We start from the raw sequence: 60,948 nt of genomic DNA, 5'->3' as shown, positions 1-60,948 counted from the left end.
GTGGTCTTCAGAACTCTCACAGGGCTAGAAGTGGACCTACCCTAGGACCCTGCAATTCCTTTCCTGGGCATATATCCTAAGGAACCAAACACACCCATCCAAAAAGATTTGTGCATACCCATGTTCATAGCAGCACAATTTGTAATAGCAAAACCTGGAAGCAACCCAGGTGTCCAACAGCAGATGAGTGGCTGAGCAAGTTGTAGTCTATATACACAATGGAATATTACTCAGCTATTAAAACTGATGAATTCCCCTTTTTCACCCCATCTGGGATGGAGCTTGAAGAAATCATAATAAGTGAGATAAATCAGAAAGAGAAGGATGAATATGGGATGATCTCACTCACAGGCCTAAGGTGAAAAACAAGATCAGAAGGGAAAACACTAAGCAGAACTTGGACTGAAGTTGGTGTACTGCACCAAAGTAAAAGACTCTGGGGTGGGTGGGTAGGTGGGGAGGGTGCAGGTCCTGGAACATGATAGCAGAGGAAGACCTAGTAGGGGAAAACTGGGAAATATTTTGCATGTACAAACTATTGTATTGACTGTCCACTGTAAAATATTAGTCCCTGGGAGTCAGGTGGTAGTGCAGGGGGTTATGCGCATGTGGCACAAAGCACAAGGACTGGTGGAAATGTCCTGGTTCAAGCCCCCGGCTCCCTACTTGCAGGGGAGTCACTTCACAAGTGGTAAAGCAGGTCTGCAGGTGTCTTCCTCTTCCCCCTCTGTCTTACCCTCCTCTCTCCATTTCTCTCTGTCCTATCCAACAACAACAACATCAATAACAACAACAATAATAACTACAACAATAAAATCGGGGCAACAAAAGGGAATAAATAAATATTAAAAAACTAATCCCCCAATAAAGAAATAAAAAAATTGCATTTCCTTCTTACTTTCTTCATTATATTTTATTTTATTTTATCTTATTTTAATTTACCAGAGCACTGATCAGTTCTGGCTTATGGTGGTGTGCAGGATTGAACCTGGAACTTTGGAGCCTCAGGCACAAAAAAATCTTATATTATTATGCTATTTACCATTACATTATCTACCCCCACCCTCTTTCTTTCTTTGTAATTTACAGTCCACATATGAGAGAGACCACCTGGTAGTTGCACTTCATCTTTTTACTCATTTCATTTAGCATAGTCACCTCCAGTTCCATCAGTGTGTGAGAAAGAGGTCTTCTAAAGGTACTTAAATCCTACTGTCTTTTACAGGTTGCGCTTCATTATTTTTATATGATTCAATCAGTGCCTCTGTTAAGTAGGGCTGAAATAAAAACGGACCATAGTTTTGAGAGTTATTTATTATTTTATTTTTTTACCAGAGCACTTCTCAGCTCTGGCTTATGGTGGTGCTGGGGACTGAACCTGGAACCTTTGGTATCTCAAACATGAAAATTATTTTGCAGATCCATTTTGCTCTTTACCCAGAAAACCCACTCCCCCCATTTCTTAAGAGTTGTTTTGCTTATTTATTTTTAAAGATAAGAGAAACTATAGCACTGAAGCTTCCTTCATTGTGGTGGCAGCCAGGGTTGACACCGGCTCATGCACATGGCCAAAGTAGCACACTATCCAGGTGAGCTATATTGCTAGTTTGGTAGTCCAAGACTTATTTTATTTATTTTATCAGAGTTTGACCTGAGACAGACATAAAGAGAGGGAGAGAGAGAGAAGTTAGAGCAACACTCTGGTACATGCTCTCATGTCCAATGTTCTATTGTTATTCCCCAGTCTTGAGATGTTTTCTTATTACAGGATATCTTTTTTTAAAAAATATTTATGTATTCCCTTTTAGTTGCCCTTGTTTTATTGTTGGAGTTATTATTATTGTTGTTGTTATTGATGTCACTGTTGGATAGGACAGAGAGAAATGGAGAGAGAAAGGGAAGACAGAGAAGTTAAACACCTGAAGATCTGCTTCACTGCTTGTGAAGCAATTCCTCTGCAGGTGGGGAGGGGGGTGGGGCCTCGAACCGGGATCCTTTGGCAGGTTCTTGTGCTTAACCCGCTGCACTACTGCTTGATTCCTATTTCATCATACCTTTAACTGCACTTAAACTGAGTTTAGAACAACACCTCCAATTCTGTAGGCACTTAATCAATATTAGAGTGTGATTACAATGATAGTGCAAAACTTGACATGTTGATATGAGGTAAGGATCGAAAACTTACTTTACCACACATTATCTTTTACAGTTGGATAACACAGATGAAACTCATAAAATTATTCTGATGGTTTTATTTGCTTTATCAATATGTTGAATATAGGTTAAACAAGTCTGTAGCCTATAATCAACAACAAGAATTATTATTTCCACTGTTATTAGTGTCCACCAATAATGTTAGCCTAGACAAAGGCTAGCCACTTTCAAGAAATTCTGAGTTCTATTTTGTTTTATTTATCATATATATATATATGTGTGTATTTTAATTGCTACCAGGATTATTACTGGGGCTTGATGCTGGTGCTATGGCTTGCTTCTGGTAGCCATTTATTCTTTTCTTTCTTCTTTTTTTAAAAATTATTTTGATAGTACAATGAGAAATCAAGAAGGGAGAGGAAGAAGACACTTGTAAACATGCTTTGCTATTCATGAAGCTTCCCCTCCACTGTAGTTAGGGAGTGGGGGGCTAGAATCCTGGTCCTTGTGCATGGTAATGTATGTGCTCATGACCCAGCTGCCCTGAGTAATATGTTTCCTGTAATTAATTAATTAAAATATTTCACTTATTTTAATAAGGGAGCTATATAGAGTAAAATACAGAGAGACTAGACCACTGATCTGGTTTATGTTGGCGTTGTGGATTGAACCTGGGATTTCAAAGCTCAGGCATGAAATCTGTTTGCATAACCATTATGTTCTTTTGTACTTAATTTCTTTAGTAATTTCTATTTATTTATTTATTTATTTATTTTACTTTTGACCAGAGCACTGCTCAGCTCTGGTTTATGGTGGTGTAGGGAATTAAACCTGGGACTTTGGAGCCTCAGAGTGAGAGTCTCTTTGCATAACCATAATGCTATCTACCCCTGCCCTTTAGTAATATTTTTTCATGATTAAAAAAACAGTTGGGGGTGGGGGTAGATAGCATAGTGGTTATGCAAAGAGACTCTCATGCCTGAGGCTCCAAAGTCCCAGGTTCAGTCCCCCGCACCACCATAAGCCCGAGCTGTGCAGTGCTCTGGTATTTCTCTCTGTGTCTTTCTCTCTCTGCATCTCTCTCAAAAATAAAATAAATAAAATACTTAAAAAAATAGTTGGGTCGTCTGGGAGATGGCGCAGTGTATTAAGCATTGGACTCTCAAACATGAGGTCCTGAGTTTAATCCCCAGCAGCATATGTAACAAAGTGATGTCTGGTTCTTTCTCTCTCTTTCCTATCTTTCTCATTAATAAATACATAAAATCTTTTTTAAAAAAGTTGGTATTAACACTAAATGGTCATTACATAATGCCAACAATGATTGGTCTTTCTATATAAGGAAAAAGACATATCTTTCTGTAGACTCACATTCTGCAGAAAAATTTTTTAATTATTTATTTATTCCCCTTTGTTGCCCTTGTTTTTTTAATTGTTGTAGTTATTATTGTTGTTGTTACTGATGTCGTCGTTGATGGATAGGACAGAGAGAAATGGAGAGAGGAGGGGAAGACAGAAGGGGAGAGAAAGATAGACACCTGCAGACCTGCTTCACTGCTTGTGAAGCAACGCCCCTGCAGGTGGGGAGTTGGGGGCTCCAACCCCACTCATTACGCAGGTCCTTGCATTTTGCGCCAGGTGTGCTTAACCTGCTGTGCCGCTGCCCGACTCCTATTCTGCAGAAATTTTGAAATTTTCTTCCCAATGTATAAAATTTATAACATGAAGATGATGAAATACATTGAATTGAAATTCTAAAAAGCAGGAACTAATTTTTTTATTTTTGTCTTCAGGGTTATTACAAAAACGGTATCATCTGTTTTCCATCTACACCATGCCTCGGTCTCGCGTGAGCTTAATGTGCAGCTTGGCAATACAAGAATCCGGCATGAAGCCCAGCCAGTCTATCTTGGTGTTACTCTCGATCGCACTCTGTCATTTCACAAACATCTCATAAAAACTGCAGCAAAGGTGGGCGTGAGGAATAACATCATTGCAAGACTGGCCAGTTCCTCATGGGGCGCGAGCGCTTCCACACTACGATCATCATCTCTGGCATTATGCTATTCCACTGCAGAATACTGTGCCCCAGTATGGTTCCATAGCCCCCATGTCCACTTGGTCGATTCCAAATTATATTCCTCCATGAGGATAATTTCTGGAACCATCTGTTCCACCCCGGTTCCATGGCTGCCAGTTCTTAGCAACATCGCCCCACCAGATATTCGTCAGGATGCGGCATCATCTAAGTTCATTTCCCACGTCTACGCTCAACCGGACCTGCCAATATACGTGGATATCTTCGCCCACCCTGTCCAACGCTTGACGTCTCGTCACCCAATCTGGTCCCCTACGCCTACACTGAACTTCTCTGTTCCAGACTCTTGGAAACAGAGTTGGCAGTCAGCTGAAGTAAAGAACAAACACCTCATCACAGACCCCTGCAAGCGTCAACCCGGCTTTGACCTAGCACGTTATGATTGGGCCCTCCTCAATGGCTATCGAACAGGCCATGGCCGGTGTGCCGCTGTGTTCCATCGCTGGGGAGCCAGAGACGATCTGAACTGCCCCTGCGGCTCCAGACAGACTATGACCCACATAGTCAACGACTGCCACCTCTCCAGATTCAAAGGAGGTCTTGAAACTTTACATCAGGCTCAACCTGACGCTGTTGACTGGCTACGGAAGAAGGGCAAACGCTAGAAGAAGAAGAAGAAGAAGAAGAAGAAGAAGAAGAAGAAGAAGAAGAAGAAGAAGAAGAAGAAGAAGAAGAAGAAGAAGAAGAAGAAGAGGAAGAAGGAGAAGAAGCTGGGGCTCGGTGCCTGCACTATAAACCCACTGCTCCTGGAGGCCATCCTTTCCCATTTTGTTGCCCTTATTATTGTTATTGCTGTCATTGCTGCTGTTTTTGGATAGGACAGAAAGAAATCAAGAGAGGAGGGGAAGACAGAAAGGGGGAGAGAAAGACAGACACCTGCAGACATGCTTCACCACCTGAGAGCGACACCTCTCCAGGTGGGGAGGCCGGGTTTGAACTGGGATCCTTACGCCAGTACTTGAGCCTCACGCCAGGTGTGCAGGAACTAGCTTCTATTCTCCCCCCACGTTTTCTTTTGTACTCTCTCTATATAATGGTTGTACCAATTTATTTATTTTTTAATATTTACTTATTCATTTATTTCCTTTTGTTGCCCTTGTTGTTTTATTGTTGTAGTTATTAATGACGTTGTTTTGGATAGGACAGAGAGAAATGGAGAGAGGAGGGGAAGTTAGAGAGGGGGAGAGAAAGACACCTGCAGACCTACTTCACCACTTGTGAATTGACTTCCCTGCAGGTGGGGATCAAAGGGCTCTAACTGGATTCTTAAGCCTGTCCTTGTGCTTTGCGCCACCTGCGCTTAACCACATGCACTTAACCCGCTGTGCTATTGCCTGATTCCCTTCTTTTGTACTTCTAAGTAGAATATAAACCTTGTCTTCATATTGTTTTATAGAACCCATGCATATGCATGCTGGTATTTGTGTGATTAGATTTACTTTTTTTAACTTAAAAAATTTATTATCTTTATTTATTTATTGGATAGAGACTGCCAGAAATCTTCTGGTCCCAGTTCGGGCGCCAAATGCCGAGTTAGCTTCTCCAGCGGAAGAGAGACGATCAGGGACTCATGGCTGGGATGGGATGGGTTGGGATGGGATGGGGTGGGGTGGGATGGGGTGCCACGCGGTGTGATGAGATGCAATGCTGGCATTATTTATCTGCATTTATACTCTCCAGGAAGGAAGTGGTAGGGTGTGAAAACAGGGTGTGACTTAGAGAGAGGGCGGAGTGGAAAAAGAGCATGAACCAGTGGGGATTAAAACAATTAAAAGAATGATTATGTAAACAGACCACAGCGTTAAGCAATACAAGGGAACCTAACGTGATGATCAAAACAGAAGGTCTTATAAGCAGAATTAGAAGCATACCACCAACACCACTACCCAAACCAAGAGACCCCTCACAGAATGGGAAAAGATCTTTACATACCATACATCAGACAAGAGTTTAATAACCAACATATATAAAGAGATTGTCAAACTCAACAACAAGACAACAAATAACCCCATCCAAAAATGGGGGGAGGACATGGACCACCAGAGAAGAGATCCAAAAGGCTGAGAAACACATGAAAAAATGCTCCAAGCTCTCATTGTCAGAGAAATGCAAATAAAGACAACAACGAGATATCACTTCACTCCTGTGAGAATGTCATACATCAGAAAAGGTAACAGCAGCAAATGCTGGAGAGGGTGTGGGGTCAAAGGAACCCTCTTACACTGCTGGTGGGAATGTCAATTGGTCCAACCTCTGTGGAGAACAGTCTGGAGAACTCTCAGAAGGCTAGAAATGGACCTACCCTATGACCCTGCAATTCCTCTCCTGGGGATATATCCTAAGGAACCCAACACATCCATCCAAAAAAGATCTGTGTACACATATGTTCTTGGCAGCACAATTTGTAATAGCCAAAACCTGGAAGCAACCCAGGTGTCCAACAACAGATGAGTGGCTGAGCAAGTTGTGGTATATATACACAATGGAATACTACTCAGCTGTAAAAAATGGCGACTTCACCGTTTTCAGCCGATCTTGGATGGACCTTGAAAAATTCATGTTAAGTGAAATAAGTCAGAAACAGAAGGATGAATATGGGATGATCTCACTCTCAGGCAGAAGTTGAAAAACAAGGTCAGAAGAAAAAAAAAACATAAGTAGAACCTGAAATGGAATTGGCGTATCGCACCAAAGTAAAAGACTCTGGGGTGGGGGTGGGTAGTGGGGAGAATACAGGTCCAAGAAGGATGACAGAGGACCTAGTGGGGGTTGTATTGTTACATGGGAAACTGGGGAATGTTATGCAAACTATTGTATTTACTGTTGAATGTAAAACATTAATTCCCCAATAAAGAAATTAAAAAAAAAGAAGCATACCAACAGAAATCAAGAGGGAAGAGGGAGGGATAGAAAGGAAGAGAGACAGAGAGACACCTGCAGCACTGCTGCACCACTCAGGGATCTTTTCCCCTACAGGTGGGGACCAGGGACTCGAACCTGGGTCCTTGTACATTATAACGTGTGCGCTCAACCAGGTGCGCCACCACCCTTTTTTAACTTAAAAAAAATATTCAGTCTTACCAAATCTTCCCTACTTAGATTTCAAACAGTCTGGGAGTAAGATCCTGTTTGGCTTCATTCATGTTTATGTTTCATTTACAAGTCTAGTGTCTTGCTCACAGGTACTGCTTAAAAAAAATGATGTGACATTTTCTTGTATTCATTTCCTTGACTTACAATAACTTCAAAAAGAAACATAGAAGTAGTTGCTGTCCAAAAAATTTAATTCTCATCTTTACTATTTGTGAACACTAATAGAAATCAGCAGCAACAACTTCCCAGCAAGACTTGAAAGATAAAAAGGATAACGACTGATGAACTAGCTCACTTGGATAGTGTACTGTTTTGCCATGTGTGCAACCTAAGTACGAGCCTGGTCCCTACCACATTGAAGGTAACTTCAGTGTTGTGGTGTCTGTCTCTCTGTCTGCTTCTACCTAAAATAATAACAGTAACAACAACAATAACAACAACAAAAAAGAAACATGGTCTTCTGTATTACTCTTTTTAAAAAAGATTTTATTTATTTATTAATGAGAAAGGTAAGAGGATAGAGAAAGAGTCAGACATAACTCTAGTACATGTGCTGCCAGGGACTGAACTGGGGACCTCATGCTGGAGAGTCCAGCGCTTTACCCACTGCGCCACCTCCTGGACCATTGTATTACTCTTTAAAAAAATTAAAAAAAAAAATTTGTTTATTTATTTATTCTCTTTTGTTGCCCTTGTTTTATTGTTGTAGTTGTAAGATAAGACAGAGAGAAATGGAGAGAGGAGGGGAAGACAGAGAGGGAGAGAGAAAGATAGACACCTGCAGACCTGCTTCACCGCTTGTGAAGTGACTCCCCTGCAGGTGGGGAGCCGGCGGGGGCTCGAACCCAGGCTGGTCCTTGTTCTTGGTGCCATGTACACTTAACCCGTTGCGCTACCGCCCAATTCCCTGTATTACTCTTTTAATACAAAAATATAACATCAAAATTTAAAAATAAAATAGTACATTTTGTGGTACAGATATTCTTTTCTCTTTTACAAAATTTTTTTATTGGGAAATTAATGTTTTACATTCAACAGTAAATACAATAGTTTGTACATGCATAACATTCCCCAGTTTCCCATATAACAATACAACCCCCACTAGGTCCTCTGAATCCTTCCTGAACCTGTAATCTCCCCACCCACCCACCCAACCCAGAGTCTTTTACTTTGGTGTGATACGCCAATTCCATTTCAGGTTCTACTTATGTTTTCTTTTCTGTTCTTGTTTTCCAACTTCTGCCTGAGAGTGAGATCATCCCATATTCATCCTTCTGTTTCTGACTTATTTCACTTAACATGAATTTTTCAAGGTCCATCCAAGATCGGCTGAAAACGGTGAAGTCGCCATTTTTTACAGCTGAGTAGTATTCCATTGTGTATATATACCACAACTTGCTCAGCCACTCATCTGTTGTTGGACACCTGGGTTGCTTCCAGGTTTTGGCTATTACAAATTGTGCTGCCAAGAACATATGTGTACACAGATCTTTTTTGGATGGATGTGTTGGGTTCCTTAGGATATATCCCCAGGAGAGGAATTGCAGGGTCATAGGGTAGGTCCATGTCTAGCCTTCTGAGAGTTCTCCAGACTGTTCTCCACAGAGGTTGGACCAATTGACATTCCCACCAGCAGTGTAGGAGGGTTCCTTTGACCCCACACCCTCTCCAGCATTTGCTGCTGTTACCTTTTCTGATGTATGACATTCTCACAGGAGTGAAGTGATATCTCGTTGTTGTCTTTATTTGCATTTCTCTGACAATGAGAGCTTGGAGCATTTTTTCATGCGTTTCTCAGCCTTTTGGATCTCTTCTCTGGTGGTCCACGTCCTCCCCCCATTTTTGGATGGGGTTATTTGTTGTCTTGTTGTTGAGTTTGACAATCTCTTTATATATGTTGGTTATTAAACTCTTGTCTGATGTATGGCATGTAAAGATCTTCTCCCATTCTGTGTGTGATTTGGGTAGTGATTTCTTTTGCTGTACAGAAGCTTTTTAATTTGATGTAGTCCCATAGTTTTATACTTGCCTTAGTCTTCTTTGTAATTGGATTCGTTTCACTGAAGATGTCTTTAAAATTTATGCGGAATGGGAGTCGGGCTGTAGCGCAGCAGGTTAAGCGCAGGTGGCGCAAAGCACAAGGACCGGCATACGGATCCTGGTTCAAACCCCGGCTCCCCACCTGCAGGGGAGTTGCTTCACAGGCGGTGAAGCAGGTCTGCAGGTGTCTTTCTCTCCCCCTCTCTGTCTTCCCCTCCTCTCTCCATTTCTCTCTGTCCTATCCAACAATGACAACAATAATAATAACTACAACAATAAAAAAAAACAAGGGCAACAAAAGGGAATAAATAAAATAAAATAAAATTTATGCGGAAAAGAGTTCTGTCAATATTTTCTTCTAAGTATATGATAGTTTGTGGTCTAACATCCAAGTCCTTGATCTACTTGGAATTTACTTTTGTATTTGGTGAAATATAGTGGTTCAGTTTCATTCTTCTGCATATTTCAACCCATTGTTTCCAACACCATTTGTTGAAGAGACTCTGCTTTCCCCATTTAATAGTCTGAGCCCCTTTGTCAAAGATTAGATGTCCATAGGTGTGGGGAGATATTCTTTTCTTTCTTCTTCTTTTTTTGAATGCTACTCAGCTCTGCCTTATGGTGTTGCTGGGGTTTGAACCTGGGGCCACTGCTGCTTCAGCCATGAAATATTTTGCATAATCAAATACACTTTTGCTGTAAGCATTATGCTACCTTCCCAGCCCAGATATTCAATTTTATATTATAAAGAAATACTATTTTGATAGTAGGAAGCAGTGTAAATTTGAGGTTAGGTGTGTGACTTTGCCATGTTTTGTGTTTGTAAAAGGTAGTAGCATCTTCAGAAGTGGTTGTTTAACTAGATGAATTGAAAATGGCTGAAGAAAGCATCCCAGGCTAAGTGTGATAATCCAGCTCCCATCATTATTAATAGCAAGTGAAGTGTCTGCATGACTCTTTCAAAGCAGTGTATATTCTGCACAAGGATGACAATGCAGATCGTGTCTCATTCACAGGTTGCCATTACCTAGTCATTTTTTATTAGTGATTTAAAATAGATTTACAAAATTATAAGATAATAGGGGGATTATTCCACACAGTTCCCATCACCAAAGTCAGTGTCCCATCCCCTCCATTAAAAACTGCAGTAGTTCTCCCAATGTCACCAATATGGGTTGACTCTATCTATATCTATGCATATATATTTTCCCCATCTCCCATTTTGTCTAAACATTTTCTTTTTTAAAAATTTTTATATTTGTGTTCCAGGAGGTTGTGCAGTGGATGGGCCACTGGACTCTCGAGTATGAGGTCCTGAGTTCAGTCACCGGCAGCACATGTACCAGAGGATATCTGGTTCTGTCTCTCTCTCCTTCTGTCTTTCTCATTAATAAATAAATAAAATTAAAAATATATTTATTTATTCCCTTTTTTGTTGCCCTTGTTCTATTGTTGTAGTTATTATTATTGCTGTTATTGATGTCATTGTTGTTGGATAAGACAGAGAGAAATGGAGAGAGGAGGGGAAGACAGAGAGGGGGAGAGAAAGCAGACACCTGTAGACCTGCTTCACCTCCTGTTAAGTGACTCCCCAGCAGGTGGGGAGCCAGGGACTCGGACCGGATCCTTACCCTGGTCCTTGCTCTTGGTGCTATGTGCGCTTAACCTGCTGCACTACCGCCCGACTCCCTGTATTACTCTTTTAATACAAAAATAGAACATCAGCATTTAAAAATAAAATAGTATCCATTTTGTGTTTTGTGGTACAGATACTCCTTTCTTTCTTCTTCTTCTTTTTTTTTTTTTTTTTTTAATGCTGCTCAGCTCTGCCTTATGGTGTTGCTGGGGTTTGAACCTGGGGCCACTGCTGTTTCAGCCATGAATTTTTTTGCATAACCAAATACACTTTTAGCTGGTTCTTGTGCTTTGCGCCATGTGCGCTTAACCCGCTGTACCATGTGCGGCTTAACTCGCTGTACTACCGCCTGACTCCAATTTTTTTCAATGGTCCTGCCTTCACTTCCTTTCTAAAGTCCACCCCTACACGTATTACTACTTTCAAGTGTTTTTCCTTTTCTCAGATAAGAGAAACAGTGCTTAACGTCCTCTGGTCTTTTCCAGAATTGCTCCCATTTCATTGATGGTATAAAAACAAGATTTCTTCGGAGTCAAGCGATAGCGCAGTGGGTTAAATGCAGGTAACGCAAAGTGCAAGGACAGGCATAAGGATCCGGTTGGAGCCCGGCTCCCCACCTGCAGAGGCGTCACTTCACAGGAGGTGAAGAGGTCTGCAGGTGTCTTTCTCTCACCCTCTCTGTCTCGCCCTCCTCTCTCCATTTCTCTCAGTCCTATCCAACAACGACATCAATAACAAAACTAAAACAAGGGCAACAAAAGGGAATAGATATTTTAAATAAATTAATTAAAAAAATTAAAAAACAAGATTCCTACTGACCAATGCTTTGGGTCCTGGTGGAGTGGGGGTACAGAGCCCTTTAGTCATCTTTCCCTATCATCTCTCCCACTCTGGGAGTATGGAACAAAGTTAATATCCTGGGTGCAGAAGGTGGGAGTTCTGGCTTCTGTAATTGTTTCTCCACTGGATTTCTCCACTCCACCCCCCCAGCCTGTTTCTGTCTTTCCCTACTAGGGTACGGTTATCTAGGCTTTTAAAAAAAAATTAATTTATTTTCCCTTTTGTTGCCCTTGTCTTTTTATTGCTGTTGTATTTATTATTGTTGTTATTGATGTCGTCGTTGTTAGAACAGCGAGAAACGGAGAGAGGAGGGGAAGACAGAGAGGGGGAGAGAAAGACTGACACCTGCAGACCTGCTTCACCGCCTGTGAAGCGACTCCCCTGCAGGTGGGGAGCTGGGGGCTCGAACTGGGATCCTTCTGCCGGTCCTTTGCGCCACGTGCGCTTAACTGGCTGCGCTACCACCTAGGCACTTTAACAGCAGGATCCCAAGTATTATTTTAGAGTCTCACGGTGTATAATTAACAGAGGTCAAAGTGTTTACGTTATCCCACTCGGGCCCCACGTGTCAGGTCCAATACTGACTCAAAATTTCCCTAGAGCACAGCTTTTAGGATTTGCTTTTCCATGGCGGAATTAGAATTTAAGGTCAAGTTAGCATGTCACACGGTCGGTGACCCGAATGGGCGGGGAGGAGAGCAGAGACGAGCCAGCAGACTTTCAAAGTCACCTCCAGAGTCCCGGTGACCCGCTCGCCCGCCACCGAGGGCGCAATCACTGCCGCAGCGCGACAGGGGCGGGGCCTCGGCCGTAAAGCACAGGTCACGTGAGCTCAGCGCGCCCTTGGAGCTGCTCGGCGCAGGGAGTCATGGCGGCTCCCGTGGGCGGCGGCGGCGGGTCTCGGGCCCTGGACCTGCTCCGGGGTCTGCCTCGTGTGAGCCTGGCCAACTTAAAGCCGAATCCAGGGTCCAGGAAACAGGTACATAGGTGGGGGCGGTGCGGGGAAGCGCCGGGAAGTCCTTCCCCGGCTGCCGGAGGTCTTTTCGGGAGTGTGTTTAGCTGAGCGAGGGGCTGCAGAGTCCGACTCCTTAGCTGCTCGGAGGTTCATTTCCCCCCACGGGATCCCAGTGTGTCATAAAGTTGATGTTTAGAAGCATCGTTTATGTTCATTAGTGCGAGGGAGCGAAGTCGCTACGACTGCGACGTGGCTGTCTCAGATTTAGATTGAAGGGTGAGGGAGACAGCTTAATGTTATGTATGCAAAAGGGTCACAGGTTCGATCTCCCACACCCAGAGTTGTGCAGTAATTTGGCAAAGTAAGTAAATTTAAAATAAAGTATTTTCCCTGGCATACGTTGGTGGGAAAAATTTGAGTGCATTTATGACATTAGATATCTCCTGCAAATCCTGGAATCCAACTAGTAAAGTTGTTGCCTGACTTATTGTCATTGAAAGTCATTTCATTGCTCTCGTGAAGTGACAGGGACTACATTAAAATATTTTATGAATTGCTTTAAGTAAAACAGCGCACTGTGTGATTAACAGTGTTACCTTTACGAGTAATTTCAAGATGTTCTTGAATGCTGTGTAGACTCAGTTTGTCATGCCATACCTTTCTGGGTGTGTAAAAGGTAAGAGTACCAGATTCCATTTTACAGGATAAGAGACAGAAATCGAGAGGGAAGGGGGAGAAAAAGAGGGAAAGAGAAACAGAAACAGCACTGCTTCCCTGCTCTTGAAGCTCTCCCCTTGTATGTGGGGGTCAGGGGCTTAAATCTCAGTCCTTGCACATTGTAAGATTTGCATTCAAATGGGTGTGCCACTGCCCTGCCATGCTTTTTTTTAATTTTTATTTTCTCACTCATTTTCCCCCCATTATTCGGGAATTGATGTTTTACATTCGACAGTAAATTCAATAGTTTGTATATGCATAACATCTCCCGGTTTTCCATATAACAATACACCCCCCACTACGTCCTCTGCCATCCTTTTTGGACCTGTATTCTCCCACCCACCCTTGTGGTTTTTTTTAATATAAATACTATTTCAATGACAATCTATCCATAGATAATAATTTTAATTTTATTTATTGCATAGAGGTGGAGAAATTCAGGGGGAAGAAGGGCGTAGAGAGGGAGAGACACTGGGCTGGGTGGTGGCACCTGGTTGAGAGCATATGTCACAATGCACAAGGACCTGTGTTTGAGTCCCCCACCTGCAGTGGGAAAGCTGAGTGGTGAAGCAGTGTTGCAGGTGTCTCCTTTTTTTTTTTTTAACCTCCAGGGTTATTGCTGGGGATCGGTGCCTGCACTACAAATCCACTGCTCCTGGAGGCCATTTTTTCCCACTTTGTTGCCCTTGTCATCATTATTGTTGTTATCATTGCTGTTGTTGTTGTTGTTGTTGTTGGATAGGACAGAGAGAAATTGAGAGAGGATGGGAGACTGAGAGGGGGGAGAGAAAGATAGACACCTGCAGACCTGCTTCACTGCCTGTGAAGCGACCCTCCTGCAGGTGGGGAGCTGGAGCCTTGAACTGGGATCCTCCTGCTGGTCCTTGCGCTTTGCGCCATGTGCGCTTAACCCGCTGCGCTACCTTCCGACCCCCAGATGTCTCTCTTCTTATCACCCTCTTCCCTTTTGATTTCTGCCTGTCTCTATCCAATAAGTAAATAAATATAAAAAATGTAAAAAGAGGGAGAGACTCAGTATTCTTAACCACTTGAGAAAGGTTCCCCCACCCCAGCAGGTAGGGACGAGGAGCTCGAACACAGCTCTTTGGTCATAACGTGAACTCTGAGTTGGGCCACTGCTGACCCCCTATGGATGTTATGCTATTGAAATACAATTTGGGCCTTTGTTCAGAGTCAAAGATGCTGATTAAACATGGGGAATTTAAAATTATAATGATTCTTGGCAAATAGTAGCCAGTACTGGCGTGTTGGGTGAATGAATGACACAACAAAATATATACAGTAAAAGACAAAATAAAGTTTTTAAAAGTGCATGTTGATCATGTAACTCTTTTTTTTTTTTTTTTAATTTTATTTTATGTAACCATGTAACTCTTACTTCCTACTAGGAAAGACGTCCAAGAGGTAAAAGGAGAGGTAGGAAATGTGGCAGAGGCCATAAAGGAGAGCGACAGAGAGGAACCCGTCCCCGACTGGGCTTTGAGGGAGGCCAGACTCCGTTTTACATCCGAATTCCAAAATATGGGTTTAATGAGGGACATAGGTAGGTATGGTTACTTTGCTAAGGTAAACATCCTTGATTTTCATTGAATTGCTTAACATATAGCTTGCTAGATTAAGTTTACTTTAAAATCAATATTTGCTACAGTTTATTTGCCACAGTTTCTCCAAACTAGTTTGGTAATGACACTTAAACTAGACTAGTAGTGGAAAAAGGCCAGACATAGCACTTAGATCTGCAAAGTGGAGATAATCTTGTTCTCATAATTGTTTAGAATTCAGCAATGGTGTGTTTGCATGTGTGTGCACACGCACCATTGGCATCACCCAGTGTCTGTTAGCTACCATTGTCATTTTCAGCTCCACTGCATAAATGAGCAAAATAAATACTTGGGCAAATTATTTTTAGTGATACAAAGGCAGTAATTGGTTTTGTTTCCCCATTCAGAATCCAGCAGTATTGTATGTTTGTTGTATTCAGGAGGGTTTTATTTTAAAACCCATCATATTAGAAATGGAGAAGGCTTTGAGCTAATTTGGAGAAAGATAATTCTCAATTTTTAACTGTTGCTTTCATATTTTGTAGCTTCCGACGCCAGTATCACCCTTTGAGTCTCCATAGACTGCAGTATCTTATTGATTTGGGTCGAGTTGATCCTACTCAGCCTATTGACTTAACCCAGCTTGTCAATGGGCGAGGTGTGACCATCCAGCCTCTTAAAAGGGACTATGGTGTCCATCTAGTAGAGGAGGTAAGCCTGGATTAGATTTCTTAGTATTAACTAAAAGATTGTTTCTAGTTCTGATCTCCATGTGATCAACACTCTGCCTCCTCATTATTTTTATACAAGTTTACAAAAATATTTATTTACTTATTTATTGGATAGAGACAGAAATAGAAGGGAGAAGGAGATAGAGACAGAGACACCTGCAGCACTGCTTTGTTGTTAAAGTTCGGAGGCTCCAGCAGGCCGGACTAGCGTCGCGGCGGTAGACAGAGATAGAGACTCGAGGACACACGGCTGGGCTGAGAAGCTGCAGTTTAATCTTTATTCACGAACGGGCAAATCACCACACCATGTGCTTCCCTATCATTCTCCCTCCACAGCCGGGACTCTGGATGTCCTTAGCATAGGGGGCAGGGAGAAAGCAGGCGTGAAAACTAGCAAGGGCCAAACCAATTCTCTCAGAGGTCGGGGGGAAGGGGAGCAAACCAATATGAAACATACCAACACTGCTTGATGGCTTATGAAGCTTCCTTTCTGCAGATGGGGACAGGAACTTGAACTTGGGTCCTTGTGCATGATAACCTGTGCACTCAACAAGGTGCGCCACCACCCGTCCCCATTATTTTCTAATCTCTTTTGTTGTCGTAACCGTGATAGCAAAGGGGTTGTGTCATGTATACTCCCATTGAGTTTTTCAGAAAGCTGGTGTACTCTCATTAAGGAGTTTGTGGTCCATGCCCCTGGAATGCCCCTCACTCATTCTCTTTGGTTCTGTGCTCCAGTGGCATATCTGGAAGGTTATTTTCTTTTCCTGCTTCCTGGGCTTTGCTGGGTGGGGCTATACACCTGCATGAATCAACCACTGCTGGTGGAATCTTTCTCCTTTTTTTCTGAAGATAGGAGATAGGGAGGGAGCGGCAGAACAGAGAAAAGACACCACAGCACTATTCACCACGTGTGAAGCTTCCCCTGTGCAGCTGCAACCTGATGGTAGCCTGGGGGCTCTTGCATGGTAAAGTATGCACTCTACTGGGTGAGATATCTCCTGCCTCACTGCCTATTTGGACATTATTTATTTATTTGCATCTGGGCTTATTGCTGGGGCTTGGTGCCTGCACTGTGGATCCACTGGCCATTTTATCCATTTTGTTGTTGTTATTGTTATTATAGTTGTTATTGCTGTTGTTGGACTAAACAGAAATCGAGAGAGGGGGAGAGAAAGACAGACACCTGCAGACCAGCTTCACTGCCTGTGAAGCAACCCCCCTTCATGTAGGAAGCCGGGCAGCGCAAACCCGGATCCTTATGCTGGTTCTTGCGCTTCACGCCTAACTGGGTTCTTCTGCTGCCCCTTTGGGCACCTTTTATAAGATACCATTTCCCCTATATCATACTCTGCTTTACCCTGCCCAATGCATATTCCTCTATTTCTTTCTCTCTCATCTCTGCAGCTTTACCTCTCTAGGGCAACATTTTCAGATAGACAGACAGAGGGAAAGATAATATAATGCTGAAGCTCCCTCCATTGCTGGGAGGGCTATGATTAAAATTGGGTCTCACACATGACAGAGCAAGTATGTTACTCAAGTGAACTACCTTGCTGGCTTTTGCTTTTTCTTTTGTTGCTACTAGGGTTATTGCTGAGGCACAGTGCCATTATGATGAATCCACCACTCCAGATGGCTCTCTCTTTTCCATCTTTTCTTTGATAGGAAAGAGAGAAACTGAGAGGGAAGGGGCAGGTAAAGATGGAGAAAGACACCTGCAACACTTGCTTTACTGTTCATAAAGTTTTTCCCCTGCAGGTGGGGACCAGGGACTTAAACCTGGGTCCTTGTGTGTTGTTAAAATTTTCGGAGGCTCTTGCTGGCCGAGTAGCTTCACGGGCGGGTAACAGAGACGCGGAGACAACGGCTGGGCAGGGAAGCTGTATTTCTTTATTCAGGAACAACGATTCATAAACTAAGACAAACTAATCACCAAACAGAACTCTGCTGTCTCTTTGCAGCGGCGCAAGCACTCTCTCTCTTACTCTCGAACTCAGGAACCCTCTTTTCTCTCAAACTCTCCAACTCTTCAACTCTGGAACTCTGGAACTCTCGTACTGGGGAACCCTCCGAAAAACTCTCGCACTCTCGAACTCAGGAACTCTCCAACTCTGGCACTCTGGAACTCTCGTACTTGAGAGCCCTCTGAAACTCTGGCACACTGGAACTCTCTCTTACTCTGTAACCCTGAAACTCTCGAACTCAGGAACTCAGGAACTCTCGGACTCAGGAACCCTCTCCCTGGGGTTTCTTCGGGCGGGGCCAAGCAGGCCCGCGAAATTAACAGGACTCATCCAATTCTCTTGGCAGGGGAGGGCTAGAACAAACCAATGTAAAGCATACGACACTTGTGCATTGTAATGTGTGTGCCTAACCAGATGTACCCCTGCCCAGCCCAGCCCAGGCCCTTTTTTGACCAGAGCACTGCATAGCTTTTATGAAACCTGTTTCATATAAGTCTTATGCACTAGTGCTGTGTAGTTCCCCAGTCCTAAAGTATTTATTTATTTAATATTTGAACACCTGATATTTCCTACCAAGTGTTTTTTTTTTTTTTTTTTCATTGCCCCCATAATGTGATTTCTTTGAAAGCAGGTGCTTCGATTCTTTACTATATTTTCAGTATAGTGGGAATTTTGGTTTATGATTGATTGTTAAGACTCATTTTTTTTTAAATAATTTATTTCTTTATTGGGGAATTAATGTTTTACATTCAACAGTAAATACAATAGTTTGTACATGCATAACATTCCCCAGATTCCCATTTAACAATACAACCCCCACTATGTCATTCATCATTTTTTTTTTTAATGTTTATTTATTTTCCCTTTTGTTGCCCTTGTTGTTATTATTGCTGTCGTTGTTAAATAGGACAGAGAGAAATGGAGACAGGAGGGGATGACAGAGAGGGGAGAGAAAGATAGACACCTGCAGACCTTGCTTCACTGCCTGTGAAGCGACTCCCCTGCAGGTGGGGAGCCGGGGGCTTGAACCGGGATCCTTATGTGGGTCCTTGCGCTTGGCGCCCGGTGCGCTTAACCCACTGCGCTACTGCACGACTCCCTAAGACTCAGTTTTTATGGAAGAGAAGAATTAATCTAACTCAATTATAATTGTAGTAAATAAGCCTTTTATTTGTATAAATTTCCCAAGAGTTTCATAAACAAATAGATTTGTACATTGTTAGTCAAAAACTCATGTTTCTGGGGGGGTGGGGGGGGGAGACAGCATAATGATTATGCAAAAGACTTGTGCCTGGGGCTCTAAAGTCCCAGGTTCAGGCCCCCCCTCCCCCCATAAATCAGAGCTGACCAGTGCTCTTGTTAAAAAAATAAATAAATGAGGGAGTTGGGTGGTAGCATAGCGGGTTAAATGCAGGTAACGCAAAGCACTAGGACCGGACTGGCGTAAGGATCCCAGTTTGAGCCCCCGCTCCTCACCTGCAGGGGAGTCACTTCACAGGCAGTGAAGCAGGTCTGCAGGTGTCTATCTTTCTCTCCCCCTCTCTTCACAAGTGGTGAAGCAGGTCTACAGATGTCTTATCTTTCTCTCGCCCTCTCTGTTTTCCCCTCCTCTCTCTATTTCTCTCTGTGCTATCCAACAACAACATCAATAACTACAACTATAAAACAAGGGCAACAAAAGGGAATAAATAAACATATAAATAAATAAAAAGAAAACCCTTGTGTTTCTTATGTCAATAATATAGCTGTGTATATAACCGAGTGTCCGCTAGATGGAAACCTCTTTTTATGGAAAAAAATTAAAAAAAAAAAACTTTTATATTTTCCCTTTTGTTGCCCTTTGTTGTTGTAGTTATTATTATTGTTATTGATGTCATTGTTAGATAGGGCAGAGAGGAGGGGAAGACAGAGAGGGGGAGAGAAAGATAAGACACTTGCAGACCTACTTCACCTCTTGTGAAATGACCCTCTGCAAGTGGCGGGGCCTGGGGCTTGAACCGTGATCCTTACGCCTGGTCCTTGGGCTTCGCGCCACAGGTGCTTAACCTGCTGTGCTACTGCCCGACTCCCGGAAAAAATCTTGAAAGAAAGAAAAGTCTTGTAAATTTCCCTTCCCCTTCTCTTCCCCTTCCCTTCCCCTCCCCCTCCCTTTCCTTTCCCTTCCCCTCCCCTTCCCCTTCCCCTTCCCTTCCCCTTCCCCTTCCCCTTCCCTCTTCCCTTCCCTTCCCCCTCCCCTCCCCTCCCCTTCCCCTTCCCTTCCCTCTTCCCTCTTCCCTCTTCCCTCTTCCCTCTTCCCTCTTCCCTCTTCCCTCCCCTCCCCTCCCCTCCCCTCCCCTCCCCTCCCCTTCCCCTCCCCTCCCCTTCCCCTCCCTTCCCCTCCCCTTCCCCTCCCCTCCCCTCCCCTTCCCCTCCCTTCCCCTCCCCTTCCCCTCCCCTCCCCTCCCCTTCTTTTTGCCTCCAGGGTTATCACTGGGACTCAGTGCCTGCACTAGGAATTCACTGCTCTTGGAGGCCACCTTCTCCCGCCTGTTGCCCTTGTTTATTGTTGTTATTGCTGTCGTTGTTGGATAGGACAGAGAGAAATGGAGAGAGGAGGGGAATACAGAGAGGGGGAGAGAAAGACATCTACAGACCTGCTTCACAGCCTGTGAAGCAATCCCCTGCAGGTCCAAGGAGCCAGGGCCAGTCCTTGTGCTTCACACCATGTGCACTGAACCCACTGCGCCACCACCCAGCCCCCCTTTTTTTTCTTTTTTCCCGGAGCACTGCTCTGTTCTGGCTTATGGTGGTGTGGAGGATTGAACCTGGGACTTGAGAGCCTCAGGCATCAGAGTCTCTTTGCATAACCACTATGCTATCTATCCCCCCCCAGCCCTGGACTGTGTTTTTTCCATCCTTTTTGCAAGTGCCCCCACCACCTCCTTAGAAAACTTAGATCTACTGAAACTGACCACGGGTTTATTAATGGTTCATCTGGTATTTCCTTTTGCTTTTTAATTTTTTTTTTTTGTAATTGGATTATGGTTCACAGTAGATACATTTGTTATTACATGTATAAAATTTCACATTTTTTCAGCAAAACCCTTTCACCCCCAGCCTAGGTCCTCCTCCGTCATTGTGTACCAGGACCTGAAAGCCACCCCTTCTCCCCAGAGTCCATTACTTTGATGTGATAGCTTTGCTTCTTAAATCCCACTTACAAATGAGATCATCCAGCATTTGTTTCCTCCCTCCTTCCTTCCTTTCCTTTCCTTCCTTTCCTTCTTTCTTATTTATTGGATAGAGACAACCAGAAAGTAAGATGGTAGGAGAAGATAGAGAGGGAGAGAGAAAGAGAGACACCTGCAGTACTGTTTCACCACTTGAAAAGCTTACCCTCTGCAGGTGGGACTGGAGACTTCAACCCAGGTTCTTGCACATTGTAATGTGCACTCAACCAAATGTGCCACCACTCGGCCCGTACATTTGTCCTTTTCCTTCTAGCTTATTTCACTTAGTGTGATTCCCTAGAGTTCCATCCAGCTTGTAGGCAAAAGATAAGAGCTCATCATTTTTTCTCCCCTGGTAAGTAAGGGAAAGTTTATTAGGAAAAGATTCACATATATAGACACATGTGGACCCACTGGACAGACATAAAGATCAAGGGGGTAGATAGCATAATGGTTATGCAAAGAGACTCCCATGCCTGAGGCTCCTAAGTGCCAGGTTCACTCTCTAGTACCACCATGTGCCAGAGCTGAGTATTGCTCTGGTAAAAAAAAAAAAAAAAAATTGCTGGTTAGTTAGTATTCCATTGTGTATATATGTGCCCCAGCTCTCAGGAAGAACCTTAGCCAGAAGCCAGGACCCGGAGATCTGATGTGTCCCAGAACTGAGAGAAAGTAACTTCAGTCACTTTGTAGTTTATCTTAACAGTCTAGAGGGACAGCACCTAGACACCTCGAGATAGGAGAGTGTCAGGTGTACTATGATCAGAACTCTTGGCAGAGTATCAAAAGGAACAGGAAGATCAAAGGTGCTTTTGGGTAAAACATCCAGGAGCAATTGTCAAAATACAAGTTACTTTCTTTTTTTTTTTTTTAAATTTATTATTGGATAGAGACAGAGAAATTGAAAGGAGAGGGGAGATAGGGAGATACCTGCAGCCCTGCTTCACCACTTGTGAAGCTTTCCCCCTGCAGGTGGGGACCAGGGGCTTGAACCTGGGTCCTTGCGCACTGTATTGTAAGCACTTAACCAGGTGCGCCACCGCCTGGCTCCTACAAGTTACTTTCAAGGTGTGGGAGACATTAAGAATTTGTTAAACTTTGATTACGGTAGTCTTTGTCTGAATGTCTCTAGTCATGTGTAATTCTCTGATACTTAAGAAATATGTCACTGGGGGATGGGTGGTGGTGCCCCTCGCTGGGCACACATGTTACAGTGCACAAGGACCCATGTTCGAGCCCCCTGGTCCCCACCTACTGGGGGAAAGCTTTGCAAGTGGTAAAGCAGTGTTCAGGTGTCTCTCTATCTCCTTCCCTTTTGATTTCTGACTCTGTCCAATAAATAAAGATAATAAATAAAAAAAGAAAAAGGAAATATTCATGTCACTCTATTATGCACAAATCCCCAACCCTTCAGGAAAGTATCCAGAGGTTAGAGTTACAGGTAATGCATTTTGCATAATCTCTAGGCCTTTGGGCTGCCATTGTAACTCCTGACGCTCTTCATGCTTCTGCCTTAAGGGGGAGAGAGTTGTGACAAATGGAGTGTCCCAAAGCCTTTCTTACTGTGCACCTGTTAACAGTCAACCAGACAAGTTTTGTAAACATGGAGGCATTAGATAAAATTCAATAGAATTTCTACTAGCAGCAAATACCAAGAAATCTGGGATCAGAGAACTTGGTCAAGACTCTTGTGTTCATCTGTGGTTAAGCACTTAAGTTGTTTCTAAATCCTGATTTTTCATATAGCTCAAAGCGGTTATTTAAGGTAGGAATTACTGTGGGGGTGGGATTAATTCATCTGCTATGATATGGGCCTTACAAGAGCAAGGCTACAGATTAGAGCCCTCACACCACATGGGAGTGCCAGAGCATCAGAGGAAGTTCAGTAGATGGTGGAGCAGTGATGTGTGTTTCTCCTGCTCTATCTAGAATAGAAAAGATGACTGGGGGAAAGAAGTTGGTCCAGAAGCATGGGGTATCACATGCATGCCTGTTGCCATGAGAAAAAGTGGGGATTCCTGTTACATCACAGGCACTTTGAAGGCCAGGAACTGTTAAAAGGATGCTTGTCACAATTTACTTTTGGCCAAGTTAATGCTAATAAGCTTTGTTCTAACTTACTACAGGGTGCTGATACGTTTAAGGCGAAAGTTAATATCGAAGTACAGTTGGCTTCAGAGGTAGCCATTGCTGCAATTGAGAAAAACGGTGGTGTTGTCACTACAGCCTTCTATGATCCGAGAAGTCTGGGTAAGCCTGTTTGGAGTCATTTTCTTCTCCCCCTTCTCTCTTGGTCTCAGACTGCCTGCCATCTAAGAAATTTAACAATTCTTTTGACTCTTGGGCTTGCTGTTGAGAGGCCACAGTTTTCTGCCGTAGGCTTTCCTGTTAGTGGTATGGCTAGTGGGACTCCATCTTCTCATACACTTAAGCCTGTTTATTGTAAAAAGGTTTTGTCTTTAAACATGGGATTAAAAAACCTCATTGCCAGTATTTAGAAATTTACTAATTCTCATGGATGAGGGAGGTAGCATAATGATTATGCAAACAGACTTTAATACTTGAGGCTCTGAAGTCCCAGGTTCCATCTTTTGTACCACCATAAACTAGAATTTGCCAGGTGCCGCCCCAGCCACGTTTATTAGAGTCCCTGAAGGATGGGGGAGTTGGCGAGAAATGAACGAGTGACACAAGATGAATGAGTGACATGTCAGCTGCTTTAGGTGTAGGAGAGAAGTGTCTCTGTAGTCTCTCTGCAGAGCTTTATTTTAAATACTTAAAATTTTTTTAAAAAAATATTTATTTTCTCTTTTGTTGTCCTTGTTTCATTTATTGTTGTAGTTATTATTTTTGTTGTTATTGATGTTGTCGTTATTGGATAGGACAGAGAGAAATGGAGAGAGGAGGGGAAGACAGAGGGGGAGAGAAAGATAGACACCTGCAGACCTGCTTCACCACTTGTGAAGCGACTCCCCTGCAGGGGGGAAGCCGAGGGCCTTGTACTGGGATCCTTAAGCCGGTCCTTGCGCTTTGCGTTGCCTGCGTTTAACCCACTGCGCTACTGCCTGACTCCCATTTTAAATACTTTTTTACCTGGATACAGGTGACATCATGCAAGATTATTTTTTATTAACATTAAAAATAACTCCAGACATTATCATTATAGACGTTATTACCCTTATAGAAGTGTTCTCTTTGAAAGTTTCTTTGGTCTTGAGACAGCCTGCCCTCCCCTAGGTTTTGACCATCTGTGTGACCTTGGTGTGGCCAAAATAACTTCAAACATTCTTCCCTCTGTTTGGGCTGTCTGTGTTGGGTCGGCATAATTTTTCTAGAGCTCAGTCTAACAGCTATTCTTTTTAACCCATTCTTAGATGGGTCTAATTAAGTAACACTTCTCTAATATCTAGCAAACTGTCTACCTAAAGAATAAAGAAATCTTCTGCTATGAAGTAAGCACACACCATGAGGGCTCTCTTCTGGCTAACCTTTGAATATATGAGAGTTCACTAACTTTTACTACATGAAAGTTTACTAACTTCTACCCATTAACCATTACATTAGCTATTTAACCACACAACCTCTGTATATATCAAAGATACTTGTAAGTGGAAGCAGGGGATCTGTGGGTGAGGAAAAACAATAGGGCCTCTTTATAACTAGATGAAGACCACAGTCTGTCACTCATACTCTAAGCCACATGTAGTTCTGACTTTTGGTCTGAGTCTAGCTAGTTGAGAAGCTGTAATGGTGATAAGTAGCTCTTTTTCTGAAAGCCTTTCAATGGGTACAGCAGCTTCTGCTCCTAGGCCATTTTTGGTTTTGTTAACACTCATTGCCGTAATTGTTGTCCATTGTGTACTTTCCCTGGGGGATCTCTTTTTATTGTACCCAGGTAATATTTGTGTATTTTCAATATAGCCAATAAATCCTCAAATTATCAGTGTAATTTAAAAAAAAATAGCTTTGCATTAGTCAGAACTTCCTGCTCTGCAGTAGGCTCCAGTCTGTTCAGACTTTGTCTGGCAACAGATGTGATATCACCTCTGCCATTACACAAAAAGGATGAATAGTTTCAGTTTGGTCCTGGCGTGCTTGGACTTTGTCTGACAGCAGCCATGACTCTGCCTCCACCAAGAATTGAGTAGTGCTCTGTTAAAACAAAACAAAGCAAAATAAACTAGAAATTCACTAATTCTTGGTAAATCAAGAAGTGTTGGGGTGAGGTAGATAACATAATGGTTATACAAAGTGACTCTTGAACCTGAGGCTCTAAAGTCCCAGGTTCAATCCCCTGTACCACCATAAGTCAGAGTTGAGTAGTGCTCTGGTAAAAGGGGGGGAAAAAGTGTTTCCATTTGCTTACTTGGAAAAAAAAAATCCTATAATTAAGTACTGATCTTGGAAATGATTTAAATGTAACAAAATCATTCAAAGAAAATTATGCACAGGGGCCCAGTTTTGGTACACCGGGTTAAGTGCACTTGTTACCAGGAGTAAGAACCCAGGTTCAAGCCCCTGGTCTCTACCTGCAGGGGGAAAAGCTTCACAAATGTTGAAGCAGTATTGCAGGTGTCTCTCTGTTTCTTCCTCCCTCTCTGCCTCCCTTCCTTCTAAATTTCTCTCCTATCAAAATAAGTAAAAAGAAGGGTGCAAAGCGCAAGGACTGGCTCAAGGATCCCAGTTCGAGCCCTTGACTCCCCACCTGCAGGGGAGTCACTTCACAAGCGGTGAAGCAGGTCTGCAGGTGTCTGTCTTTCTCTCTCCCCTCTGTCTTCCTTTCTTCTCTCCATTTATCTCTGTCCTATCCAACAACGACGACATCAATAACAATAACTACAACAGTAAAATGGACAACAAAAGTAAATAAATTAAAAAGATTTAAAAAAAATAAAAGAAAAAGAAGAAGGGAGTTGGGTGGTAGCGCAGCGGGTTAAGCACATGTGGCACAAGGCACAAGGACCGGCATAAGGATCCTGGTTCGAGCCCCCAGCTTCCCACCTGCAGGAGAGTCGATTCACAAGTGGCGAAGCAGGTCTGCAGGTATCTATCTTTCCCCTCTCTGTTTTCCCCTCCTCTCTCCATTTCTCTCTGTCCTGTCCAACAATGACATCAATAATAACAACAATAATAACTACCATAAAATAAAACAGGGGCAACAAAAGGGAATAAATAAATATTTTAAATTAAAAGTCTTTACAAAATAAATAAAAAGAAAATTTTGCACATAGTCAATATTTGTGCCACACTAATTTTCTTTTTCTCTTTTTACAGACATTTTATGCAAACCTATTCCATTCTTTCTGCGTGGACAACCCATTCCCAAACGAATGCTTCCTCCAGAAGAACTGGTCCCGTATTACACTGATGCAAAGAATCGTGGCTACCTGGCTGATCCTGGCAAATATCCTGAAGCAAGACTTGAACTTGCCAAGAAATATGGTTATATTTTACCTGATATCACAAAAGATGAACTCTTCAAAATGCTTAGTACTCGGAAGGACCCAAGACAGATTTTCTTTGGTCTCGCTCCTGGATGGGTGGTGAACATGGCAGATAGGAAAATCCTAAAACCTACAGATGAGAATCTCCTCAAGTATTATAGCTCATGAATTCCAAGAGAGCAGAGCTGTAAAAGTACTTGAGAAGTACAAACATATTCCTCATTGCATTTTCTTAATTTGTAATTCTTCAGTTGTTGGGGTTGGCTTTTGGTGTAATCACATCTCCTTCATTTATATGTAAAAGAGAAATAAAATGCAGTAAGCAAGAACTGATTTCTGTGTGCTTTCTATCTCAATGAAAGATACAAACTCTCTGTTGGCTGCTAAAAGGAAGATGATAATTCCTAGAATATTTCCAGTAGATTTTTTTTTTTTCGTTATCATTGCATCGAAGAACTGTCTTACCATTGTTGCAAATCACTATGAATGTGCAAGTGGAATGGATTTACTTTATAGGGCTGCTGTTGAGTTAAGGATAGAGCAAGTTGCTAAGGAGCTTTTAACCAGTCTCAAAGCTCTGCAGTCCAGTGTCAAGTTGGAATGGTCAAACTGTAGGATATGAATTTAAGGGTTAAGACTGGAGAATGGACTGATCAGAGCAGACAGTAATCAAAACATTAAGCCCTTTTTTCTTAAACAAGGCAAGTGTTCTGAGTGGTACAACCTATCTTATTTCACAGATATTGGAGACCTTTGCCTTGCTGTCGTTTAAACTAATTTTAATGGATTTTTTAAACTGATTTTAATAGATTTTTTTGTTATCCTTATTTATTTACTGGATAGAGACAGCCAGAAATTGAGAGGAAGGGGGAGAAAGACAGAGACCTGCAGCACTGCTTCATCACTTGTGAAACTTACCCCCTACAGGTAGGGACTGGGGGTTTGAATCCAGGTCCTTGCATATTGTAACATATGCGCTTTAATAGATTGTTCAGTGATTAAATTAGCCATAAAACACTTGATAATAAGAAAATTAAGCTATAAAAGATTGAGAGGTTAGTAAGCTTATTTAACTTTTCAAAGATCCATCATCTCTAAACCACAAACATGTTTAATTTATCTCATTGCAACTAAATCTTGAATAATTTGTGGTAATTCTTGAAATAAAATGACACTGGGCTGTTTGTTTTCTTAAAATAAAAGATTTACAAACCTGAGTGACACAGTATTTTGTTAATTTACTTCATAGCTTTGCTGGCTTGATAAAGTTTATAAGTGATGTAGGTACCAAGAGTGTATTTTTATCCAGGATTACATTGTTATTATAAACCATTTCTTGATACAGAACTTAAGAAGAATCACTGTGAGGACCATTTCAAGAATTTTTAGGGGCTGGGTGGTGGTGCACCTGGTTGAGCACACATATTACAATGCACAAGGACCCAAGTTTGAGCCCCCAGTTCCCACCTGCAGAGGGAAAGTGTCACAAGTGGTGAAGCAATGCTGCAGGTCTCTCTGTTTTTCACTCTCTCTACCCCTCCCTCCCCTCTCAATTTCTGACTGTCTCTATCCAATAAATAAAGATAATAAAAAAAATTTTAAATGTTTGTTTCTGTTTGGGAAATATATAAAGATGGAGAAAGACTAGAGCACTGCTCAGCTCTTGCTTGTGCTGGGGATTGAACCTGGGACCTCATAGCTTCAGGCAGAAAGTATAACCTCTATGCTATCTTCCCAGCCTGAGGACCAGCTTCTATGACAGGTTAGCTATGACCTATGAATTTCAGAGGATGGATAAAAAATGTAAAGACGTTTTTATTTTTCAGAGATTCCAGAATCTGACAGTTGGCTATTAGGATTTGTTTTTTGACTTAAGACATTGTGGTTTGAATAGAAGAAAATTGCTTTTTTTTTCCCCTTCCTCTTTCATTTATTACAGAGGGAGAAAACTAGATCATGAGATACTGGGGATTACACTCAGGACCTCATGCTACATGTGGTGGTTGGGCTTGAATCCCACGTACACAGCAGGACATGCACTCTGCTGGGGAAGTCTTTGGCAGCTTATGGCCTGAAGTCTTACCTTTGGCAGCTTATGGTTTTAGCTAAAAAATTCAACTATGATGGCTAAATAAAAGTGAAATGTTGGACAATGGTTTAACAACTATTACTGATCCGAACCCCAATCCTGAGGTTAATCAACATATCAGAAAAGTGGAGAATTATTTTGTGCTTAGTATATTCAACATTCTGGAGTACTGGATTTAGTAAGTGGATCAATTCATTAATCTTGATAAGCAAAATGTTATGAAGGAGAGTGATGACAAAACTCTTAAAAAGCCATTTGAGAAAAGATGCATTTTTTTCACTCTTTTTTTTCCTGTGCTTGCTTCTAAGTATGTTGCAAGAATTTTATTTTAACCAGAATACTGCTCAGCTCTGGCTTACAGTGATGCTGGAAATTGAAAAACCATCCTGTGCTTTCTATGCTACACATTTCAAATTGTATTTGAATATAATACATGCAAGAAGAGAGACTTTGCTAAGTGGCAGAGTAAATTGCCAAGGTAACGTGTTTTATTGACTAGAGTGAATCAGTATAAGTCAGGGACTAGTCCCCAGAAACTGGATCCTAGTGTATGGGGTAGGGAGGTGGCTCAGTGGTACAGTACATGCTTTCTAAGGTTTAGTTTCTGGGATTGCATAACTGACCCAGGAGGTGGCACAGTGAATGAAGCACTGGGCTCTTGAGTATGAGGTCCTGAGTCTGACCCCTGACATCACATGTGCCAGTGATGCTCTAATTCTCTCCTGTCCTCATTAGTAAGTAAATAATTAAACAACTAGACTAAGACAACATAAATGATAGAAAGGTTCTCTGCTCTGTCTCAAAGTATCAATGGTTCTGCAACAGTAAACCCCTAAGAGTGACAATATACAAAAAAGGGGAAAAAAAGTACTGTATGCCTATTTTGGAAGTAAATATTGAAGTGTAAAAAATACAAATTCTGCTTTTTATTTTTGTAAAACTTGTATACATTGAGGGGATACTAGAAAACCAATCCAGCTTTCTAGTTATATTGTCAACTCTGACACCATCTTCCCAGCGAATATTTTTAATCCATTTCTTTATTAGCTATAAAGCTCAAGCAAAAATTGCCAAAGTTGGGGTTGGGTGGTAGCACAGTGGGTTAAGGCACGTGGTGCAAAGCAGAAAGACAGGCGTAAGGATCCCAGTTCAAGCTCCTGGCTCCTCACCTGCAGGGAGGTAGCTTCACAAGCAGTGAAGCAGGTCTGCAGGTGTCTTTCTCTCCCCCTCTCTGTCTTCCCTTCCTCTCTCGATTTCTTTCTGTCTTATCCAACAACAATAACATCAGTGGCAACAATAACAACAAGGGCAACAAAATGGGGACAAAATGGCCTCCAGGAGCAGTGGATTCACACTGCAGGTACTGAACTCCAGCAATAACCCTGGAGGCCAAAGGAAAAAAAAAGTTACCAAAGTCATAGGCCCCTAGGAAATAGCTAAAATAGATTTCCTAGCTTCTTTCCACCCCCAAATCCCAATTCTCCACCCCTATCTTTTGGTTCCTGTTTATTAAACATTTTGTCCAGCTTTATATCTTACTACATTTCGGCAAGTCTGGGTCCCTACCTGCAGGGGGAAGGTTCATGAGTGATGGAGCAATGCATCAAATGTCTCTCCCTTCTGGTCTTGCTGTGTGTACGACCCAAACTTAATCTTGGCCCCCACTGCACTGACGGAAGCTTTGGTGCTGTAGTCTCTTTCACTCTTGCCTCTTTGTTTTTGTATCTCTCTATCTGAAAAAGTCATGGCAGAGCACCCACCTGCAGGAGGAAAGCTTCACAAGTGGTGAAGTAGTGATGCAGATGTCTCTCAGTCTATCTCTCCACTCCCCTCTTGGTTTCTCTTTCTCTCTATACCCAAATAAATAAAAATTTTAAAAAATGTTAGAAAAAAAAGGCATCACAGAGCAGTGAAGCAGTGATGACAAAAACGTAAAGAAAGATAAAAGAGGGCTGGGGTAGATAGCATAATGGTTATGCAAAGAGACTCTCATTCCTGAGGCTCCATAGTTTCAGGTTCAAACCCACTCACCACTATAAGCCAGAGCTGAGCAGTGCTCTGGTAAAAAAAAAAAAAAGGAGGAAACAGATGGCCCAACAGTGACTAGGGTATGAATCTCAAGTATGAAGTCCTGAGTTTGATCCCCACCATTTCATCAGAATGATGACCTAGCTCTCTTTCTTCCCTCTCTCTCTCATGTTAATAGATTTAAAAAAAAAATCAAAAGGAAAGAAAAAAAAATGGCTTCTAGGAATAAAAGAGCTGTGCAGGCAAAGAACTCCAGCAATAACCCTGGTGTCAAAACAAACTAAAACAGAAACACAGTTATTGTTATTGATTAGACGTAGAGGGAGGGAATTAGTCACTGAAAAGTATGTGACATGGGCCTTCCAGGCTCAGATGGATTTTTAAAAAATTATTTATTCATGAGAAAGATAGGAGGGAGAAAAAGAATCAAACATCACTCTGGTATATGTGTTGCCAGGGATTGAACTTGTGACCTCATGGTTGAGAATCCAACGCTTTATCCACTGCACCTCCTGGACCAGAGATGGACTTCTTTTAATATAGATAATGTTTTTATTAGTGGTTTAATATTGTTTTACAAAATTACAAGATAACAGGGGTACAGTTCCATACTGTTCCCACCACTAGAGTTCACAACTAGAGAAACTGCAGTGGTTCTCTCAAGGTCACAGATATGGGTTGACTGTATTATTCTATTATTGCTTATTAAATTCTTTTATTAAAATTTTTATTATCTTTATTAATTGGATAGAGACAACCAGAAATTGAGAGGAGAGGGGAAGAAAGTGAGGAAGAGAGACAGACACCGGTAGCCCTGCTTCACCATTCATGAAGCTTTCCCCCTGCAGGTGGGGACAGGGGCCTGAATTCTGGCCCTCGAGCACTGTAATATGTGCAACTTAACTAGGTGAGCCACCACCTAGTCGCCTTAAATATTCTATAACTGTCTGCTATCTATCAATCATCTATCTATATTTTTGCCTATTTTTTTCCAATGGTCCTGCTTTTCTTTTTAAGTCACACCTATGTCTATAGCTACTTCCAAATGGCTTTCCATTTTTCCTCTTCTCTCTCTGGGTCCTGATGAAGTTGGGTTTCAGAGCCCACTAGTCATATTTTCCTAACATTTTTACCTCTCTAAGAGTATGGGCCCAAATTCATTTTTGGGTGCAGAAGGTGGGAATTCTGGCATCTGTAATTGCTTTTCCACTGGACATGGGCATTGGCATGACGGTCAGTCCATATCCCCAGCCTGTTTCTTCAGATGAACCTGTGATACGTAAATTCTCTCCCTTCTCCCCTGATATTGAATGACTAAGCTGTCCAGAGCAACAGTTAAAGATGGAAAGGCAACACCAAGCATTATTATTTTTTAATATTTATTTATTCCCCTTGGTTGCCCTTGTTTCATTGTTGTAGTTATTATTGTTGTTGCTATTGATGTCGTCGTTGTTGGATAGGACAGAGAGATATGGAGAGAGGACGGGAAGACAGAGAGGGGGAGAGAAAGACACCTGCAGACCTGCTTCACAGCCTGTGAAGCAACTCCCCTGAAGGTGGGGAGCCAAGGGCTCGAACCGGGATTCTTCCGCTGGTCCTTGCGCTTTGCGCCAGGTGCACTTAATTCGCTGCACTACACACCCCTCCCCCCCCCCGACTCCCAACACCAAACATTCTTAATTATGGCTATCTTAGGGAGCCCACAGGTGAAAGGAAATCAGGGTAGGATGATAAAGGGAAGAATGAAAACAGGAAGCAGATGTCTGGTGACGTGTGCTGCTCTGATAGACTTATTCAGTAACCCTGGGCTTAGTCACAAACAGCTGTATCCTGGCTTAATATGATCGTGCAGAGGATTTTCAGACCAACCAGGAATGTTTCACAAAATTCATTCATTCTGTTTAATTTGGACAATTCTTAGATTATGTGGTGGGAGACTCAAATTTATTTTATTTCTGTAATAACAGTCTAAGCTCTAAGATGTTGTGTGCTGTAAATAGTTTACCAGGACATGGAGGAGAGCGTGCAGTGTCAGACAGCAGCTTAATTTTATTTATTTATTTTTATTTCTTTATTGCGGGATAATGGTTTACAGCTGACAATAAAATACAATACCTTGTACATGCATAACATGTCCAAGTTTTCCACAATTCAATCCCCACTAGGTCCTCCTCTGTCATCATGATCCACGACCCAAACCCTTCTCTCCCACCCCAGAGTCTTTTACTTTGGTGCAATATACCAATATGGGGGTGGTTCCCGGGGGACCCTGGCGGCTGGCTTTACTACACTCGATTGGAATTAGCAGTAAGACCTGTGGCTTGAAACTAACTGCACTAGCGCCTGCGCCTCATTCATCCATCAGTGGAACTGGCAGGAGAAAAACCTGCGCCAAAGGCTATCAGGAGTCATTCCCTAAGTGAGAGACTTGGCTTAGCTAACTAGTGCTGCCTGAAGGACTTTTTGTATGGAGTTGAACTTTGGTCCTTGGACACTAACATGTACACTCAGCTAGGTTCACCACAACCTGGGTCACCAATTTATTTATTTATTTATTTATTTATTTAATTTTTTTCCCTCCAGGGTTATCACTGGGGTTGGTGCTTGTGCACTATGAATCCACTGCTCCTGGAGGCCATTTCCCCCATTTTGTTTCCCTTGTTATAGTTGTTATTGTTATTGTTGTCATAGCTGTTGTTGGATATGACAGAGAGAAATGGAGAGAGATGGGGAAGACAGAGAGGGGGAGAGAAAGGTAGACACCTGCAGACCTTCTTTACTGCTTGCCAAGTGACCCCCTGCAGGTGGGCTTGAACAGGGATGCTCACTCCAGTTCTTGCGCTTTGCGCCACGTGCGCTTAACCCGCTGCGCTACCGCCTAGCTTCCACGGGTCACTTTTAAAAGATATAGGAGTATATGTTTAATTGAATGGTCTGCCTATGCTTTTCCATTTAGAAAGTAAAGTTTTATTATTGTGAAGCTGAAACCCTACACGCTTGATTTTTATTTTATTTTTTTTTTACCACATCAGCACTTTTTCAGAGGTAGAGAAAGGGAGAAGACACCAAAGCACCTCCTAGCTGGTGATGGGATTTGAACTTGGGCCATGAGGTGGCAAGGCATGCATCCTGTTCGGTGAGATATTTCTCCAGTACACAACTCACTGTCTTTCAGTCACCTGTTTGTAGAAGTTATTAAGAATGAAATACTGGCCTCTCGGTTTGAATAAACTAGAGCAAAGGGCCTACAGAATAAATGAGCAATGGCCTTTGAGGCTCCAATTCTAACAGTGCTCCAGGTATTGATTCTTTAAACACCAAAGAAGCTTCAAGTGTTTCTACTTTCTTTAAATACTAAAGGAGCTACAAGTGTTTCTACTATCATTGAACACACACACACACACACACACACACACACACACCTTCAAGTGTTTCTACTATCATTGAACACACACACATACACACACACACACACACACACACACACCTTCAAGTGTTTCTACTATCATTGAACACACACACACACACACACACACACACACACACTAAAGCTAGCAAATACTGCCATCTAGTGACAAGCATTTCTCAGGAAATCTATCTTTTGGCTGGGTTTAATTCAGATTGGTTGGTGAATCTGTATATTCAACAAAGAGACAGTGGTCACACACTAGACACAGTGTACGACAGTGGAGATACTACAATACGAGAAGTACTTACTTGGCATATAAAGTTCTGTAGAAGATAACTGACAACAAACCAAACAGTCAATTCCCAACACGGTAAATACTAACACACACAAATAAAGCTTTGGTTTGTCCTTAAAGAGAGTTGTCAGTGTTTGGATCTCAGCACAGAAAACTCTAATTCTTTGGTGATTATAGTTAGTGACAAAAAAAATTCCACCAACCAACCAAACAACAACAACAAAAAAAAAAAAAAAAAAGAAAGAAAAAGAAAAGAAAACAAGAGAAAAAAGAAAAAAAGAGAAAGAATCAAAAGGTAACCAAACTACACCTGAGTCACTTCATATCCATATGCTTTTAGGACTCTCACCTGGGACAGTCATTCTCCAAACTAGCAGGCTAGGTGCCTGCTATCATTTAACCTATTCCACTTCTGAGAGAGTCAAACTAGAACATGAAAACCTTGCTCTTAATGTTGTAAGTAGGCATGTTCTTAGATGTTGTAGTTCTAAAAGCAAGGGTTAGGTGCTGGAGAGATTGCATACAGGTTATGTAAAAAGACTTTCATGCTATAGACTCCAAGGTCCCAGGTTCATTCTCCAGCACTACCATAAGCCAGAGCTAAGTAGTGCTCTGTTAAAAAAAAAAAAAAAAAGTAAGGGATATTCCTTTAGGGCAATTCATTATTCACCACTGCCAAGTTATCTCAACAAATACATTACCGCCCCTTATAGAAGAGAGAGAAATGAGTTTGACTTCTCAATTTGTAACATTCAGGAGGTTTTCACTTATAATTACAAGTTGCTGATTCTGTTTAGCCTCTTAGACTTACAATCCGACTCATTAAAATTCCTTGAACCTGTAGGGTGTGTGTAGGTGGGGCAGAGCTCAGCTGGTTGGAGTTAGGATTCCACGCTTGAGGTTTCCAGCTCCTTTCCCAGTAGTGCATGTATCAGAGTTATGCTTTGACTTTTCTCTTCTATGACTTAAACAATAACATGTTATTATTATTATTTATCAGAGCACTGCTCAGCCTTGGCTGGCTTATGGTGGTGTTGGGGACTGAACCTTTAGTGTTTCAGGTATAGAAAGCTTTTTGTATAGCCACTATACTATCTTCCCCAGCTTTTGTTTTAATTTTATTTATTTACTTAATTTAAAAAATATTTATTTATTTTCCCCTTTTGTTGCGCTGGTTGTTTTTCACTGTTGTTGTAGTTATTATTATTGTTGTTACTGATGTTGTCATTATTAAAGAGGACAGAGAGGGATAGAGAGAGGAGGGCAAGACAGAGAGGGGGAGAGAAAGACACCTGCAGACTTGCTTCAATGCCTGTAAAGCGACTTCCCTGCAGGTGGGGAGCCAGGGGCTCAAACCGGGATCCTTACTCTGGTCCTTGCACTTTGTGCCACGTGTGTTTTATTTTTAACCAGAGAACTGCTCAGCTTTGCCTTATAGTGTTGCCAGAGATTGAACCTGGAACTTCCAAGCCTCAGGCATGAAAGTCTTATGCATTATCATCGGGCTATCTTCTGGGCCTAATAAAATAAATCGTTGTGACATGTGCGCTCAGCCAGGTGTGCTACCACCTGGCCCCGTCTCTCTCTTAGTAAAATAAATCTTTATGAAATTCCATGCACCAGCAACAATGGTTTCTCTGGTAGTTTGTCATCAATGCAAAGTCTCAGTCCTCATTCCTCTTCTTTTGAATGAAAGTGTGTATGAGGAGAATCTGGGTTTGATCCCAGGCACAATATACAAGACAAAACCAGACAGAACATCATAAATGGAGGTCTTGTGGCATTTAAAAAATTAAATAATTTATAAAATGGAAACACTGACAAGACCATAGGATAAGAGGGGTACAATTCCTACCACCAGAGCTCCGTATCCTATCCCCTCCCCTCCCCTGATAACTTTCATATTCTTTAACTCCCTGGGAGTATGGATCTAGGGTCATTATGGGGTGCAGAAAGTGGAAGGTCTGGCTTCTGTAATTGCTGCCCAACTGAACATGGACAGGTCGATCCATACTCCCAGCCTGTCTCTCTCTTTCCCTAGTGGGGGAGGGCTCTGGGGAAGCGGAGCTCCAGGACACATTGGTGGGTTCGGCTGCCCAGGGAAGTCAGGTTGGCATCATGGTAGAATCTGGAACCTGGTCGCTGAAAAAAGAGTTAACATATAAAGCCAAACAAATTGTTGATTAATCATGAACCTAAAGGCTGGAATATTGCAGATGAAGATTTGGGGTCTCTATTTTAGAAATAGCTAGTAGGTCTATTTTAGGTATATTGAGTTGTGGCATTTTTTAACTCTTACTCTCTCTTTCGTTTTGAACTCTTACTTTCATTAAAAAAACTTGCATTTTAATAAGATTCCCAAATAATTTCTGTACATACTAAAGTCAATAAAGCTCTGATGCAAGTTCTATCTGTATATTGCAGTACCACATTTTCAACACTGGGTGAAAGTATTTCCACACACTTCCTTTACTAATTAAGGATGATTGAAACCAAACCTTGAAGTTGGTTTTGCATGAATGACTTTAGTTTTCTCTTCTTGGAATAATAGTTTGCTTTTTACATGAAGTGCAACAAAGACCACACACAAAAAAGCCTTATGTATAGTACACAAGTTGCATCTAATAAATGATGGTAGAGGGAAGGAATGTTCTATGATTTCTGTACTGAAGTCAAAAACATTTTAGATAAGCGCACATGGTGTGAAGTGTAGGTACCGGCATAAGGATCCCAGTTCAAGCCCCGGCTCCACACCTACAGGGGAGTCGCTTCACAAGTGGTGAAGCAGGTCTACAGGTGTCTATCTTTCTCTCCCCCTCTCTGCCTTCCCCATCTCTCTCCATTTCTCTCTGTCCTATCCAACAATAATGACAGCAATAACAGTAACATCAACGATGATTAACAAGGGAAACAAAAGGGAAAAAATTAAAAAAAGAAAAAAACAAAAAATATTTTAGAAAGGTTAAAACCATTATTCAATAATTAATAATAAAAACTATTCAATAGTTTTCAACAAATATTTCAGTAAATTGAAAATGACATGACATTCTTTGTCATATAGATTAAAAATTATTATTATTATTTTGCCTCCAGGGTTATCACTGGGGCTCAGTGCCTGCACTATTTTTTTTTTAATTTTTTTATTTAAGAAAGGATTAGTGAACAAAAGCATAAGGTAGGAGGGGTACAACTCCACACAATTCCCAACACCCAATCCCCATAACCCACCCCCTCCCATGGTAGCTTTCCCATTCTCTATCCCTCTGGGAGCATGGACCCAGGGTCGTTGAGGGTTGCAGAAGGTAGAAGGTCTGGCTTCTGTAATTGCTTCCCCGCTGAACATGGGCGTTGACTGGTCAGTCCATAACCCCAGTCTGCCTCTCTCTTTCCCTAGTAGGGTGTGACTCTGGGGAAGCTGAGCTCCAGGACACATTGGTGGGGTCTTCAATCCAGGGAAGCCTAGCCAGCATCCTGGTGGCATCTGGAACCTGGTGATTGAAAAGAGAGTTAACATATGAAGCCAAACAATTTGTTGAGCAATCATGGATCCCAAGCTTGGAATAGTGGAGAGGAAGTGTTAGGGAGGTACTCACTGCAAACTCTAGTGTAGTCCTGCTTTCAGGTATATATTTTGCAGTAGTTTATGGATACGTGTGCACATAAGCTCTCTCTCACAGAAACTGGTGTATATCTAGGTTATGGGACTTTGTTGGAAAGTGAACTACCTGAGATGAAATTAGAGTGTACTATTAAAGGAAAGGTCTCACCCGAGTAATGAAGCTGAAGGGTTGTCATTCCACACGTGAAGTCTCTGGATACATTCTGAGGTGAAGCATGTTGAGGTAGCAATCGTTGCTTTGGTTAGGTTGTGATCGGCAGATGCAATGTTATTTGGTTTGGATTGGGAGATGCATACGGGAAAGTGAGCCCTATCCAAGGGTTCCAGGACTGGGGGAAGTAGGGGCTCTATAGTGAAGATGTGAGGTTCCTGCTGTCTTAGGGTTCAAAAAGACAATCAATAGTTAATATTATCATCACATTATTTGTTAATTGGGTTAACTTTGAAAAGTCCCTTTGTTATGGTTTGCTGGACAGTACCCAGTATCTTGTATATAGCTGTGCTATTGGAAGCTTCTAATCTACTTGGTCTAGGCTTTTGAGAGAGTCCGCATATCAAATACATAGCCTATATATTAAAAAGATTCAGTTTGTCTTTTGAGAAACTTTGAGACATACAATTGATTTCCCCCTCTCATATTAATTAGCTACTGATTTATATGTCTACATTTTGCTAGGAGTGTACATAAACACCATTCCCACCACCAAAGGACTGTGACCCATCCCTCCCGCCCACTCCCACCCCCCACTGGCCCAGGAAGCTACATGCCTACCCCTCACCACTGGGTTTTTACTTTGGTGCCCTACTTACAATTTGATCAGGTCCTGCTTTTAGTTTCCCTTTCAGATCTTCTTAGTCAGCTTCTGTTGATGAGTGGGATCATCCCATACTCATCTTTATCTTTCTGACTTAGTTCACTTAACATAATTCCTTCTAGCTCTGTCCAAGATGGGTCAGAGAAGGTGGGTTCATTGTTCTTGATAGCGGCATAGTATTCCATTGTGTATATATACCACAGCTTTCTCAACCACTCATCTGGTGTTGGGCACCTGGGTTACTTCCAGGTTTTAGCTATTATGAATTGTGCTGCTATGAACATAGGAGTACACACCTCTTTTTGGTTGGGTGTTATGGAGTCCTTGGGGTATAACCCCAGGAGAGGAATTATTGGGTCATATGGAAGGTCCATGTCTAGCCTTCTGAGAGTTTTCCAGACTGCTCTCCACAGAGGCTGTACCAATTTACATTCCCACCAGCAATGTAAAAGGGTTCCTCTGTCCCCACATCCTCTCCAGCATTTGTTGCTGCTGTCCTTTTTGCTGTATGCCATTCTTACAGGAGTGAGGTGGTATCTTAGTGTTGTCTTGATTTGCATTTCTCTGATAATCAGTGACCTAGAGCAGTTTTTCATATGTTTGTTAGCCTTTTGGATCTCCTCTGTGGTGAATATTTTGTTCATTTCCTCTGCCCATTTTTGGATGGGGTCATTTGCTTTTTTGCGGCTAAGTTTGCTGAGCTCTTTATATATTTTGGTGAAGTGCCTGCACTATTAAGTCACTGCTCCTGGAGGCTATTTTTTCCCTTTTGTTACCCTTGTTGTTTATAGTTATTATTATTGTTGTTGTTATTGCCACCGTTGTTGTTGGATAAGATAGAGAGAAATTGAGGGAGCAAGGGAATATAGAGAGGGGGAGAGAAAGACACCTGCAGACCTGCTTTACTGCTGGGGAAGCGACCTCCCTACAGGTGGGGAGATGGGGTCTGGAAACGGGATCCTTCAGCTGCTGGTTCTTGAGCTTTGCACCATGTGCACTTAACCTGCTGCGCTACAGCCTGGCCCCCTGAAAAGTCTTTCTTATTTATTTAAGATTTAGTAAGACTGAATAGCTTTTAAAAGTAAAAAAAAAAAAAAGTAAATCTAATCACACAAATACCAGTAACAATATGAAGACAAGATTTAGATTCTACGTAGAAGTAAAAAAGAAGGGAGTCAGGCGGCAGCGCAGAGGGTTAAGCGCACGTGGCACAAAGCTCAAGGACCAGCGTAAGAATCTGGTTCCAGCCCTTGGCTCCCCACCTTCAGGGGAGTCACTTCACAGGCGGTGAAGCAGGTCTGCAGGTGTGTCTATCTTTCTCTCCCCCTCTCTGTCTTACTCTCCTCTCTCAATTTCTCTCTGAAGCAGGTCTGCAGGTGTGTCTATCTTTCTCTCCCCCTCTCTGTCTTGCTCTCCTCTCTCAATTTCTCTCTGTCCTATCCAGTGACAGAAATATCAACAAGAAGGCGCTGGGCTGTAGCGCAGCGGGTTAAGCGCACAAAAGAAAACCAAACCAAAACAGAGTGAGTCCCTTAGCCAGCCTCCTGCTTTGTCTGTGATGTGCATGCAGGTGGGATCCAAAGGAAGGCTTTGTTCCCTTCCTGTTCTGACAGCTCCTTCTCCGGACCTTTCCACTCCTACAGAGCTCTCAGGGGGAAAAGTTGCTATAGTAAATAGAAGTCATATCCAGGGGCTGGTAGCATGCATGTTACCATGCACAAAGACTCAGGCTAAAGCTCTTGGTTCCCTGTTTCAGGGGGAATGTTTCATAAGCAGTGAAGCAGTGTTGCAGGTGTCTTTCTCCCTTTCTATCTCCCCTCCCCCTTTAATTTATTCCTGTCTCTATCTTGAATAAATGAATAAATAAAACTTAAAATAAATTTTAAAAAAGTCATGTCCCAAATCCTCCCATGAAACAAAAGAAAACTGATGAGGCCTGTTGGGCTCATTATATTCTGCATAAGAAGACACTAAGCAAAATAACGAGGTCATCTCCTTTGTAGTTCTTGGTCAGAACTTGAAAGGCATTATGTTGAGTAAGACAAGCCAGAAAGAGAAAGACCACCACTGAATGATCTCATTTACAGTTAGAACTTAAGAATAAAGGAATGGGGCTGGGTGGTGGTGCACTCCATGGAGAACACTTTTTTTTTAATTTCTTTATTGGGGGAATTAATGTATTACATTTGACAGTAAATACAATAGTTTGTACATGCATAATATTTCTGTTTTCCACATAACAACACAACCCCCACTAGGTCCTCTGTCATCCTTTTTGGACCTGTACTTCCCACCCCAGAGTCTTTTACTTTGGTGCAATATAGCAACTCCAGTGAGAACACATGTTACCATGCACAAGGACTCAGGTTTGAGCCCTTGGATCCCACCTGCAGGGTGAAAGATTCATGATTGGTGAAGCAGTGCTGCAGATCTGCCTGCCTAGCTATGTACCTATTGTCTATCTTCCTTTTCATCTCAGTTTCCCTCTGTCTCTATCAAATAAATTAATAAAGAAAATATTAAGAATAAATAAATTCTTTTTAAATAAATAAAGGACATAAGGGAAGATATAAGGTAAAACTGGGACTGGGTGTGGTGTTTGCACCAAAGTGAAGGACTCTGGGGAATGAGTGAGAGGAACAGGATGAAGGACATTGGGGTCCTATGTGCTCCTTAGACACCAGAAAAGGGGAGATGAGAGGCCTATGTGTCAAAGACTATACTATAAACCATGAACTCTTTAATAAATAATAATAATAATTATACCAGAGAGAGCAAAGCTTAAATCAGTAGGTATTTAAATCACATACCTATGAGTCATTACCATAGAGATAGTTTCTTTTTATTATATATATATATATTTTTTAATTTATTTTTTATTTAAGAAAGGATTAATGAACAAAACCATAGGGTAGGAGGGGTACAACTCCACACAATTCCCACCACCCAATCTCCATAACCCACCCCCTCCCATGGTAGCTTTCCCATTCTCTAGCCCTCTGGGAGCATGGACCCAGGGTCGTTGAGGGTTGCAGAAGGTAGAAGGTCTGGCTTCTGTAATTGCTTCCCTGCTGAACATGGGCGTTGACTGGTCGGTCCATACTCCCAGTCTGCCTCTCTCTTTCCCTAGTAAGGTGTGTCTCTGGGGATTTATTATATATTTTAATATTTTATTTATTTATGCCTCCAGGGTTATCACTGGGACTCGGTGCCTGCACTACAAATGCTCTGCTCCTGGAGGCCATTTTTTTCCTTTTGTTGCCCTTGTTGTTATCGTTGTTGCTGTTGTTGTCATTGTTGTTGGACAAGACAGAGAGAAATCGAGAGAGGAGGTGAGGATAGAGAAGAGGAGAGAAAGACAGACACCTGCAGACCTGCTTCACCACTTGTGAAGCGACCTCCCCCTGCAGGTGGGGAACCAGGGGCTCAAACTGGGATCCTTTCGCGGGTACTTGCACCAAGTGTGCTTAACCCGCTGTGCTACTGCCCGGCCCCCTGATAGTTTCTTTTTTAAAAAAAATGTTTTATTGGGGGCCGGGCAGTCGGCAGCAGGATCAGTGCACATGGCACGAAGCTCAAGGACTGGCCTAAGGATCCCAGATGGAGCCCCCGGCTCCCCACGTGCAGAGGGGTTGCTTCACAAGCTGTGAAGCAAGTCTAGAGATGTCTTTCTCTCCCTGTCTCCCCCTCTCTCAATTTCTCTCTGTCCTATTCAACAACAACAATAGTAATGACAACAATAACAACAATAACAAGGGCAACAAAATGGGAAAAATGGCTTCCAAGAGCAGTGGATTCATAGTGCAGGCACCCAGAGATAACCCTGAAAGCAAAAAAAAAAAAGTTTTATTTGAGAGTTAATGGTTTACAGTCAGTTGTTGATACATGGGTACAGTTTCTCATCTCATTATGAGTGTCAACCTACGTGCTTTTCACCAAAATCCCTGTGTCTCCTCCTTCTCCAGAGTCTTGCTTTGGTGTAGTACACCATGCTCAGCCCAAGTTTTACTTTGTGTTTTCCCTTACAGTTCTTGCTACTGAAGTTCCACCTATGGGTGAGAATCATATGGTATTTATCTTTCTCTTTTTGGCTTATCTCACTTAACATGATTCCTTCAAGTTCCTGGATATAGCTTCTAAAGTCAATAGGACAGGGCGGGTGAAATAGCTCTGGCATGTTTGAGACCCAGGTTTGAGCCCAGCTCCTGTCTTATTGAAGAAAGCTTTGGGTAGTGAGATTAGTGTTGATTTTGAAGTGCATTTTTATTCTTTGTTGTATTTACATGAAATTGAAATTAGTTAATAAATCATGAATACAGAGTAATTATTCTGTTTAACTCCATGTTTTGTTGTGTCAGAAGCATATGGCATAACTCTTTCTGGACTTGCTTCAAAGCAAGAAAGAAAAAAAACTGAAATTGAGAGGGTAAATACAAAACAACCTTATTTAAGTTGATAGTGTTATTTTTTAAATTTAATTGGATGTTACATAAATATGTTTTAGAACATTAGGATATTTCGCTAATATTTCTGACATACTTACAAAACATCAATCCATTATTTGAATTGATTGTCACATTTTAATTAAATATTAACATTATTATACATCTCACCCAAAATAATGCACCCATGTAGTAATTTCTAATACATATGTAAGGGGAAAAAAAAAGAGAGAAAAAGCTTCAGTGCTGTGGTCTTTTTCATTCTCTTTGTCTTTGCCTCTCTATCTTTTTTTTTTTTTATTTATAAAAAGGAAATATTGACAAAATCATAGGATAAGAGGGGCACAACTCCACACAATCCCACCACAAGAAGTCCCATACCCTCCCTTGAAAGCTTTCCTATTCTTTATCCCTCTGGGAGTATGGACTCAGGGTCATGATGGAGTGCGGAAGGTGGAAAGTCTGGCTTCTGTAATTGCTTCCCTACTGAACATGGGAGTTGGCAGGTTGATCCATACTCCCAGCCTGTCTTTCTCTTTCCCTGGTGGGGTGGGGCTCTGGGGAATCAGAGCTCCAGGACACATTGGTGGGGTTATCTGTCTAGAGAAGTCTGGTTGGCATCATGGTAGCATCTGGAACCTTGTGGCTGAAAAGAGAGTTGACATATAAAGCCAAACAAGTTGTTGACTAATCATGAACCTAATGGCTGGAGTAGTGCAGATGAAGAGTTTGGGGGGGGGGGTCTCCGTTTTGTAGATAGCTAGTAGGCATATTTTAGTTATATTACAAAGGGCCTGTGACTGTACTAGTTTTTTTCTTTTCTTTTTTTCCCTGAGTCTAAAATCTAATATGCGAGTAGATCCAAGTTATTGTCTGGGGAGATGATGTCATGGCTGGAAAAAGGACCAGAAAGCAGGATCAGGGAAGAGTAGCTCCCAAATATGGGAAAGGTGTACAAATATTGTTGACTGTAAACCCCATCAATATGATTTGATCTGGGGCCCATATTCAGCTTAGGAGCCTATGTGACTGTGGCATCCCTGTAGATCTGAGCTCATATTCTGTGGTCATGAATAGGAACGTTCCAAGCTGCCCCAATATCGACCCATCTTCCTTGGGTGGAGCATAGATAGTATGTTGTCATCCTCACTTCAGAGGATAGAACATTCTCTATGTTGGTCCAAGTTGAGGGCAAGGTTCTATGGGGGACCACAAAAGGGTCTATTGTGTTGTTCCTGATAGAGATGACCTGTAACAATGGAGAGAGGGATTTATTCGAGGTCTAGGCCCATCATGTCTGTTTAGGAATCTCAGGACTCCCAGATTAGGGCCCCAGCTGATGGGGTGGCCTGATAGTGACTAAAGAGTCATCATTAAAGGATGCCAGTCTCTTGCCCTTATTCAGCTTTTGCAGTCCTTGCTTTGATAAGGTTAGCTTTGGAGTGAGTGAGGGAAGTGTAATAGGAAATAGGTGAGGAGTGTATTTAAGTGTAAGTAGACACTATTTCATTATGAACTTTATACTGACTCACTGCAGACTATTGTGTACCTTTGCTTTGAGGTATATATTTTGCCCTAATTTATGGATACATGTGAACATATGCTCTATTTCATGGGACCATGTCTATATCTATGTTTTGGGACTTTGTTAGGAAGTGAACCACCTGGAATGGAATTAGAGAATCCTATGAAAGGAAAGGTCTCACCCGAGTAATGAGGCTGAAGGATTGACATTCCATGCTTGATGTCTCTGGACACAGTCTTAAGTGAAGCATGCCGAGGTGGTACTTGTTGTGTTGATTTGGTTGGGACCAGCAGTTGCAACATCATTTGGTATCAATTGAGAGAAGCATGCAGGAAAGTGAGCCCCACCCTAGAGGTTCCAGGACTGGGGGAAATATAGGCTCTACAGAGGAAGTGGGAGGTTCTCTCTGTCTCTCTCTATTTAAAAAATTAATTAGGGAGTCGGGCAGCAGTGCAGTGGTTTAAGCGCATATGGTGCGAAGCGCAAGGACCGGTGTAATGATCCTGGTTCAAGCCCCAGCTCCCCACCTGCAGAGGAGTCACTTCACAAGCGGTGAAGCAGGTCTGCAGGTGTCTATCTTTCTCTCCCCTTCTCTGTCTTCCTCTCCTCTCTCCATTTCTCTCTGTCCTATCTAACAATGATGACATCAATATCAATAACAATAATAACTACAACAACAATAAAAAAATAACAAGGGCAACAAAAGGGAAAAAAAAGAAATGGTAAACTTAAAAAAAATTAATAATAGGTTGAGGAGACAGCATAATGATTCTGCAAAAGACTTTCTATGTCTGAGGTTTTGAGGTCCCAGGTTCAATCTACAGCACCACCATAATCCATAACTGAGCAGTACTCTGGTCTCTGTCTCTGTATCTCTCTTTCATTAAAAATAAATCAATATTTAAAAAGTAAATATAAATTAATTAAAATTAATAATAATATAAAGCCAACGAGACAAGATAGAGGAGTTTATTCTGTGCTAAGGAATTGGATGGAGTCTGGGTTTTAAAGGAAAGAGTAAGGGGGGCTGGGTAGTGGTGCACCTGATTAAGTGCACATATTACCAAGTGTAAGGACCCAGGTTCGAGCCTATGTTCCCCACCTTCAGGGAGTCCACTTCAGAAGCAGTGAGGCAGGTCTACTGGTGTCTGTCTTTCTCTCCCTCTCTCAACCTCACCATCCTCTCTCAATTTCTCTCTGTACTATTTAATAATTTAAAAAGAGATTAGGAAAAAATGGCTGTCAGGAGTGGTGGATTCGTAGTGCCAGCCCTGAGCCCCAGCAATAAACCTGGTGGCAAGAAAATAAAAGAAAAAAAAATAACATAAACAAAGGAGAGGGTAAGGGGATGCATATGCATATAGATGTTCTATAAGCAGATATTTGCCTTGCCTTAACCATAGATTTCTTCAGTAGGTATATTATTTCTGCTAAGATTCATAAATCAGGGCTGGCAAAATAGCTCACTTGCTTTAGCCCAGCTCCCATGGTACTGAAGGAAACTTCAGTGCTACAGTCTCTTTCATCCTCTTTCTGGCTCTCTGTCTCTAGCTAAATACAAAATAAAACAAATAACAAAAATACTTAAAATAATCCTAGTTCTGGGTAGTATCCCAACTTAGTTTTTTCATTAAGGGAGTGGTAAAAGTTTCGTGTCAGACTGTAGGACCTCGATTGGCCTTGATTTGAAATAATCCACATGTCAGAGTGGCATGTCTTGGAGAGAAGCCTATTCTGGACATCTTGCATAGGCTCAGCCATCAGTGGAAATTAGTTCAAAACTCTGACTAACCTCCTGAGAGCTGAGAAAGGGCTTTATTTTACTTATTCATTTATATTATTATTTACCAGAGCACTACTCAACTCTGGCTGATGGTGGTGCCGAGGACTGAAACTGGGACAACAGACCCTTGTGTATAAAACACTTTGTGCAGAAGCATTATGCTTTCTCCCCAGCCCAAGGAAGGATTATCTTTCTTCTTTGCTGAGACACAGTTAGCCCTCCTTAAATTGGGTGTTTGTGGTGTGTGTCTGGCTCCTGCTTGCTGGTATCTTTCACCTTCACATCAGCTGTACACTTAGTTCTCTTTCTGGTGGACACCCACACATTCTTGACATTTCAGGCTTCCTGTCCTTTGAGGTTCACAAGGAAAGGATGGAAGTTGTATTCTGAGTGGTTCTCAACACTTCTGGAGAGGTCAAGTGGGCGCTGAAGTTGGAGGAGGGGTGAGACTTGATGAAAGTCTAGGAGTAAAGAGCTGAGCCTTTCTGAAGACTTGCTGCCCAGTGCTGGCGATGACCCAGAGGATCATTGGTCAACTGGGAAGGGGCCAGCAGGATAGTTCACCTGAGAGTGTACTTGCTTTGACATGTATACGATCCAAGCGTGAGCCTTGCTCTGTTGCACTGGAGGAATCTTTGGTGTCGTGAAGTCTTTTCTTTTCTTTTCTTTTTTTTTTTTTTTTTATTAAAGAAAGGATTAATTAACAAAACCATAGGGTAGGAGGGGTACAACTCCACACAATTCCCACCACCCAATCTCCATATCCCACCCCCGCCCCCGATAGCTTTCCCATTCTCTATCCCTCTGGGAGCATGGACCCAGGGTCATTGTGGGTTGCAGAAGGTAGAAGGTCTGGCTTCTGTAATTGCTTCCCCGCTGAACATGGGCGTTGACTGGTCGGTCCATGCTCCCAGTCTGCCTCTCTCTTTCCCTAGTAGGGTGGGTCTCTGGGGAAGCTGAGCTCCAGGACACATTGGTGGTGTCTTCAATCCAGGGAAGTCTGGCCGGCATCCTGATGACACCTGGAACCTGGTGACTGAAAAGAGAGTTAACATACAAAGCCAAACAAATTGTTGAGCAATCATGGACCCAAAGCTTGGAAAAGTGGAGAGGAAGTATTAGGGAGGTACTCACTGCAAACTCTAGTATACTTCTGCTTTCTTACTTTGGTGCCATACTCCAAACTCAGTCAATTTCTCCTTTGCGTTTCTACTTCTTTTTTTTTTTTTTTTTTACATGCATAACATTCCCCAGATTCCCATTTAGCAATACAACCCCCACTATTTCATTCATCATTTTTCATGGACCTGTATTCTCCCCACCCACCCACCCACCCCAGAGTCTTTTACTTTGGTGTAATACTCCAATTCCATTTCAGGTTCGACTTGTGTTTTCTTTTCTAATCTTGTTTTTCAACTTCAGCCTGAGAGTGAGATCATCCCATATTCATCCTTCTGTTTCTGACTTATTTCACTCAACATGATTTTTTCAAGGTCCATCCAAGATCGGCTGAAAACGGTGAAGTCACCATTTTTTACAGCTGAGTAGTATTCCATTGTGTATATATACCACAACTTGCTCAGCCACTCATCTGTTGTTGGACACCTGGGTTGTTTCCAGGTTTTGGCTATTTCAAATTGTGCTGCCAAGAACATATGTGTACACAGATCTTTTTGGATGGATGTGTTGGGTTCCTTAGGATATATCCCCAGGAGGGGAATTGCAGGGTCATAGGGTAGGTCCATTTCTAGCCTTCTGAGAGTTCTCCAGACTGTTCTCCACAGAGGTTGGACCAATTGACATTCCCACCAGCAGTGCAGGAGGGTTCCTTTGACCCCACACCCTCTCCAGCATTTGCTGCTGTTACCTTTTCTGATGTGTGACATTCTCACAGGAGTGAAGTGATATCTCATTGTTGTCTTGATTTGCATTTCTCTGACAATCAGAGACTTGGAGCATTTTTTCATGTGTTTCTCGGCCTTTTGGATCTCTTCTGTGGTGAATATTCTGTCCAATTCCTCCGCCTACTTTTGGATGGGGTTATTTTTTGTCTTGTTGTTGAGTCTGGTAAGCTCTTTATATATGTTGGTTATTAAACTCTTATCTGATGTATGGCATGTAAAGATCTTCTCCCATTCTGTGAGGGGTCTCTTGATTTGGGTAGTGGTTTCTTTTGCTGTGAAGAAGCTTTTTAATTTGATGTAGTCCCATAGGTTTATACTTGCCTTAGTCTTCCTTGTAATTGGATTCGTTTCATTGAAAATGTCTTTAAAATTTATGCGGAAAAAAGTTCTTCCAATATTTTCCTCTAAGTATCTGATAGTTTCTGGTCTAACATCCAAGTCCTTGATCCACTTGGAATTTACTTTTGTATTTGGTGAAATACAGTGATTCAGCTTCATTCTTCTGCATGTTTCAACCCATTGTTTCCAACACCATTTGTTGAAGAGACTCTGCTTCCCCCATATAATAGTCTGGGCCCCTTTGTCAAAGATTAGATGTCCATAGGTGTGGGGCCTCATTTCTGGGCTCTCAATTCTATTCCACTGGTCAGTGTGTCTGTTCATGTTCCAGTACCAAGCAGTTTTGATGACAATGGCCCTATAATATAGTTTGAGATCTGGCAGTGTGATGCCTCCGGTTCTGTTCTTTTTTCTCAAGATTGTTTTGGCAATTCTAGGTCTTTTCTGGTTCCAGATAAACATTTGTAGCATTTGTTCTATTCTCCTAAAAAATGTGCTTGGGATCTTGATGGGGATAGCATTAAATTTGTAGATGGCTCTCGGTAATATATTCATTTTGATGATGTTAATTCTTCCAACCCATGAGCATGGAATATCTTTCCACTTCTTTGTGTCTTTTTCAATTTCTTTGAGTAGTGACTCATAATTTTCAGTATACAAGTCTTTCACTTCTTTGGTTAGGTTTATTCCTAGATATTTTATTGTTTTTGTTGCTATAGAAAAAGGAACTGATTTCTGGATTTCAATTTCTTCTAACTTAGTGTTTGCATAGGGGAATGCCACTGACTTTTGAATGTTAATTTTATAGCCTGACACATTACTGTATTGCCTGATGATTTCCAAAAGCTTCTTGCTAGATTCCTTAGGTTTTTCCATGTATACTATCATGTCATCTGCAAATAAGGAGAGTTTGACTTCTTCTCTTGCAATCTGTATTCCTTTAATTCCTTGCTCCTGCCTGATTGCTATGGCAAGAACTTCCAACACTATGTTGAATAGTAATGGTGATAGTGGGCAGCCCTGTCTAGTACCTGATCTGAGGGGAAATGCTTCCAGTTTTTCACCATTGAGTATGATGTTGGCTGTAGGTTTGCTATATATAGACTCCACTATCTTCAGGAATTTTCCATCTATTCCTATTTTTTGTAGTGTTTTGATCATAAAGGGATGTTGTATTTTGTCAAAGGCTTTCTCTGCATCTATTGATATGACCATGTGGTTTTTGGTCTTGCTTTTGTTGATGTGGTGGATCACATTGATTGATTTACGTATATTAAACCAACCTTGCATGCCTGGGATAAACCCCACTTGGTCATGATGAACAATTTTTTTGATATACTGCTGTATCCGGTTGGCTAGAATTTTGTTCAATATTTTCGCATCTATGTTCATCAGAGATATTGGTCTGTAGTTTTCTTTTTTGGTTGTGTCCCTGTCTGCTTTTGGTATCAGGGTGATGTTGGCTTCATAGAAGCTGGCAGGGAGTATTCCAGTGTCTTCAATCTTCTGGAAGACTTTTAAAAGTAGAGGTATTAGTTCTTCTTTGAAAGTTTTGTAGAATTCATTTGTAAAACCATCTGGTCCAGGACTTTTATTTTTGGGAAGATTTTTGATAACTGTTTCAATTTCATTAGCTGTGATGGGCCTGTTCATGTTATCCACTTCCTCTTTACTTAGTTTTGGAAGTTGGTAGGTATCTAGGAAATCATTCATTTCTTCCAGGTTCTCTAACTTGGTGGCATATAGTTGTTCATAGAAGCCTCGCATGATATGTTGAATTTCTGCGGTGTCTGTTGTGATTATCTCCTCTTTCATTTACTATCCGATTTATTTGGGTCTTCTCCCTTTTTTGTTTTGTGAGTCTGGCTAAAGGTTTGTCGATTTTGTTTACTCTTTCGAAGAACCAACATTTACTTTCATTGATCTTTTGTATGGTTTTCCTATTCTCAATGTTATTTATTTCTGCCCTAACTTTAGTAATTTCTGTCCTTCTGGTTGCTTTAGGGTTCCTTTGTTGTTCTTCTTCTAGGTCTTTAAGATGTGCAATCAGGCTGTTTATTTGTGCCTTTTCTTGTTTCCTAATGTGTGCTTGTATAGCTATGAACTTCCCTCTTAGGACTGCTTTAGCTGTGTCCCAAATATTTTGATAGCTTGTGTCTTCATTTTCATTGAACGCTCGAAACATTTTGATTTCTTCCTTGATTTCCTCTTTGACCCAGAAGTTGTTACGAAGTGTACTGTTGAGCTTCCACATTTTGGTACTGTTACTAATCTTTTGTTGATTGTTAAGTGTTAGTTTAATTCCACTGTGGTCTGAGAAGATGCTTGGGATGATTTCAGTGCTCTTGAATAGGCTGATGCTGTCTTTGTGGCCTAACATATGGTCTATTCTTGAGAATGATCCATGTGGATTTGAGTAAAATGTGTATTCTAGTTTCTTGGGATGAATGACTCTGAAAATGTCCAATAGTTCTAGTTTATCTATCTCTTCATTTAGCTCCCTTATGTCTTTACTGATTTTCTTCCTGGATGATCTGTCAAGTTGAGAGAGTGGGGTGTTGAAGTCCCCTACTATGATTGTGTTACTGTTAATATATTGCTGTAGCTCTTTCAGTAGAAGTTTGATGTATTTAGATGGCTTCTCATTGGGTGCATAGATATTAATAATTGTTAAGTCCTCTTGATTGACTGATCCTCTGAGCATTAAGTAGTGTCCATTCCTATCTTTTTTAATCTTATCTATTTTAAAGTCTATCATGTCAGATATGAGAATAGCTGTTCCTCCCCTTTTTTGTGGGCCATTGGCTTGAATGATAGTTTTCCATCCTTTCACTTTAAGTCTGTGTTTGTCTTGTTGCGTTAGGTGAGTTTCCTGTAGACAACATATTGTTGGGTTGTGTTTTCTGATCCATCTTCCTACTCTGTATCTTTTAATAGGTGAATTCAGGCCATTCACATTTATTGATATCAAAGATTGAAGATATTTTAACGCCATTCTTGTAGAGTTTTAGAGTGTTTTAATATATGTTCTATTTGTGGTGGTCTGGTTGTTTATAGGAAACCTTTCAGAACTTCTTTCAAGGCAGGCTTGGTGATGGTTGCTTCCTTCAACTGTTGCTTGTCTGAGAAGGTTTTGATGCTTCCATCTAGTCTGAATGACAATCTAGCAGGATATAGTATTCTTGGCTGAAAGCCTTTCTCATTGAGCACTCGATAGATATCTTGCCATTCTCTTCTGGCCTGTAGTGTTTGTATGGAGAAGTCTGCTGCTAATCTTATGGGTTTTCCTTTGTAGGTGACTCTTTGTTTTTCTCTTGCAGCCTTGAGGATCCTTTCTTTATCCTTATTCCTTTCCAATCTAAGTATGACATGTCTTGGTGTCTTTAGGTCTGGGTTAATTCTGTTTGGGACCCTCTGGGCTTCTTGAATCTTTATGTCTTTGGTGTTGTCTAGACTAGAGAAATTTTCAGCTATTATGGCCTGGAGAACGCTTTCTTCCTCCCCTTCTCTTTCTTCCTCTGGTAAGCCAATAATGCGTATATTGTTTCTTTTGAAGTCATCCCATAGGACTCTGTTGTTGTTTTCAGCATCTCTTAATCTCTTTTTGAGATCTCTTACTTCTTTTTTAGTTGTCTCTAATTCATCCTCAATCTTGCTAATTCTGTCTTCAGCCTCTGATTCTATTCTCTCTGCCCTCTAGTGCTTTCTGGAGTTCATCTATTTTGTTGCCCTGCTCTGATACTGTTTTAGCTTGTTCAGCTAGTTGCCTTCTTAGCTCAGCAATTTCAGCTTTCAGCTCTCTAATAACCATGAGATTATTAGAATTTTCTTCCATATTCTCATTTGTTGTTCCTGCAGTTCTGATTACAATTTTTTCAAATTCTTTACTCACTCCTGTTATTATTTCCTTAGCTAATGTTTGGATGTTGAACTCGTTGTTTTGTGCTTCGCCCTCTGGAGGACTTTTAGCTGGACTCTTGTCCTGGTTCGAGTCTCCAATATTTTTTCTTGTTGTTTTAACCATTTTATATAAGTTAACAGTTTTTTCGATCCCTGAGTTGGAGTTCAATGGTGTAAAAGCCTTTTTTTTTTTTCCCCTGTAGGCTATGGTAGCCTGAGGGCTTTTAAACTATCAATAGGCTTCTTGGCTCAATCACTGACTCCTGACCAAGAGATAAAGCAGGGTGTGGCAGAGATAATCCAGTGGTTATGCAAAGAGACTTTCACAGCCCCTCAGCTATGCCACCGAGGTATAGGTCTTCTCCTGAGTTTCCCGGTTAGATCTCTGTACCCTGGTGTCCCTCCCTGTTGCTGCTCCAGATTCTGAGGGTAGTAGCAATGGAGACTCAGAGTTGCACTTGGTGAGTCTCTGGGGAGTCCTTTCCTCCCTTCAGCTGTCCCCTTGTTGGTGGAGCAGACTGGAGGTGGTGTCTCCACTGACAAACTGTCAAACTGTTAGCAGTCACTTAATCTCTCCTTAGGCCCCTCTCTCCTCTCTGTCTCCAGCCACGCGTGTTTGTACTCACGGGTGATTTACTGGGTTTCTGTGGTCATTCTAGTCCTGTCTTGTTTCGGTCCGGGTGGTCTCCTTTGGTATTCCTAGTTGATCCAGGAGAGGAGAGGAGAGGAGAGAAAGCGATCTGCTGCTCGTAGCTCCGCCTCCAGAAGTCGAATCGTGAAGTCTTTTCTTCTCTCCTGTAGGCTCTGTACCTCTCTTCCTAGCTGAAAACAGTCATTCAATTGCCGGCTCGCTCTTTGGGTCCACCGGTCTCCCCAGCCGTTGAGAGACGGAGGTCAAAATTGGCCCCCGTGGGTCCCGGGGCATCTCAGCGTGCTGAGGGCCACGTGCACAGGGAGACAAGCAGTCAGCCCTGGGAAAAGCCTCCGAGGGCAGTTCGTTTATTGAAAGGAAAAGTATATATATATATATATATATCGGCCATAACTTGGGTGGAAGGTTTGGGGAATCCATTAACCCAAGCACAGAGCAAGATAATCCATAGTTACATTTTTTTTTTTTGCCTCCAGGGTTATTGCTGGGGCTCAGTGCCTGCACCATGAATCCACTGCTCCTGGAGGCCATTTTTTTCCCCTTTTGTTGCCCTTGTTGTTGTAGCCTTGTTGTGGTTATTATTGTTGTTGATGTCGTTCATTGTTGGATAGGACAGAGAGAAATGGAGAGAGGAGGGGAAGACAGAGAGGGGGAGAGAAAGACACCTGAAGACCTGCTTTACTGCCTATGAAGTGACTGCAGGTGGGGAGCTGGAGGCTCGAACCAGGATCCTTATGCCAGTTTTTGCGCTTTGCTATACATGCACTTGACCCACTGTGCTACCGCCCCACGCCCCATAGTTACATTTTTACCGACAGTCTGTTTGATCATAAGCTTTATAATGTACATTTTTCCAGAGGTAAATTGCAGACAATTTAGAGCAGTAAGAGAGAGGGGGAAAACTGAGCAATGTTTGTTGGAGTTTTAAAGTGAACACAGTAATCCATGGCTTTTAATTAAAGAAGGAGGGGGGGCCAGGTGGCATGTGTAGAAAGTCGCCCATGTCCGAGGGTCCAGCCGTCATAAATTCCAGAGACTGGAGGAACTAGCCCTACTCTCCACCTAAAGGGAGAGTTGAGGGTCAACCTGCTCCGATGTCATGGAAACAATGGCCTGGACTTTCCGGGACAGTGGGTCCATTCTCCAACATTCAATGTGAAGCCCCAGTGAGGAAAAAAAACAAACAAAAACCCAAAAATGGAGTCTTGTGGACGACAGTGATGGCTGGCAAGCAATTCTGGAGAGCTGGGTTCTGAATGGAGAAAAACCTAGAAGTACCTTAATTTATTTCTCATTATACTTTCTTTTTCTGTATTTGTAGGAGTGATAGGTGATAAATCCTATAAGTAGATTTGCTATTCTGATACAGATGAATATGAAAATATAAAAAGTGGAATTGGTGAAACTGCAAAGTTCTTAGTTTAGTTGACAGTATTTCTGTTTTCTTAAAGGTTTGTTAAAGATCAATATATTTTTTTAAAGATAAAGACAGAGGCAGAGAGAGAGAGAGAGAGAGATCACACAGCATCAAAATTTCCTTCAAAGCAGTGGGGCCCAGGCTTGAACCTGGGTGGAGAACTTGGCCGAGGAGCACATTATCCAAATGAATTATTTCGCTATTTCGCTAATTAATTAACAACACTTTAGGCTTGTTCAAATGTTTCAGGTTACAAGATGAAGAGCTGAGGCACAGAGAGGTTCCACAAATTACCCCCAGCTTGCACAGTTCATTTGCCATGGGATATGAAACAAAGTACGTTTCCCTGAGCTCTCTGCCAGGCTTGCCTGTGATTTTGACCAGACTCTGCCACTGCTCTGGGCTCAAGGTCAGCCTGAACCTTGCCTTCACTTCTACCTCTTTCTGAACCCTGTTTTCCAGATTGTCTGAGGAATGCACAGGCACTTTTCTGCTGGCATCAGCCAGCGTCAGCTTCTTTTGTTTATGAATATGCCATGGAATCATGGCCGCTATAGATTTTATCAGGAAGTGTCTGCCCAGGGATGGAGTTTGGAGTCTTTATTGAGAATGTATGAGCACCTAGGGAGTAACAACTGGATGTGGGGGTGGGGGGAAAACTTGAATGGGCTCCTTAATTTTTCTTCTTTTTTTTTTTTTTTGTCTTGCTGGGGCTTCACTACTCCAAACTTTCCCAGATGGCAAGAGAGCTGGTGAAATGACTCACTTGGATAGCACCTCGCTTTGCCATGTGGGCAACCAGGTTCAAGTCTGATGTCCACTGCATTGAAGGAAGCTGTGGTTCTTTCATTCTTTTTCCATTTCTCTCTCTATGAGAAAGAGAAGGATAGAGATAGATAGATAGAGATATACTCCGTCACTACAAAACTTCCTCCAGTGCAGTAGGGCCCAGAAAAACCTGGGCACAGTCACTTCCTGATAAAACCTACAGTAGTGGTCTGGGGGGTGGCTCAGCGGATGAAGCTTTCAAGCTTGAGGTCCTGAGTTCAATCCCTGGTAGCACATATACCAGAGTGATGTCTTATTCTTTCTCTCTCTCTTCCTATCTTTCTCTTAAATAAATAAAATTTAAAACAAAAACAAGCAAACAAGCAAAAAAGCCCAAAAAACCTACAGCAGACATGATTTATCTTTTAAATTTTATTAATGATTTACAAAATCACCTATCAACAGGGGTATAATTCCCTACCATTCTCACCACCAAAGTTCTGAATCCCCAACCCCTCCACTGCAAGTCATAGTAGTTCTCCTAAGGTTGCAGACATGGGTTAACTATCATCTCTATAACTATCTGTCTACATTTGTACATAAGTGACCCATTTTTCCTCCAGGTCCTGTCCTCTTTTCTCCTCCAAGCCACACATAATCCAATAACTACATCCAAATGTCCCTCCTCTTTTCTTCCTCTCTCTCTGGGTCCTGGTAGAGTTGGAGTTCAGAGCCCTCTTATTCTCTTCCTCTTATCACTTCTCCCCCACTGGGAGTATGGATCAAAGTTGTTTTTGGGGTGCAGAAGGTAGGAGTTCTGGCTTCTGTAACTGCTTCTCCCGTGGCCATGATTTCATGGCATATTCATCAATAAAAGAAGCTGACCTTGGCTGATGCCAATTAGGTATGCTCCCAGGTGAGCTATCTCACTGGCCTTTCACTTTTTTTTTTAATCCCCCCTAAAGACTTCTTGAGAGAGGAGGCAGGTGGCCCAAAGCAGTGCTGGTACATGCAGTGCTGGGGATTGATCTCACGACCTCATGCTTGCAGGCCCAGTGCTCCACCTACTGCATCACCTCCAGATGCACTATTTCCTTTCTTCCCTTCCTTCCTTCTTTCCTTCCTTCCCTCTTCCCCCTTCCTTCCTTTCTTCTTGCCTCTCATCCTTCCTTTCTCCTTCTCTTCACTTCTTTTTCTTTCCTTTTCCCTTTCTCTCTCTATTTTTCTTAATTCTAAACCCTGAGGTCTTGGTGATATCATTGGATTTTCCATGTTTTCCACTGAAGCTCAACTCATGTGTTTTCTGTATTTCTTCCTAGGTGTACATTGACTGCATTTCCTTTATCAAGTAGATTCTAGTTAGCTCTTCAACCTGGGATAAATTACTGAGACTCTCTGCACCTCAACTCCTCATCTGCAAAATTAGCACAAAATACCTTTCCACCAGTTTAAAGTACTATCAATTATTAAGACATACTGATGTTTTATTTTATTATTATCATTATTATTAATATTTTTGCCAACAGGGTTATCACTGGGGCTCGGTGCCTGCACTACAAATCCATGGCTCTCTGTGCACATTCCTTCCTCCCTCCCTTCCTTCTTTCCCTCCTTCCTTCCTCCCTACCTCCCTCTCTCTCTCCTCTCATTCTCCCTTTCTTTCTTTCTTCCTTCCTTCCTTCCTTCCTTCCTTCCTTCCTTCCTTCCTTCCTTTCCTTCTTTCTTTCTTTCTTTCTTTCTTTCTTTCTTTCTTTCTTTCTTTCTTTCTTTCTTTCTTTCTTTCTTATTTTTCCTTGCCAGGACAGAGAAATTGATAAGGGAGGGGAGATAGAGAAGGAGAAAGAAAGATAGCTACCTTCAGACCTGCTTCACTACTTCTGAAGTGTGCCCCCTGCAGATGGGGAGCAGTGACCTGAACCCAGGTCCTTGTGCATGATGATATGAGCACTTAACTGGGTGTGCCACCACCTGGCCCCCATTAGGACATACCGATATTTTATGAGTCACAAAGAAATATAATGCCAAAAAAGGAAATAAAAATAATGCCAGTTAAATTATGACACAGTGCTGCTTTATCATTTATATTTTTAATTTCTTATTTCTTTAAAATATTTATTTGCCCAGAGGGATAGAGAATGGGAAAGCTACTGGGGAGGGGGTTGGATATGGAGATTGGGCGGTGGGAATTGTGTGGAGTTGTACCCCTCCTACCCTATGGTTTTGTTAATTAATCCTTTCTTAAAAAAAATAAAAAAAATTAAAAAAAGCAAAACATACAAAACAAAACAAAACAAAAAGTCAAGGTAGTGGCAGTCAGGTGGTAGCGCAGTGGGTTAAGCGCACATGGCGTGAAGAGCAAGGACCTGCTTAAGGATCCTGGTTCAATCCCCCAGCTCCCCACCTGCAATGGAGTTACTTCATAGGTGGCGAAGCAGGTCTACAGGTGTCTATCTTTCTCTCCCCCTCTCTGTCTTCCCCTCCTCTCTCCATTTCTCTCTGTCCTATCTAACAATGAAGCCATCAATAATAAGTACAACAACAATAAAAAAACAACAAGGGCAACAATAAAAAAAATATTTATTTACTCAATGATAGAGAAAGAACCTGAGCATCATTCTGCCACATGTGGTATAGGGAATCAAACTCTGGACCACATGCTTTTTTTTTTTTTTTTACTTAAAAAAAAACTTTTAAAATTTATTTTCCTCTTTTGTTGCCCTTATTCTTTATCATTATTGTTATTATTATTGTTGTTATTGTTGGATAGGACAGAGAAAAATGGAGCGAGGAGGGGAAGACAGAGAGGGGGAGAGAAAGACAGACACCTGCTGGCCTGCTTCGCCACTTGTGAAATGGCCCCCCCTACAGGTGGGGAGACAGGGCTCGAACCAGGATCCTTAGGCTGGTCCTTGTGCTTCGAGCCATGTGCGCTTAATCCACCATGCTACACCTGGTCCCAGGACCACATAATTTTAATTAATTAGTTAATTATGTTTTATTTTAATAAGGGAGAAAGTTCAGGGCATACTGCTCTGCTATGGTTTTCTGTTTAATACATATATTTTAAATTTATTATTATTATTATTTTATATTTATTTTCCTTTGTTTTTCATTGTTATTGGTAGTTATTGTTGTTGATGTCATCATTGTTAGATAGGACAAAGAGAAATAGAGAGAGGAGGGGAAGACAGAGAGGGGGAGAGAAAGATAGACTCCTACAGACCTGCTTCACTGCCTGTGAAGGGACTCCCCTGCAAGTGGGGAGCCGGGGGCTCAAACTGGGGTCCTTAGGCTGGTCCTTGCACTTTGCGCCACATGCACTTAACCTGCTGCGCTACCACCTGACTCCCTCTGCGATGGTTTATGGTGGTGCTGGGGATTGAAGCTTGGACCTCAGGAATGAGAGTCTTTTGCATAACTGTTAGGCCATCTCCCCAATCTAAGACCATGTGCTTTGGCCTGCCTGCCTCCTCCCTCAATAAATCTTTAGGAAAAAAGTCCTAGCTACTGTGCCATCTCCAGGGTCACTAAATTCTTAATTTCATATGGACAAATGTATATTATCACAATATGCAGATTAGATGATTTGCTTTTAGAGTACTTTGAGTTTTTCACTGTAGTGACCGAGACAAGATTATTTCTTAGATATCAACCTTCCTCATTATGCTAAGTTCAAATGGACAGAAAGCTGGGCTGTTTTATGCTCAGTACCATTAAAAAAAATCTTGTTAGTGATTTAATATTGATTTACAAGATTGTAAGTTAATAGGGGTATAATTCCATACAGTTCCTACCACTGGAGTTCTGCGTCCTGTCCCCTCTGTTGAGAACTTCTTTATTGTTTACCACTCTGGGAGTATAGACCAACATTTTTTTGGTGGTGCAGAGATGGGAGTTTTGACTTCTGTATTTGCTTCTCCACTGGACATGAGTGTTGGCAAGTCGATCCATGCTCCCAGCCTTTTTCTATCTTTCTCTAGTGGGGTAGGGCTCTGGAGAAGTGAGCTTCCAGGAAGCATTGGTATATGCTCACTACTATCCAAGTTCTAGGAAACCACCTTATTGACCTAAAATCTTAGAGCCTACCGTTGTTGATTCAAGTTGAGGGAAAGGTCCTATGGGGGCCCACAGAAGGGTCTATTTTGTTGTTCCTGATGGAGATGACCAGTAACAATGGAGAGAGGGATTTATTTGAGGTCTAGGCCCATCATGTCTGTTTGGGAATCTCAGGACTCCCTGAATAGGGCCCCAGCTGATGGGGTGGCTTGATAGTGACTAAAGAGTCATTGTTAAAGGATGCTAGTTTTTTGCCCTTATTCAGCTTTTGCAGTCCTTGCTTTGATAAGGTTAGCTTTGGAGTGAGTGAGAGAACTATAATAGGAAGTAGGTGAGGAGTGTATTTAAGTGTAAGTAGACACTATTTCATTATGAACTTTATACTGACTCACTGCAGACTATTGTGTACCTTTGCTTTGAGGTATATATTTTGCTCTGATTTATGTATACACGTGAACATATGCTCTATTTCATGGGACCATGTCTATATCTATGTTTTGGGACTTTGTTAGGAAGTGAACCACCTGGAATGGAATTAGAGAACCCTATGAAAGGAAAGGTCTCACCCGAGTAATGAGGGTAAAGGGTTGACATGGTAGAGAATGTTTCATCCTCTGAAGGGAGGATAGACAACATATTCTATGTTACACCTGAGGAAGATGGGTCCTGATATTGGGGTAGCCTGGAATGTTCCTACTCATGACCACAGAATGTGAGCTCATATCTACTGGGATGCCAAAGTCACATAGGCTCCTAAGCTGAATATAGGCCCCAGATCACATCAAATTGATGGGTTTTATAGTCAACAATATTTATACCCCTTTCCCATATTAGGGAGCTACTCTCTACCCTGATCCAGCTTTCTGGTCCTTTTTCCAGCCATGACATCATCTCCCCAGACAATAACTTGGATCCACCTGAATATCAGATTTCAGGCTCAGGGAAAAAAAACTAGTATAGCCACAGGACCTTTGGACTATAACTAAAATATGCCTACTAGCTATCTACAAAATGGAGACCCCCCACCTCTTCATCTGCACTATTCCAGCCTTTAGGTTCATGATTAGTCAACAATTTGTTTGGCTTTGTATGTTCTCTCTCTCTCTCTCTCTTTCTCTTTGTCTCCAGGTTTATTGCTGGGGCTCGGTGCCTGCATCACAAATCCACTGCTCCTGGAGACTATTTTTTCCCTTTTGTTACCCTGGTTGTTTTATCATTGTGTGGTTATTATTATCACTGTCATTGATATCATTGTTGTTGGATAGGACAGAGAGAAATGGAGAGAGGAGGGGAAGACAGAGAGGGGAAGAGAAAGATAGACACCTGCAGACTGGCTTCACTGCCTGTGAAGGGGCCCCCTGCAGGTGGGGAGCCGGGGGCTGTAACTGGGATCCCTTAGCTGGGTATGTTAACTCTCTTTTCAGCCACCAGGTTCCAGATGCTACCATGATGCTGACCAGA

At 42.0% G+C, this 60,948-nt stretch overlaps 1 protein-coding gene across 1 annotated transcript; it reads left to right on the top strand.

The window, feature by feature from the left end:
* The first annotated feature begins 12,681 nt into the window (after positions 1–12,681).
* MRPL15 (mitochondrial ribosomal protein L15) lies at positions 12,682–26,779 on the top strand. Its single transcript, XM_007515987.3, has 5 exons — positions 12,682–12,840; positions 14,943–15,097; positions 15,641–15,806; positions 23,129–23,252; positions 26,277–26,779. The coding sequence occupies exons 1-5, from the start codon at positions 12,730–12,732 to the stop codon at positions 26,612–26,614; spliced, it is 894 nt and encodes a 297-aa protein (XP_007516049.1). The 5' UTR covers positions 12,682–12,729; the 3' UTR covers positions 26,615–26,779.
* Positions 26,780–60,948: the final 34,169 nt, after the last annotated feature.

Source organism: Erinaceus europaeus, chromosome 1, assembly GCF_950295315.1.
Source record: "Erinaceus europaeus chromosome 1, mEriEur2.1, whole genome shotgun sequence".
NCBI lineage: Eukaryota > Metazoa > Chordata > Mammalia > Eulipotyphla > Erinaceidae > Erinaceus > Erinaceus europaeus.
The sequence above is the reverse complement of the archived record's forward strand: the minus strand, read 5'-3'. Positions and strand labels throughout refer to the sequence as shown.

What these genes read in the sequence shown, in the direction of transcription:
- MRPL15 (XM_007515987.3), top strand. Translation starts at nt 12,730, where the DNA reads ATGGCGGCTCCCGTGGGCGGCGGCGGCGGGTCTCGGGCCCTGGACCTG. An exon ending in GTGTCCATCTAGTAGAGGAG is followed by an intron (nt 15,807 to 23,128) that starts GTAAGCCTGGAT and finishes AACTTACTACAG; the next exon opens with GGTGCTGATACGTTTAAGGC. An exon ending in CTATGATCCGAGAAGTCTGG is followed by an intron (nt 23,253 to 26,276) that starts GTAAGCCTGTTT and finishes CTCTTTTTACAG; the next exon opens with ACATTTTATGCAAACCTATT.